This window comes from Crotalus tigris, unplaced genomic scaffold, assembly GCF_016545835.1.
Source record: "Crotalus tigris isolate CLP2741 ecotype Arizona unplaced genomic scaffold, ASM1654583v1 scf7180000018684.1183181, whole genome shotgun sequence".
NCBI classification, from domain to species: Eukaryota; Metazoa; Chordata; class Lepidosauria; order Squamata; family Viperidae; genus Crotalus; species Crotalus tigris.
This window is the reverse complement of record NW_024097145.1, coordinates 711382-783470: the sequence shown is the minus strand read 5'-3', so window position 1 is coordinate 783470 and position 72089 is coordinate 711382.

The following is a 72089-nucleotide window of genomic DNA, read 5'->3' as shown; positions in this document are numbered from 1 at the left end:
AGGGATAACTGTAAATTATTCCAGTTTTTTAAATCCTTCTGTACCTCCATCCACAGCTTTTCATAATTATTTTTATACAATTTTACATTAGAAGCAGATAATGTAACCCCCAATGCACAGTCTCTTCTTGAAAAACCTCCAGTAATCCCCACCATCCAGTCAGAGCAGAAGAAGCTTCTTGGATGAGAAGGGAAATGTCTTCAAAGAAAAACAAGAAAGTCCACTTGCCTCCTGAAAAAGCACCTTTGGGACAACCATGACCTGGATGACTGAGAATCTCCACAGACACCTCCAGTGATGGAGCACCCACAACTTCTGGAGGCAAGCCGTTCCACTGGTTAATTGTTTTTCACTGTTAGGCAATGTCTAGGTCAGTGCTTCTCAACGTTTGTGTGACGGCGATCCCCGTCACACAAATGTTCTGCGCATGCGTGGCACGCATGCGTGGCGCCGCCCCATGCGTGACGTGCATGCGTGGCGCCGCCCCCATGTGCGGTGCGCATGCGCGGTGGCGCCCCCATGCGCGACACGCGTGCACGGCGCCACGGGAAATGGCGGATCGCCACCTTTGGCGACCCCCCAAAAATGGTCGATCGACCCCAAATGGGGTCGTGACCCATAGGTTGAGAACCGCTGGTCTAGGTTAAATTTCTCTTTAATGATCCTCCACCATCACTTCTTGTCTTGCCCTCTGGTGCTTTAGAGAAGCGGTTGACCTCCTCTGTGATCGCCCCTCAAATATTGGAACACTGCTATCGTGTCACCCTCCCTCCCTTTCATTTCACCCCTTCCTTCATTCCCTCCTTTCCTTCCCTCCTTCTCCTTCTCCTTCTCCCCTCCCTCCTTTTTCTTTTTCTCCTTTCTTTCCTTTCCTTTCCTTCCTCCCTCCCTCCTTCCCTTCCCTTTTCCCTTTTCTTCCTTCCTGTTCCTTCTTTCCTTCCCTCCCTCTCTCTCGCTCTTCGATTCTTCCTTCCTCCCTCCCTCCCTCCCTCCCTTTCCTTTCCTTTTCCTTTTCCAATGAAGGATTATTTGTAACTCAGGGTTGAAATGAGGGATCCTTTCCCTTCCCTTCCCTTCCCTTCCCTTCCCTTCCCTTCTCTCTCTGTCTCTCTCTCTCCCTCCCTCCCTCCCTCCCTCCCTCCCTCCCTCCCTCCCTTCCTTCCTTCCTTCCTTCCCTTTCTCCCTCCCTCCTTCCTTTTCAGGTCTCATGGAAAAATAATACCTCTTCCAGAGAGCATTGTGAATGGTCTGGGGAAATGTAACTGACCTTCAAATCTTCAGCCAGGATCAGAGATCTGATTCCCTTCATTCAGGCCCTGTTCTGAGTATTTCTTCTTCCAGAGAAGAGAATATTTGTTACTCAGGGTTGAAATGAAGGCATTTTCTAGCACACGTTTCATTACCCAACTAGGTAATGTCATCAGTGAAAGTGGGCTTTCCTCCCTATTTCAAGACAGTAACTTGCGCTGCCAGCGTTGGTGGGAGTGTGGCGTTCTCTGTCATAGTTCTTTGATGAGGGAATTGCTTTCTCCTTTGTCTGGTGTTAATCCTTGCTTATCTGGTTATTGGTTGATCTCATCGTTGCTATATCCCAGTGATGGCTAACCTTTTAGAGACCGAGTGCCCCTAACCTGCCCCTGCTCTGACCCCCACTCCTCCTGACCCGCCCCCACCCTACCCGCCCACAGGGCCATCCACCGCCTCCACAGCCTGCCACAGATCACCCAGGCAGCCCAGCAGTGCCATGGCGACCACGCCCTTTGCCCGCACCCCGCAGCATCAACTGTGCACGATGGGGTGTGAGGGCGGAGTCTTGTCCCCGCTGCCCGGCTGCCATGTCCTTGGCTGAGCTGCTTTGCGCGGGCTGCGCTCGGGGGCAACTCCCTTCCAGGATGCTGCTGGTGAGGAGGGGGGCCACAGGGGGAGGCAAGACTGGGGCAAGGCGCACGTGCCCACAGGGAGGGCTCTGAGTACCACCTCTGGCATGCGTGCCATAGGTTCGCCACCACTGCTACATCCTCTCCTGCAACCAACACCCAGATAATGCCAAACAAATGTTTGTTCCTGCCCCCGCCCTCCCCCAAACTATCTGGGTAATTCCATAAATGAAGTCTGTGCAGGTCCCAACACCCAGTGAATATTGTCTGTGTGTGGAAGCTCAGCCAGGTCATCAAGAATTGGGCTGAATTTAAAGGTACCTCTGTCATCAGTGCTTTCACCAAACTGAACCTTGCCTCCTGAACTGCTTGAATCAAATTAAATCAGGCCACTTTGGGTCCTTACTCACAAGTTCAAATCAGACTGTGGCTGATTTGCAGCCCCTGAAGAGTTAGCCTTGAGCTAAGATAATTGGCTTCCTTAAGTATCAGAAAAAAGTATTTCACAGAAGGCAGCCAGGTCTCTTCTCTGTTGTTCTGGAGAGCAAGATTTTTCTCTGGTAAGAGCAATGGTGTAAGCAGAGAGGTAGAGAAGAAAATATTTATAGCTTAAGGTTGAACTGTGCTCTCTGAGACTGGGTGTTTTGGAGACATTTCCTGACCCAAATAGGGAACATCATCAGTACTGGAAGAGAGGGTGGTGTGAAGAAGGGGAAGAAGAAGAAGAGGAGGAGGAGGAGGAGGGGAGGAGGAGGAGGAGGAGGAGGAGGAGGAGGAAGAGGAGGAGAAGAAGAAGAAGAAGAAGAAGAAGAAGAAGAAGAGGAGGAGGAGGAGGAGGAGGAGGAGGAGGAGGAGGAGGAGGAGGAGGAGGAGGAGGGGGGAGGAGGAGGACTGGTTGAAGAAGGACGGTTACCTTATTACCTTACCTTGGTGCTCTCTGAACCTAATTGTTTTCTTGCAGACATTTAATTACCCAACTAAGTAACATCATCAGTGCTAGAAGAGAATGGGGTTTGTTCTTAGTTTATATATTGTCTAGTACCATACCCCAATCAATGAACTACCAAATCAAACAAACAAGCTAACAATAAACAACAGCCTAATCAAGGAATTGCCAAGAACACTCCAATCAATACTGACAGGGCAAGCCACTAGCATATAAACAGAGAGCAAACCTCACTTCCTCCTAGCACTGATGATATTACCTAGGTGGGTAATGAAACGTCTGCAAGAAAACAACCAAGCTCAGAGAGCACCAAGGACCCCACGGTCGTCCTCCTCCTTCCTTCCTCCCTCCTTCCTCCTCCTCCTCCTCCTCCTTCCTGCAAACCCACTTCTTTCTAGCACTGATATTATCTAGTTGGGTCATGAAATGTCTGCAAGAAAATAGCCAAGCTCAGAGAGCCCCAAGGACCCCACAGCCTTTTTCCTCCTCCTCCTCCTCCTCCTCCTCCTCCTCCTCCTCCTCCTCCTCCTCCTCCTCCTCCTCCCAAACCACACTCCCTTCTAGCACTGATGATGTTCCCTAATTGGGTCACGAAACGTCTGCATGAAAAAAGTTCAGAGAGCTCCAGGGACCGCCTGGGGGGTGATCTTTTAAATAAACACCAATTTCACCCCTCCTTCCTCTTTTAATCAACATGGCTAAGCTTTGCAGTCCCAATAACTGGAGGACACAGTCTTGGTTTCCAAAGCAGAAAGGATTTTTTTTTTAACCCAAAGAAGTTGTCGATTCTCACAGAGGCTGAAATTTTAACTTGCATGTGGGCATTTGATCAAAGCTGCAGAAGTGGCCTTTCCTGCCGTCGTTTCTAAGCCATTGTAATTTCAGCTGTATAAATAACATCGATTGTCAAAATATCCCAAAGTCACACTGTCACTCCTGGTCACTTCATCCCCTTGTTGGGTCTCTAAAGCCCCTTTCTGAAGCTGCCCTTTGTAAAGCTGTCACAGACTCCAGTGTCCCAGGAAGGTTTTGACAGCAGCTGCCTGGCTGACTTCTCGGGAAATGCAGTTCACAGTAGGGCAGATGTGATCTTTGAAGTGGCCCCTGGCGCTGTCCTGAGCCACGACCGGCAACCTGCCATTGTGCCAAAAGTTGCTTGCTGGATTTTGCTGCTGTTTATTTCAGATGTCTGGAGAGGCGTCTCTATTTGCCAGAGCAATTTCAGATCTGAGAGAGGTTAAGGCAGCTGCTCGCGAGCCCCAAAGCAGTTTGGTAAATTGCAATCCGTTTTTTGTTCTGAAAGAAATAAGGTTCAGTAGAAAAAGCAGCCATGGACACAGCTCAGGAGAATCTTCAGCCAACCCAACATACTTGTGCACATCAAACCCAAGAATACAATGTCAGAAGCTTGTCTACCCCAAAGACAAAACACCCAGACACAAACTGAGCAATGGGATATGTGCAGTACAGTGCAATCAGCCATGTGCAGACCTGTACATTGGGGAAACAAACAACCACCTCACAAATGCATGGCACAACATAGGACAGTGGTGGCAAACCTATGGCACGCGTGCCAGAAGCAGCACTCAGAGCCTTCTCTGTGGGCAAGCGCGCCATGCCCCGGAGATGGCAACCGTCCTTCTTCAACCAGCCGCCTCTAACTCACCGAGGTCCCACGTGGCCAGATGCATTCCAGCACAGCTGGTTTCCCTCCCCTCCGTCTCGTCCCTCCTGGCCTCACATGCTCTCCTTTTCCCAGGCACGACCCACTGCATCGCCTCTTCAGCTGTTGGCTATCCATCCAGCTCAGAGGCGGCTTCTCTGAACTGCTGGTGGCGGGTTGCGGAGCCCCAGAGTGCGCCGGTCAAGGGGCTGGCAGGCTATGGCTGCTGACAGATACTGTCAGCCCGTGTCACACTGTTGCTGGCCTCTGTGTGCAGGGGATGATGGTGTTGGGCAGCAGCCTCCCCAGCTCTCGCCTCGCCTTGCCCGCGACAATGGCACCCCCGCCCTGCCTTGCCTTGCCTCGCTTCACCCCACAGGACGAGCCTCCTGCTCACTGTCCCATCTGCCAGAGACTCCCTGGATTTCCCCCAACCCTCCCCAGCCCCCACAGGCATCCCTCCCCATGAGCAACATTGAGGTGACCATGCCCACCTTGGCCACATCCATCCAGTCTGCCATGACCACCACAGCCATGCCCACCTGGCACCCGGCGATAAATAAGTGGGTTTTGGGTTGCAGTTTGGGCATTCAGTCTCTAAAAGGTTCACCATCACTGACATAGGAGAACAAACCCATTCAGGACAAGATTCAGCAGTCCATCTGCATTTAAAAAACAAAGGCCGCTCTTTTGAAGATAGCAAAGTCCACATTTTGGACAGAGAGGACCGCTGATTTGAAAGAGGGGTCAAAGAAGCTATGTCAAAATTGAACAGCCCTCCCTCAACAGAGGGGGAGGGATATGACACCACCTCTCCAGTCTACAACACAGTCCTTTCAGCAGTTCCAAGAAGGCTCCACACCCATTTGCACTAATCAGGTGATCCCAAGGGCACAGATAAATCTCCAAGTGGCCTCAATGACTCTCTAAAAGAAGGCAGATGACCAGCTGTCTGCAAGGAGTATAAATCCTGACATTCCCCATCATCCAGTCAGACCTGAAGAAGCTTCTTGAATGAGAAGCGAAACACCTTCAAAGAAAAACAAGAAAGTCCAGTTGCCTCATGAAAAAAGCACCTTTGGGACAACCAGGACCTGGAAGACTGAGAATCTCCATAGACATTCAGCCATGGACAAGGCAATCCACGTTCTGGGACATCTGGATTTGTGCTGCATGCGGTGTCATGTTTTCTTTCTTTCCTTTCTTCTGGATAGCAAATGAATGAGGACCCCTGTTAAGATGACAGCTTTTGAAGAGATAATTTGGGTCTCTGGGAATAGAAAGTGAGCTTGTTCTGGATCGTGTAACTCTATGTAACCCTGACTAGAGCATGTATCTGTATGTTAGAATATCTGGCATTTATTGGGTTAAGTGCTGTCTCCTTAAGAGATGGTTTATGGGAAATGTAGTTTTAGCTAGTTAGCTATCTCATGTTAACAGGTCAGTAGTAGGAGGATCCTCTGAGCTCTTCTCGGGACATATTGGCTATGTGCCCAGTTTGAAATGCCTTTGTTCATCCAGCCTCATGTCTCCTAGCCACACGGCTTGGAGATCCTATGCCAATATGTGATGCTTATGCAGAAGAAGAGGGGAAAATCCATTATCAAATAACCTATAGAAATGAACAGATGAGTAATATACAGAAGAAACAACCAACACAATTGCAAGTATTTCCTCTGAATAAATACATTTATCTGTTTTGCAATCATTTCTATTGAGTTATCTGTCTGTCCTGGATAGGACTAAAGATAGGACTATCTGTCTGTCCTGGATAGGACTCTATCTGGGTCAGAACAGAGCTCATAGTCTCTGAAGGACTTCAGAGCTACCAGGAAGCACAGACAAGATCCTTGTTGGTAGAACAGGGCCAGGTAGAATGTAGTGGTCTCACTCCCAAAGGGAAGAGGGAATCTGAAACTTTCTAAGAGCAGTAAGGCGGCCAAAAGGTCCTGTCTTTGCCGTTTGGATCATCTTCAGTTCCCAACTGAATCAACGATTTGGACGAGGGGATAGATGGGGAACTCATCAAATTTGCAGACGACATCAAGCTGGCAGGAATAGCCAACACTCCAGAAGATAGGCTTAAGATACAGAAGGATCTGGACAGACTTGAACACTGGGCACTAACTAATAAAATGCAATTCAATGGTGAAAAAAGCAAGGTTCTACATTTAGGCAAGAAAAACCAAATGCACAAGTACAGCATAGGTGGCACCATGCTCAATAGTAATAACTGTGAGAGGGACCTCGGAGTCCTAGTAGACAATCACCTAAATATGAGCCAGCAGTGTGCTGCAGCTGCCAAAAAGGCCAACACAGTGCTAGGCTGCATTAACAGAGGGATAGAATCAAGATCACGTGAAGTATTAATACCACTCTTCAATGCCTTGGTAAGGCCACACTTGGAATACTGCATCCAGTTTTGGTCACACGATGTAAAAAAGATGTTGAGACTCTAGAAAGAGTACAGAGAAGAGCAACAAAGATGATTAGGGGACTGGAGGCTAAAACATATAAGGAACGGTTGCTAGAATTGGGTATGTCTAGTTTAAGGAAGAGAAGGACAAGGGGGACATGATAGCAGTATTCCAATATCTCAGGGGCTGCCATAAAGAAGCGGTGGTCAACCTATTCTCCAAAGGGTCTGAAGGCAGGACAAGAAGCAACGGGTGGAAACTAATCAAGGAGAGAAGCAACCTAGAACGAAGGAGAAACTTCCTGACAGTGAGAACAACCTGCCTGCAGAAGCAGTAAATGCTCCAACACTGGAAAGTTTTTAAGAAGAGACTGGACAGCCATTTTCCGAAATGGTATAGGGTTTCCTGCCTGAGCAGGGGGTTGGACTAGATTACCTCCAAGGTCCCTTCCAACTTTACTGTTATTATTATTAACTTCAAGATGTCCCAAAGGTCCTTTTTTTCAAAATGCAACTGAAGAAGCTTCTTGGATGAGAAGTGAAACGTCTTCAGAGAAAAACAAAAAATGTCCAGTTTGCCTCCTGAAAAAGCAACTTTGGGACAACCATGACCTGGATGACTGAGAATCTCCATAGACCACTGGTCTTTTTTAGGGTTTTTTTTCTTTGAAAACATTTCGCACCTCATCCAAGAAGCTTCTTCAGTTCTGACCAAATGGTGGAAGATGGAAGGATTTATAAGCCTTTCAGTCATCTGGCCTTTAGCGCTCTCTCTGAGAGTCGTTGAGGCCACCTGGAGGTTTATCCGCGCCCTCAGGGTCACGTGAATCAGAGCACAAATGGGTGTGGAGCCTTCTTGGAAGTGCTAAACAGGAGATGGGTGGTTGAGGGAGGGAGGTTCAGTTTTCAAATAGATCAGACATGTCAAACTCGTGACGTCGTGTGATGTCGCACAACGTATCGGGACAGTTTTGCCATTGTCGGCAATAGGGTGGTCGCGGCTTCCGGATGACGCATCCAGCCTGCAGGCTGGCAGTTTGACACCCCTGAAATAGATGGCCTCTTTGACCCCTCTTTCAAACCAGCAGTTCTCCCTGTCAGAATGTGGACTTTGCTGTCTTCAAAAGAGTGATCCTTGTCTCTCAAATGCAGATGGACTGCTGACTCCTTCCCTGATGGGTTTGTTCTCCTGTGTTAAGTTGAGAAGTTGGGATCAAGAAACGATAGAAGAATTTGCATTCACCTGATGGGCATGAGCTGATGACTGCCACTATTTAGGACTTCGAGTCCCACAATCCTTTTCGATTGCCCATGATGGCCAGGGTTAATAGGAGCTGATATCCCAAATCCCTGGAGAGCATGAAGTACGTTTTTGGGGATATGGAACCTGCTCCTATCTACAGTAGTAGCCAAAATTGTGGAAACCTTTTGGGAAAAGTGTACAGTAGAAATGCCACCTTTGGTTAAGTTTCCACCCATTTTTCTTCTCATTTCTTTATAACTGTAGCCTTGTTCGCTTATAATAATAGTAGTAGTAAAGTTGGAAGGGACCTTGGAGGTCATCTAGTCCAACCCCCTGCTCAGGCAGGAAACCCTACACCATTTCGGACAACTGGCTGTCCAGTCTCTTCTTAAAAACTTCCAGTGTTGGAGCATTTACTGCTTCTGGAGGCAAGCTGTTCCACTGATTAATTGTTCTAACTGTCAGGAAGTTTCTCCTTAGTTCTAGGTTGCTTCTCTCCTTGATTAGTTTCAACCCGTTGCTTCTTGTCCTGCCTTCAGGTGCTTTGGAAAATAGCTTGATTCCCTCTTCTTTATGGCAGCCCCTGAGATATTGGAATACTGCTATCATGTCCCCCCTTGTCCTCTCTTCGTTAAACTAGACATACCCAATTCTAGCAACCGTTCCTTATATGTTTTAGCCTCCAGTCCCCTAATCATCTTTGTTGCTCTTCTCTGTACTCTTTCTAGAGTATCAACATCTTTTTTACATCGTGGTGACCAAAACTGGATGCAGTATTCCAAGTGTGGCCTTACCAAGGTATTGTAGAGTGGTATTAATACTTCACGTGATCTTGATTCTATCCCTCTGTTAATGCAGCCTAGCACTGTGTTGGCCTTTTTGGCAGCTGCAGCACACTGCTGGCTCATTAATAATACTATTTTACATCGCTTTCTGGGCGACCGGTCAACTCTTTGCACCATTGCTTTAATTTTATTACGTTTTACAATCTCACTAAATGAAAGAACACAAAAAAACCCAACCAACTTGATAGCCATCACATAACACACTGACCAATGTCCTCCTCTCAGCTTCAATACATAACAATAACTGAATCCTACTGTGATCTGATTGGCTCATTACCAAAACAAGATGACACCTGATTGGCTCTCTAAACACTCATGCTCATTGGCTACAATCAGATGAAGGAAAGCTACCTGATATCAACCTAAGCAAGTTGTGCTTCCTTTTTCTGGTTATTTGGCCATAACTTTTCCTAGAATACAGTATAAATAATTGAACAAACTTTGTTGCATTACATTCTTGATTAAATTATCTTTCCATTGATATCTAATTTTATGGTACTACTCCCCCCCCCAAAAAAGTGGTGCTATTAGCCATCAAACCTCAAAAATACACTTTTCCCAAAAGGTTTCCACAATTTTGGCCACTACTGTATACCAAAAACATGTCCACAATCTCTTTTTTTTTTCTTATGGGATTCCATAATGTGGTCCTCCTCTCATGCCCAGACAAGGCTAAAATCATCCTTAACTGAACCAGCATTGAGTTATGTTTTCCCTTTATTCTGATCCTCTTGGAGGACAGCTGCAAGATACATAAAATCTGAGAGGTTTCCTGGGAAGAAAATCAGGGAAATCTGGCAGGAACTAGGAACAGAGTTCACAGAAGCAGGAGAGGGATGATAGAATGCTAGGGCTGGAAGGGACCTTGGAGGTTTTCTAGTCCAACGCCCTGCCTAAGGCAAGCGTCCTTATACCAGGGGTCTTCAAACTTGGCTGAGGAATTCTGGGAGTTGAAGTCCACAAGTCATAAAAGGGCCAAGCTTGAAGACCCTTGCCTTATACCATCCTGGATAAATGGTTGTCCAATGCTAATCTCAAATAGACACATGTAACATAGAAGTCATAGAATCTTAGGGCTGGGAGGGACCTTGGAGGTCTTCTACTCCAACCCCCTGCCCAAGCAGGAGACTCTATACTAGGGGTAGACAACCTTGGCTCTTTTATGACTCATGGACTTCAACTCCCAGAATTCCTGAGCCAGCCATGCTGAGGGGAAAAGGAAGAGGTTTCCAAGCTGAGCCATGCTGGCTCAGGAATTCTGGGAGTTGAAGTCCATGAGTCATAAAAGAGCCAAGATTGCCTACCCCTGCTCTATATCATTTCATACCAATAATTGTCCAATCTCTTCTTGAGAACCTCCAGTGATGGAGCATCCACATGTTCTGGGGGCAAGTTCTTCCACTGATTAATTGCCCTCACTGTCAGGAAATTTCTCTTTAGTTCTAGGTTGCTTCTCTCCTTGATTAGTTTCCATCTGTTGCTTCTTGTCTTGCCTTCAGGTGCTTTGGAGAATAGCTTGACCCCCTTCTTCTTTTTGGCAGCCCCTCAAATATTGAAAGACTGCTATGATATCACCCCTAGTCCTTCTCTTCTTTTTAGTTCATCAAGTTGGGTTTCTTTCCTCAAGGCTAAACATGCCCAATTTTTTCATTTCAGATGTTCTTAAAACATCTGGTTACCTTCTCTGTCTTTCTCCGGAGCTGTCCAACTCTCTCTAAATCCTTCTCCAATTATAAAACCAACTGGCTGTGATACTGAAGGTGGGACCTGTCCAGAGCAGAATAAAGTAGACTGATTACTCTCTGGGACCTGGCAGTATACTTTGATGGATGCAGCCTAAAATAATGATACATATATTATATCCAGGGCATTCTGTCAATCTGTTCAGAAAACTCCCTGCCCCAAAATGAAATAAGGCTACTTTGTCAAGATTTCTTCTTGACAAATCCAAGTTGACTTCTGATAAATTATCATTGCATGATCTGCTCCTGAATCTTCACTGGCTTGATGTCACTCGGACTGGTCCCGATCTTTTCCCTCTTTTTTTGAAGATGGGGATGTTTGCTATTGACCTCTATGGCCTGGGGCTACATTGTTTGAACGACTGTGTTTTCCAAAAGGCAACTCGACTTTCCTGGTTCTTCCAAAAGGCAAATGGACTTTCTTGGTTTTTCTAAAATAAAGGGACTAAAGGGTCGTAAAAGAAAAAACAAGATAGATAGATAGATAGATAGATAGATAGATAGATAGATAGATAGATAGATAGATGAAAGAACAGATAGACAGACAGACATAGATGATAGAGATATAGATAGACAGACAGACAGACGGACGGACGGACGGACGGACGGACGGACGGACGGACGGACGGACGGATGGATGGACGGACGGATGGACAGACAGACAGACAGTCAGCGGTAGAAACAGATAAAAATAGATAGATAGATAGATAGATAGATAGATAGATAGATAGATGAAAGAACAGATAGACAGACAGACATAGATGATAGAGATATAGACAGACAGACAGACGGACGGACGGACGGACGGATGGATGGACGGACGGATGGACAGACAGACAGACAGTCAGCGGTAGAAACAGATAAAATAGATAGATAGATAGATAGATAGATAGATAGATAGATAGATAGATAGATAGATAGATGAAAGAACAGATAGACAGACAGACATAGATGATAGAGATATAGATAGACAGACAGACAGACAGACAGACGGACGGACGGATGGACGGACGGATGGACAGACAGACAGTCAGCGGTAGAAACAGATAAAAATAGATAGATAGATAGATAGATAGATAGATAGATAGATAGATAGATAGATAGACAGACACCAGTAGAAACAAATAGAAACTGACAGATAGATAGATAGATAGATAGATAGATAGATAGATAGATAGATAGACAGACAGACAAACACAGACAGATAGACGGACAGACGGATGGATGAATGGATGGATGATAGATGTGTGTTTTTGTGTATATATAACACACACACACACAGAGAGAGAGCTTCAATCACACCCTTGCAGCTGCCATCTTCCATTTTCTAACCATGCCCCTCATGTTAGGCGCATAGAACCCCCAGAACAACGGCTGCTCCAGAGTCCTGGGGCTGGTCTCCTGCGCGCTTAAACTCTTGCTCCCTCTCATCGATCGGGCATTCCTGCTGGGCTGTTTTCATTTCATAATCTCTATCGGCTGGCTGTATTGTCAGAATCATTACAGTTCAATGTCCTGCATGGATTTTATGCCAGCTTGAATTAGTTTGACTGGCTTTTTTTAAATGCTCCCTTCGCTCAGGACCTGCCGGTTTGGGCTGCCTCGGCCCACTTCGCCAGGGAAGAAGATCCTTCACCGGGACAGGGATTGGGGAAGGAAATGCTGAGAGTGGCTCCACTGACTTCTTTGATCGGAGAAAAGAGGGGGAAAAAAATAATATCTACATTTGTTGCGGACTTTTTTTTCCCAGGAGACAGAAAAGGACGAACTCTTTGAAGGGAACGGGCCATCCAGAAGGGCAATTTATCAACAAGTAAAATAAACGATTTATTTTATTAATTAATCCATTTTATTTGGCTGCCCGTCTCGTGGAAATGTCTCTGGGCGGCGCACAACAATCCAGTAAATAATTAAGTAGGCAATTAAGCAAATAAATTAAGGTAATCATTAGTTAAAACCATTGTACAATAATTATTCACAAGAGCATTTTAAAAAAAATAAAATGAAGCCAAACTAAAAAAGAAAACAGAACTAAGAATGCAGGTAGTCATCAGTTTTAGTGACCATTCAAAATTGCAACAGTGATGAAAAAGTGACTCTCGGCCAGTAAGTCCTCGCACTTATGACCGTCTCAGTAGCCTTATGCTTACGTGATCAAAATTTGGGCACTTGGCAACTTGGATTTATTCATTCATTCATTCATTGTTTGTTTGTTTGTTTTGTTGGAAGAAAAATCTTCATCGTGGTTCAGTCCAAGCTGGGAATAAACATGGTGACTGCTTTAGAAAGAAGGTTGCAGTTTATTGAAGAGGAGAGCCAGACAGAAAGATGGCTCTGGAAGAAAAGAGAGAGAGCACATGTAGGGAGTGGGTTTTTATATCCTCTGGAGCCTTTTCTTTGGAGTTGTTTCCTATTCCTGTTTGAGGCTATTTCCTGTGTTATGTATTCTGACCTGATTCTGGGTGTGTGCCTTTCTGGTGTTCTGATGGTGATGGGTTAATCCTATTATGTTCCAAAGGTCATAGCCTGCTTCCCTGGGGCTGGGGCTGATGACTCTTACAGTTTGGGTGAGGTATGTAGATTTTAGGCATCTTTGTCTTCTTAATCTTCCTGGATTTACATCTGCATTTCTACAGAGCTGACCTCTGCCTGGGGGAACATTAAGAAAACTGGGCACGTTTTTCTGCCTCTTTAAGATCCTTTGAGGAAATATATTTTTCTGCCCTTTTAATATTTCCTCCTCTGGGGGGGGGGCTGACTTCCCACAGTTTGCTTGCTTGTTTCTTTGCTTTATTTGCCGCCCATCTCACCTCCACAGTTGCGGCTTCCCGGGGTCACATGATCTCCATTTGCAACCTTCCCAGCCAGCTTCTGACAAGCAAAGTCAAAGACTCGCTTAACAACGGCAGTGATTGGCTTAACAACCGTGAGCAAAAAAAGTTTGCAAAATTAGACTTAACTCATTTAGAAATGGCCTCGCTTAGGAAGGAGAATTCTGGTCCCAAGTCAAGAACTACCTGTTGGATGTCTGTGGAAATTCTCCATCATCCAAGTCATGGTTGCCCCAAAGGCACTTTTTCCAAAAGGCAACTGGACTTTCCTGGTTTTTCCAAAGGGCAACTGGGTTGTCCAGGGATGTTATCTGGGCCTGCTGCTTTCCGAATGTTAACTTTCTGCAGGGTTTTCCCGACAGAGGTCACATCAAAGCTTAGCACTTGCTCATCAGGATGGGGCACAGCTTTCCTAGCAGGAGTGCTATTTGATGCCTCAAATCTACCCCAAAATGCATTCAGTTTGTTTAGGAAGTCTGTGTCGTCCTTGCTTCTCGATGGAGTCTCCTTGTAATCTGTAATGGCCTGGATTCCTTTCCACATTCGCCTCGTGTTTATTGGGTCCTGAAAAAAGATCTGAATTTTCTGGCAATGGGCTTGCTTTGCACCTTTTATGGCACTTTTCAGATTTGCTCTGGCGGTTCTAAGTGTCAGCATGTCCCCAGATTTAAAAGCCACATTCCATGCTTTCAGCATCGTGCGGACCTCCTAAGTCAGCCACGGTTTTTCATTCGCCCTCACAACCATGCTTTTCAGGACACAGACATCTTCTATGCACTTTTGGATACATGCAGACACCGTGGTGGCATGCTCCTCAGCATTTGTATGTTGGTTATCAGTAGCTGCTTCCTTAAACATGCCCCAATCTGTGCACTCAAAGCAGTCTTGTAGTGCTTCTATAGCTCCCTCTGTCCAAACTCTCACCTGCTTTACTGTAGGTTTCACTCTGACTAATAAAGATTTATATGCTTCAGGTCAAACTGAAAGGAATATTTGGGATCAGGAGAGGGGCTCTGTTGTGTCCTGGGCTGATGAGGAAACTCAGCAGGCCCAGAATTGCTGCAAACGGTCCTGGGCATTCTAAAAGCTGCCCGGGACCAGACAGAGTGGCACCAGCTTTGTGCGCATGCGCAAGGCGCGAAGAAAGAAGAAATCGTATTGGTTCACTCTGTCCGGGGTTTAAGCCCTATAAAAAGGCCTGCGTGCCTTTTGCTTGTTTGCTTGGAGGTGGAATAGGAGAATAAAGCATTGATTATTGCCACTATGTCTCTTCATCATTCGCACGCGAATGGAGAATGCCACAGGCTCTTTTATATGAAAAGGGGAAACTGTTAGAGGAACATGTGTGTTATCCCTGGCTGACAGTCTTGGATAGTCAAGCAAACAGCTTGACTAAAATCTATTACTTTCAGCCAGGCTTCCTAATGGTTTAGCATTTTAATGTTAAGCACTTAGTCTTTCAGCTGTTACCTTTTGTACTTCTTGATTTATGATATTTTTGTAATAGAGTTTTCTGGGATTTTGGAAGCTGACCATTAAGATTAGCCAAGTGGCTGTCTTTATTCTCAGCCAGTAAGAAACAAACAGAAATAGAATATGTTTGAATAGATCAGATGCGTATTTTGAATATTGGACTTTGTGATGAATTTGATAATGGGAATTTTGGTTACTCAAAACCTGGAAATTATAACCAATAAATGTTAAATTCAAATATGAATGGGAAATTAAAAATTGGGAAAATTAATTAGGACGCTGATTGTCTACAAAGACTGAATGTTAAAATAACTTGGATATATATAAGCTAAAAATTATTGATAACTGTAAGACTGTTACTTTTATTCAATTGATATAATAAGAATTGTATTAGTTTAAATATGAGACAGTAAATGCTAAGAGGAAAAGAAAGGAAATATTTAATGTGGTACTTTGAGATTTCTGTTAAAGATATTTGTGTGTTATCAAATTATCGGTTAACCCAGCCACCATGTTGGTTTTTAAATACTTAAATGTAAAATTAGGAAATCAATAAAACTTTTTTTTTAAAAAAAAGAAACAAACAAACAACCAGTTGGAATTTAGAAAATTCAGCACATCAAGACAGAAGAAGCAGATTGATAATTATTAATAGTTTTAATTATATTATTACTTTTGTTTTAATTTATTAATATTTGTTTTGAGAAGCAGTTAAAGTGTGTTATGGTTTTGACTGATAGTATAGTTGGTTTATGTTAGTTAGATTATGTTTGTTTATTTGTTACCCTGTAATCAGCTCTGGGAAGTGGGGGAGGGGGGAAGGGAGGAGGAGTGGGGAGGTTTATATTATAATAAATTTGTAAAACTTTTAATAAAAATAAAAATAAAAAAAGACAGAAGAAGCAGATTGAAGTTCAAGAAACATCTGCAGATCTGGAACATTATTAAAGGATTGAGGGAAGCATGGCTCTTACTACGCTCTTGATGTATGGGGTGGGGGTTGGCCGAGAGAACAAGGTAAGGGCAAAATACAGTGGCTTACGTGTTTTTGCACAAACCTAGATTCACACATGGGCCACCTCTCTTGAAGAAGCTGCATTGGTTTCCAATTTCTTCTGCAACCAGTTCAAGTTGCTAGTTGTCACCTTCAAAGACCTCTACGGCCTGGGGCTACATTGTTTGAAGAACTGTCTTTTCCATCTTCCCAAACCTCCAGAGAAGGGAGGCCAGGGATGTTACACATCCCCTCTCTAGTGGGACCAAGAAGAAGGGCCTTCCTCCATGGTGGCTCCTTCCCTATTGTTTGAAGGACCATCTTTTCCCAGTCATCCCCACCTGATCCACCAGAGTGGAGAGACGGGGGATGTTATGGGTCCCCTCTCTTAAGAAGAAGGTCCATCTGGTGGGACCAAGAAGAAGGGCCTTCTCCATGGTGGCTCCCTCCTTGTCACTTGAAAGACCATCATTTTCTAGTCATCTCTACTTGACTCACCAGAGCATGGAGGCAGGAGAGGTTATGGGTCCCCTTTCTTAAGGAGGTCCATCTGGCGGGACCAAGAAGGGCCTTCTCGGTGGTAGCTCCCTCATTGTGGAACATCATCCCTGCAGAGATAAAATTCCCCACCCCCCACTTTGAAAGTCCTTTAAAAGGTTCTGAAGACATGCTTTAGACTAGGGGCAGGCAACCTTGGCTCTTTTATGACTCGTGGACTTCAACTCCCAGAATTCCTGAGCCAGCCATGCTAGTTCAGGAATTCTGGGAGTTGAAGTCCACAAGTCATAAAAGAGCCAAGGTTGCCTACTCCTGGTTTAGACCAACGGGCCTGGGGGAGCCCAGTGGGCTAAGGAGTACATAAAGTGATGGGTTTGACTGTTGTTCACTAAGGTGGGTAGGATAATAGGTTCTTGTGCTAGTTTTGTCTTGGGGGTTTATTTCTATAAGCTTTTCCCAGAGTATCTATGAGCAAGTTGGGCAGCCATATATTTTTTTTAACAAATATATAAATAAATACACTGCAGTGAGAGTGTCAGAACCCATTCCCTTCCTGGGGGGGGGGAATCTTTTTCAATTCTTTCCATTTCTTTCTGTGGGTTCTGTAATTCTCCCAAGGGGGAGGGGGGAAGACTCTGTGTTATGCTTTCTGCTTTGCTACAATGCATCCTTTCCGCTGTTTCTACACACTTACTCTTTGAACTGTCTCTCCCTTGTTGTCAAGCTGGGGTGAGAAAGGAATGTGCCTCAGGCCATCTGGCTTACCTCTCGCTGCGGAAGGGAAGGTGCAAAGACCCAACAACATCTTCACAGGCAGGGGAACAGACCCGTTATCAGCTCCGTTCCCATAGGGGACTTAACACCTGGGGATTGGCTCGTTTAAACTGACCAGTTCAACTATTGGGGTGGGGTTTGTTTCTTCTTCTTCTTCTTGTGCCATATCTGTTATCAGACATTGGCGATTATGTTGGCGATCCTGATTTTATCAGCAGCCGCACGAAAAAGTGCTGCTGAGTTTTGTTCAAACCAGTCCCTTAGATTTTGAAGCCACAATGTTCTTCTTCTGCCTAGACCTTGTTTGCCTTCAATCTTTCCCTGGAGGATTAAATGGAATATGCCGTATTTTTCTGGATGTCGCATCACATGTCCGAAATAGTCTAATTTTCATTTTTTAATTGTTTTGATGATTTCCCTTGGCTTTCCCAGGCGACTTATCACCTCCTCATTTCTGATCTTGTCAACCCAGCTTATATGTAACAGTCGCCTGTAAATCCACATTTCAAATGCTTCTAGTCTCTTCAGGTGGCCTTCTGTCAGAGACCAACTCTCTACTCCATAGAGCAGGATAGAAAAAATAAAACATCTGACAAGCCTGATTTTCAGGCTTATGTCGTGACTGTAGAAGACCTTTTTCATTTTGAAGAATGCTGTTCAAGCTTTCTCTATCCTTGTCTTTACTTCAATGATCATGTCCCAGATTTCATGTAAATTAGAACTGAGGTGCATGATCTTTCCAACTTTTTCTAATGGTATTCCTTCCAAATTTATTGGTGGTAAATTAATGGGTTGTTTGCTGACGACCATGATCTTGGTTTTTGAGGTGTTAAGCTTCAAGCCATATTTTTCAGATATTTTTTTGCTTGAGACTCTTTTAACCTATTGATCTGAGCGGGAAACCCTCAGATCCTGCCTCCTGTGCCTGTTATCAGCTTCTCCTAATAAAAGTTCCTTTGGAATGAAACGGTTCCAAGAGTCCTGCTTTCTTGGGATGAGGTTTTGAAGCGGGCCCTGGCAGAGAGACCCACTGTTCAGCAGAAATGGTTAACTTCTCTATCCGCCCAAATCTCAAAGCTTTTTTTCTCTTGTCTCTCACTCAAAATGTCTGTCTAGGCCTGGGGTGTCAAACTACTGGCCTGCAGGCTGGTTTCATCATACTGAAGCCACACCCACCCCATTGCCAGCAATGCAAAATGAGTCGCGATACATCACAACACGTCACGTGATGTGGCGAGTTTGACACCCGTGGTCTAGGCAGAGCTGATCCACCGATTAGATGGAGAAACACAACTCAGGGTGGGTGAAGAAGAAGTCAGAGCTTTTGACAGTCAGAGTAAAGCTGTACATTTATTCCATTGTCAGAGCCACCTTACTGAAGTTCACAGGTTTCACGATCAATGGGACGGAAAGAATTCGGAGATCATAAAGCAATGCAAGAAAACTAGAGCAGAACTGATAGATTCATCCATCCAGGAAGCATATTCGGCGTGCTTCATTCTTGATTTGGATCCCTGGCCACTCAGCCATGTCTGAAATCTGGAATTATCAGGGAGACCTGCAAAATTTGGCTTATCTTAAACTGAGCCAGCATTAGTCTTGCGGACATCACTCTTTGGCTGATCTTTGTGCACAATGAACAGGTTGGATAGACATTTGAATTCTGCTCTTGGTTTTCTTGGCTCCGGCAAAGGCAGGAATTCAATGGTAACTGAATCCGATTCCTTCCCGGTGCCACCAGCTCCCCAACACTGTTTGTGCAGTGCTGTCGTTTCACACAGCCCGAAGTTGTTACGAGGAGGGAATTGAGAGCGCTTGCTGATCCCTTACATTTTCAATTACGGCTTTGCACATCCTTCCTTTCTCTTCACCTGCCCTCCTGGGCCAGCCTTCCCCTTGGCTGATGAGTATAATTTGCTTTCAATGTCTGTCTGGCTGATACATTTAAGAAAAAAAGAAAAGAAATGAAACAAAAGATTATTTTCCATTCTTATTCACATTTATAATTAATTCCTAATCTGATTGCATTGGAACAGAGAGAGAACAGGCTGGAATGAGAGAGAGAAAACCTTGGGTTGAGGGAGAGGGTTAATGCTTCAGCAAATACCTCCGGCGAGACACTGCATAGCTTTTGGGGTCTACCAGTTGAGGGCTACTATATTTTGCCCACAAATCCTTATGAAAAGAAAAGTCAATAAACCATGACTTATTGCTTCATTTTCCCAGATGCACAAAGGCAAGTTTTCTTCTTCCAGGAGGTTTGTTGAGTAAAGGGACTCTAACTCCCACAATTGAGCCTTAGAACAGAAAAAAAAGCATACTGCATCCAGTTTTGGTCACCACGATGTAAAAAAGATGTTGAGATTCTAGAAAGAGTACAGAGAAGAGCAACAAAGATGATTAGGGGACTGGAGGCTAAAACATATAAGGAACGGTTGCTAGAATTGGGTATGTCTAGTTTAACGAAGAGAAGGATAAGGGGGGACCTGATAGCAGTGTTCCAATATCTCAGGGGCTGCCATAAAGAAGAGGGAATTAAGCTATTCTCCAAAGCACCTGAAGTCAGGACAAGAAGCAACGGGTGGAAACTAATCAAGGAGAGAAGCAACCTAGAACTAAGGAGAAACTTCCTGACAGTTAGAACAATTCATCAGTGGAACAGCTTGCCTCCAGAAGCAGTAAATGCTCCAACACTGGAAGTTTTTAAGAAGAGACTGGACAGCCATTTGTCCAAAATGGTGTAGGGTTTCCTGCCCAAGCAGGGGTTGGACTAGATGACCTCCAAGGTCCCTTCCAACTTTACTATTATTATTATTATTATTATTATTATTATTATTATTATTATTAAGATAGATAGATAGATAGATAGATAGATAGATAGATAGAGCTAGAGAGAGAGAGAAAGAAAGAAAGAAAGATAATAGGATAGATGATAGATAGATAGATAGATAGATAGATAGATAGATAGATAATAATGATGATGATGATGGATGGATGGATAGAGAGAGAGAGAGAGAGAAAGAAAGAAAGAAAGGGAGAGAGATAATAGGATGGATGATAGATAGATAGATAGATAGATAGATAGATAGATAGATAGATCGAGCTAGAGAGAGAGAGGAAGGAAGGAAGGAAAGAAGGAGAGGGAGAGGGAGAGAGGGAGAGGGAGAGGGAGAGGGAGAGAGATAATAGGATGGATGATAGATGATATATAGAGTGAGATAGATAGATAGATAGATAGATAGATAGATAGATAGATAGATAGATAGATAGACGGACAGATAGAGCTAGAGAGGAAGGAAGGAAGGAAGGAAGGAAGGAAGGAAGGAAGGAAGGAAGGAAGGAAGGAAGGAAGGAAGGAAGGAGAGGGAGAGAGGGAGAGGGAGAGAGAGAGAGAGAATAGGATGGATGATAGATGATATAGAGAGATAGATAGATAGATAGATAGATAGATAGATAGATAGATAGATAGATAGATAGAGCTAGAGAGAGAGAGGAAGGAAGGAAGGAAAGAAGGAGAGGGAGAGGGAGAGAGGGAGAGGGAGAGGGAGAGAGATAATAGGATGGATGATAGATGATATATAGAGATAGATAGATAGATAGATAGATAGATAGATAGATAGATAGATAGATAGACAGACAGATAGAGCTAGAGAGGAAGGAAGGAAGGAAGGAAGGAAGGAAGGAAGGAAGGAAGGAAGGAAGGAAGGAAGGAAGGAAGGAAGGAAGGAAGGAGAGGGAGAGAGGGAGAGGGAGAGAGAGAGAGAGAATAGGATGGATGATAGATGATATAGAGAGATAGATAGATAGATAGATAGATAGATAGATAGAGCTAGAGAGAGAGAGGAAGGAAGGAAGGAAAGAAGGAGAGGGAGAGGGAGAGAGATAATAGGATGGATGATAGATGATATATAGAGATAGATAGATAGATAGATAGATAGATAGATAGATAGATAGACAGACAGATAGAGCTAGAGAGGAAGGAAGGAAGGAAGGAAGGAAGGAAGGAAGGAAGGAAGGAAGGAAGGAAGGAAGGAAGGAGAGGGAGAGAGGGAGAGGGAGAGAGAGAGAGAGAATAGGATGGATGATAGATGATATAGAGAGATAGATAGATAGATAGATAGATAGATAGATAGATAGATAGATAGATAGATAGATGAGAGAGGGAGATGACAGATAAGCTGCATGATAGAGACAGACAGATGCATAATGAGAAAAAGAGAGAGAAAGAGAGAAGGGGGGCATTAAAATCTTCCATTCAGCTGCTTGTCTAGTTTTTTTCTCACCGTCTTCGGGTAATTGAAATCTGCTCGGCCCACCTCCTGCCATGCTCCACATCAAGCTCTTAATTGTTTAATCCAAGCTCCGTATTAAAACTGGCCCTTTTATGAAGTCAGGGAAAGGGTCAGGAACAATTTGTCAGCTTCTGCAGTTTCAAAGGAACCTCTTCCTCCCCTGCTATCATTAAAAAGAAATCCGGAACAAAATGACAGGAAGAAAACCATCTGAGCGACGTCCCAGCGAGGGAGGTCAAGCAGGTTGCCATCTTCGCAGGGATGAAAGGGTCCCCAGAGACCCTTAGGGTGAATCTTCTCAATTTAAAAAGTCCCACCAGGTCTTCTTCTCCAAGCTGGTGCCACAGAATAAACAAAGCTTTTCTACCACATTTTGAAGCTGGAAATGTTCCCGTTCAACGGTCTCTATTCTTGGTGAGATTCACAGAAGAGGGATCGACGTTTAATCAGCTATCATTGTTTTATCTCCAAATTTAGTTTCGCAGCTTTTTATTCTGAAAGGCAGTTCATGCCCTACAAGACCTGGAAAGAGGCCACACTATACAGCACAATTCCAGCTTTTGTGATTTTTCTTTTTTAAGGTGAGCTTGGATTTCCAACGGCCTTACAAATCTACAAATCTGGGGTTCACGTTCCATTCATGTAGTGATGGCAATCGCCTTGGGCTTGGTGTATCAAACATTCAGAAAATTACAATCCTGAGTCTCCCTACCTCCTGAATATAAAGAAACAATTCTTTACATATTCATTTATTTTTTAAAAAAAAAATACAGTCCAATCAGGTATAGAGAAGGCTGCAAGAGAATATGATAGCATCCTCCAATACTTGCAGGAAAGTACTTGTCTAGGATAATATAAAGACTCCTGCTTTGGGCAGGGGGTGGGACTAGAAGACCTCCAAGGTCCCTTCCAGTCCTATGATTCTATAACTCTATGATTCTATGACTCCATGACTTTATGATTCTATGACTCTATGACTCTATTTTTCTTACACAACAACTATGATTCTATGATTCTATGACTCCATGATTCTGTGACTCTATGACTCTATGATTCTATTATTCTTACTCGATGATTATGATTCTATGATTCTATGACTATGATTCTGTGACTCTATGATTATATTATATGAGTCAGCCGTGTGCTGCAGCTGCCAAAAAAGCCAACACAGTGCTGGGCTGCATTAACAGAGGGATAGAATAAAGATCACATGAAGGGTTAATACCACTTTACAATGCCTTGGTAAGGCCACACTTGGAATACTGCATCCAGTTTTGGTCACCACGACGTAAAAAAGATGTTGAGACTCTAGAAAGAGTAGAGAGAAGAGCAACAAAGATGATCAGGGGACTGGAGGATAAAACATACAGTATAAGGAACGGTTGCTGGAATTGGGTATATCTAATTTAACGAAGAGAAGGACGAGGGGGGATATGATAGCAGTGTTCCAATATCTCAGGGGCTACACAAAGAAGAGGGAGTCATGCTATTTTCCAAAGCGCCTGAAAGCAGGACAAGAAGCAAAGGATGGAAACTAATTGAGAGAAGCAACCTAGAACTAAGGAGAAACTTCCTGACAGTGAGAACAATTAATCAATGGAACAAGCTGCCTCCAGAAGCGGTGAATGCTCCAACACTGGAAGTTTTTAAGAAGAGACTGGACAGCCATTTGTCCGAAATGGTATAGGGTTTCCTGCCTGATCAGGGGGTTGGACTCGATGACCTCCAAGGTCCCTTCCAACTTTTCTACTACTACTACTACTACTACTACTACTACTACTACTACTACTACTACTACCTCTACTACTATTATTATTATTATTATATGACTTTATGATTATATGATTGACTCTGATTCTATGATTCTATGACTATGATAGATTCTATGACTCTATGATTATGTTACTTGATGACTCTATGATTGTATAGCTATGATTCAATGATTCTATGACTTTATGATTCTATGACTCTATGACCCTTTGAAATGGTTGAGAATATCTTGGACAGCCAGAAGAACAACTCATTAGTAGATGAAGTCAAACCAATATAGAATATAAAAGTGGAATGGATTGAAGCTGGTCAGGGAAGATCCAACCTGGATAATAAGGAGGAATTTCCTGATGGTGAGAACGATCAGTCAGTGGGACATCTGGACTCCTGGAGTTGTGGATGCTCCATCACTGGAGATTTCAAGAAACGATTGGACGACCTTTTGGCTGGGATAAGTTTCCTGCATTGGACATGGGGTTGGACTAGAAGACCTCCAAGATCCCTTTCAGCCTTAGGATTCTATGATCCCTCTCTTGCTTTTATGAACTCTGTTCCTAGTTCCTGCCAAACTCTTGATTCCTCTTCCATGAAGTCTCTCAGATTTTATATGTCTTGGAGCTGCCCTCAAACAGTGTCAGAAAAAAATGGGGGACAATAACCATGGCTGGCTGGGGAATTCTAACAATTGAAGTCCACAAATCTTAAAGTTCCTGCATTTGAACAAAACTGTCCAAAGTGAATGTCTAGGGAGATTCTCCATCATCCAGGTCGTGGTTGTCCCAAAGGTGCTTTTTTTCAAAAAGCAACTGGTCTTTCTTATTTTTTCTTTGCTTCTCATCGAGAAGTTAAACTTAAGAACTGAAGTAGCTTCAAGAACCAAAGAAGAAGCTTCTCGGATGAGAAGTGAAATGTTTTCAAAGGAAAAAAACCCATCAAAAAAACCCCCACCTTTGGGTGTTCCAAAGTAAAATCTTCTTCAAAATCCATTGCTCCACTCCACACACAGACACAGAGAGAGGGAGGGAGGGAGGGAGGGAGAGAGGGGGGGAAAGAGAGAGGGAGGAAGAGGGGGAGAGGGGAGAGAGAAAAAGAGGGAGAGAGAGAAAGAGAGGGGGAAGGAGAGAGAGAGAGGGAGGGAGAGAGAGAGAGGGGGGAAGAGGGAGGGAGAGAGGGAAAGAGAGAGGGAGGGAGAAAAAGAGAGGGAGAGGGGAGAGAGAAAGAGAGAGGGAGAGAGAGAGAGAAAGGGAGAGAGAGAGAAAGAGAGGAGAGAGAGAGAGGGAGAGAGAGGGGGAAAAGAGGGAGGGAGAGAGGGGGAAAGAGAGAGGGAGGAAGAGGGGGAGAGTGGAGAGACAAAGAGAGAGAAAGAGGGAGAGAGAGAAAGAGAGAGGGAAGGAGAGAGAGAGGGAGGGAGAGAGTGGGGGAAGAGGGAGGGAGAGAGAGGGAAAGAGAGAGGGAGGGAGAGGGGGAGAGTGGAGAGAGAGCGAGAGAGAGAGAGAGAGAGAGAGAGAGAGAGAGAGAGAGAGAGAGAGAGAGAGAGAGAGAGATCTTTTTAAGAGGTGCTTATTATTCCACAGCATCTCCCTGGCCTGGTTCACAGCTCTGCCAGGAAGAATCACACCTTGCTTCTCAAGAGATGCTTAAAGGAGCGCAACAAAGGATGATAATGACTTTGAAACATGGTGTGATAAACCATGTGTGGCCTTCACAGGGCAATTTCTTCATCCTGTTCTCAGACACTCTCTGGGAAAGTCTGTGGCATAAATCAGGGTCCCTCATTAGCAGCTTGTAAATTAGTACCCATTGCCTTTTTCTATGGATTAAAAGCATACAGGCTGGCCATGCACAGAAGTGGTCTTATTCACAGAAACACACACACACACACACACACACACACACACACACACACACACAGAGTTCACATTTTCACATCCAGCAGCATAAGCTGGACTTTCTTCTTCCTTCTTTTTTTTTTTATTAAAAGTTTTAAAAATTTCACACAATATATATCCCCAATCCCTCCCCCCTCCCCCCTCCCCCACTTCCCAGAGCTGATTACAGGTTTACAAATAAACAAACATAATCTAAATAACATTACCCAACTATACTATTAATCAAATCCATAACCTACTTTAACTCCTCTTCAAAATGAATATTAACAAATTGAAAACAAAAATAATTATATGATTCTATAATTATATAATTAAACTATAATACTAAAAATAATATAATATAAAATATTATATAAAATAAAATAATATAAATTCAATCATATTACATTATTAACAATAATCTAAAGATTACTCATAAGCAAAATATTTTTCAGTCTGATATTTCTTTTGAATATAATCAATCCATCTTCTCCAAACCAAAATATATTTTTCTTGTGAATGGTCCTTTAAATAAGTGGAGATTTCTTCTTCCTTCTTTGTCTTCTTGGCTTTTAAATAAGGTGAGACCAGGAATGGCAAGAAGTCACTCGTAAAAAATGGGGCAAATGAGGATGAAAAAGCAGGCTGAAGCTGCTGGACTGGTTCTTGGGTTGCTATTATTAAGAGAATAAGAGTTGGAAGCAAATGTGGAGGCCTTCTAGTCCAGGGATACCCAACCTCCAGTACGTAGACCGGTACCAGGGCGTGGCATGCCAGCAACCGGTCTGCACAAACAAGCAAAGCCCCATCCGCGGGATGCAGGCAGCACACAAAACCACGCCCCCTCCGGTCCGTGGAAAAACCTCGCTCCACGGAACCGGTCCCTAGTGCCCAAAAGGTTGAGGACCTCTGTTCTAGTCCAACTCTTTGCTCAGGCAGGAAACCCTAGACCATTTCAGACAAATGATTGTCCAGTCTCTTCTTAAAAACCTCCCGTGTTGGAGTGTTGTGGAAAAAAAAACACAATACTTACATCAGAAGACAAGACCACGAAGGGCTGGGGAAAACAGGCTTTATTTGTGCACAATGGTTCAGAGCATTAGCATGACAAATTCTGAACCCTGGGCTACTCCCAGGGAGTAATTCTTATAGTATTGACCACCCACGCCTTGGCCTTAGGGTGGCTCTTATCTACCTTTGACACACTAAAACAGAGAAGTTTATATCTTGAAGCTACACAAGGAAAAAGGAGAAGTTCACGCAAACGGTTGTCTTACCACACCTCTCTACACGGGTAATATCTTACACCATCTGTGACTTTCAGTTGACACTTCTTGTAAAATGGTTTCTACATAGCATGAACACATCTTTATAGTAATGACATTTATAGTAATGGCACACAGATTATATTATTTAGGTTACATTATTCAGCCAAGCTTAATATTACCTAAAGTTTAATGTGATTAGTAAACACAGCATCCAGCATTCCTATTAATTAAGATATATTTCTTATGACTTTTTTTCCTGTCCACCTCAGGAGCATTCACAACTTCTAGAGGCAAGTAGTTCCACTGGTTGTTCTCACTGTCAGCAAATTTCTTCTTAAATCTAGTTTGGATCTCTCCTTGACTATAGAATACAGAATAACACAATGGGAAGAGATCTTGGAGGTCTTCTAGTCCAGCCACCTGCTCAGGCAGGAAACCTTAGCCATTTCAGACATTTCAGAAATTTCTCGACAGTGAGAACAATTAACCTGTGGAACAGCTTTGCTTTCAAAAGTTGTGAGTGCTCCATCACTGGAGGTTTTTAAGAGGAGACTGGATTGCCACTTGTCTCAAATTGTATAGGGTCTCCCTGCTCAAGCTGGACTAGTAGACCTCCAAGGTGCCTTCCAGCTCTATTCTGGTTCAAATCAACTTCAATAGTTTGGTGGCCTTCAATTCAACCACTGAAAAGCAGGCCAAATGCTAGAATAATTAATCAGTGGAACAATGTGCCTCCAGAAGTTGTGGGTCCTCCAATGCTGGAAATGGTTTAAAGAAGAGACTGGACAGTCATTTGTCAGAAATGGTATAGGGTTTCCTGCTTGAGCAGGGTGCTGGACTAGAAGACCTCCAGGGTCCCTTCCAACTCTGCTATTTTGTCTCGTTGCAGGATGGAAGCTGTTTTGAGTAAAGCCACCATTTGCAATTGACTGATGGTGAATTTGTCAATGCCAATGGTGTTCAGGTGGTGCTCCAGATGTTTTGGGATTGCACCCAAGGCACTTATCACTACTGTGTTTCCCCGAAAGTAAGGCCTACACCAACAATAAGCTCTAGCTTGATTTTGGGGGGGGGGAGACTCATATAAGCCCTATCTCAAAAATAAACCCTAGTTTTGGGGCGAGGCACACACCTAAAAATCAAGCTAAGGCAGGGTTGGGGGTGTGGAGCTGCCCCACCCACCCCGCACCCGCTTACCTTGCAGATGGCCTCTCCTTGCCGGCCCACTTCTTCTTCTGAGGCCTCTTCTGCAGCCAGGCCTGCATTTCTCAGTCACAGTGCTTTCTGGAAGGCCTGTGCAGCCAAGAACCAAGTTATGGATTCAATCCATAGCTTGGTTCTGCAAGACTTCAGCAGCCGAGCACCAAGCTATAGATTCAAGTACTCGGCTGCTTAGGCCTTCTGGAAAGCTTGACTGCAAAATGCAGACCCGAATGCAGCTGCAGAACTTCGGCCCCAGAAAAAGTGGACTGGCTGGATGGGGCTGTTGGTACCAGAGGTGAGATAAGGCCTACCCCCAAAATAAGACCTGGTGCCTCTTTTGGAGGGAAAAAAAATAAGACCAAGTCTTATTTTCAGGTAAACATGGTATTGGTGCTGCCTTTGCTTTCTTTTGCTACAATTGTTCTACATCTATTTGCAGGTCTTTGTATTTTGTGATCTTCTCCAGTTCTTTCTCTTCTCTTCTGCTGTATCCAGATACAGCCACGTCCACTATCCAAACTTTTTTGTCTTTCTCATCAACAATTGTTATCTAGGGTGTTATATGGCAGGTGCCTGTCGGTTTCTAAAGTCCCAGGGCAATTTAGCTTCTTCATTTTCTATGATATTCTCTATTTTATGGTAGCACCAGTTCTTGCTTGCAGGCAAATGGTATTTCTTGCAGATCTTCCAATGTACCATTGTTGCTACTTTGTCATGCCGCTGCTTGCAGTCAGTCTGGGTGATCCTCTTGCAGCAACTTAGTAGGTAATCCATTGTTTCTTCAGCTTCTTTGCAGAGGCAGCACTTGCTGTCTGTTGCTGTCTTCTCAGTTCTGGCTTTGCATGCATTTGTCCTCAAGACTTGGTCGTGTGCAGCCAGAATTAGACCCTCGGTCTCTTTCTTCACCTTTCCTGCTCTGGTTATTATTACAGATAATGCTTAACCTATGACCAGAAAGGAGCAAAAGGGGATCACATGACCCGGGACACTGTGACCGTCATAAATATGAGTCAGTTGCCAAACATCTGAATTCTGATCGCGTGACTAGGGGAAGGGTCGTAAGTGTGAAAAACAGTCGTAAATCTCTTTTTTCAGTGTCGTTGTAACTTTGAAGGACCGCTAAATGAATTTTATTTTATCCCAAATTTTGATATATAATAATAATAATAATAAATACATAAATTATTATTATTATTATTAAATTATTAAATAAAATCTGCAAGAAATATCATTTGCCTGTAAGCTAGAACTGGTGGGACCATAAAATAGAGAAAGTCGTAGAAAATGATAAAGTTAAACTGCTTTGGGACTTCAGAATTCAAACAGACAAGCACCTGCAACATAACACCCCGGACTTAACAATTGTCGATAAGAAAGACAAAAAAGTCTGGATAGTGGACGTGGCAGTGCCTGGAGACAGCAGAATAGATGAGAAACTGGAGAAGATAATAAAATACAAAGACCTACAAATAGAAATAGAAAGACTGTGGCAAAGGCAAGCAAGGGTAGTACCAATAGTAATAGGCTCCTTGGGTGCAATCCCAAAACAACTGGAGCACCACTTGAACACCATTGGCATTGACAAATTTACCATTAGTCAATTGCAAAAGGCAGCCTTACTAGGAACTGCTTCCATCCTGCGACGATATCTGTAATACCATCAAACATCCACATCTGCCTATCCCAGGTCCTTGGTAAGGACTCGATAGGTAGACAAAATGCCAAATCCAGTCTGAACATCTGTCTGACTATGCGATGATCAATGATAATAATAATAAAATTGGCAGGTACCTTGGAGGTCATCTAGTCCAACCCTCTGCTCAGGCAGGAAAACTTATACTCTCTCTATATAAAACTCAAGGTATGTTCTTACCCGGAATTTAATTTGTACCAGATCAGATGTAAGAGATAACCCCGCACTGACCTAGAGAGAGCCCCTCTCTCCTTCCAGAAAGACATAAGAAGCTGGGTGAGAAAAGTACTGGGAATGATGGGCTTTGCAGTCCAACGTGTCTGAGCAGCACATGTTGGAAAAGGGAACCCGAGGGCCATACAAATCATCCTTCTGTTCTAACTTCTGGAGAAATCAAAATTCACAACCCATGTGCAACCCACCCCATCAGCAACACAGCCCCTTGTTTTGAAATGAGGGGGGGTGAGTGGGGAGCCCCCCAGAGGCTGTTTTCAGGAGCAAAGAGGCCCTTTCAATATCCCCCGACATCCCATCTTGGCTAATTGCCACGGATGTCTCCATTCCCCATAAATTTGTCTAATTTGTTTTTTGAACCCAGCTACGCTATTATCCCCTGTCAGCAGAAGCCTTGGAAATGCCATGTTTAATTAAAACAATCTTTTATGTTACGATCTGTCTCTCATTTCCTCTACCTGGTGAGAAACGGGGCTCGCCTCAATCAACAATTGAACTTTTAAAGAGTGCTGCGCTGGGCAAAAACAGGCAACCCACTCCAGTAATTAAAACTCGGGTCTCTGACTCACACAGGAAAGAGCTAGGGGTCTGGATTCGAGGCAGAGGCCAGCCGAGCAAGGCCTCTGAACGTGGTTTGGGGCTGAAGCAGATAGCAGATTGGGCAAACTCAGAACAGCCCCCACTGAAGACCCCCAAGGATTTAACAGGATACCTATAGAAGAGAATCTTTGCAGGTCAGGGTTGAACTTTGGGGTCCTTGGTGCTACCTGAGGTTTGATGTTTTCTTGCACACGTTTCATGACCCAACTAGGTAACATCATCAGTGCTAGAAGGGGGACGGGAGGGAGGAGGAGGAGGAGGATGAGGAGGAGGAGGAAGAGGAGGAGGAGGAAGAGGAGGAGGAGGAGGAAGAGGAGGACTGTGATGTCCTTGGTGTTGTCTGAGCTTGGTTGTTTTCTTGTAGATGTTTCATGACCCAACTAGGTAACATCATCAGTGCTAGAAGGGGGTGGGAGGGAGGACTTTTATGGTGTCATTAGTGCTCTCCTAGCACAGTAGTTTTCTTTTTTTTTAATTTTTATTTTTAACCAACAAGACAAAACAGAACAAAGCAAAACATAACACACATACACACACAATATATACTCCTCCTTTTTTTACAGCAATTACGTAACGGTAATCTAATATTTACATTTCCCCCTTATTCTTCTTTAGAATATTTGTCCTTATAGCCCCGTTATTTCTTATTTACATTTTTCTTCCTTTATATTCTACTTCTTACTAAGAATAATTCATATTATTATTATACATTATTATACACATATTTTCACTTTTGACCTTCCCATATTTATTCTCCTCTATTATTTCTAGTCTCCAACCAGACATACAACTTGTTCCATACTATATAATACTCTGTGTCTTCCTTTTCTTTTATCTCTTTTGTTAATTTGTCCATCTCAGCACAGTCCAGGATTTTTCTTATTACTTCTTCCTCTGATGGTATATTCTCATTTTTCCAGCACAGCACAGTAGTTTTCTTGCAGACGTTTCATTACCCAACTAGGTAACTTCATCAGTGCTAGAAGGGGGTGGGGCTTGCATTCAGTTTATATAGTGGCTTGCCCTGTCAGTGTTGGTGGAAGTCCCTAATATATAAAATGAGAGCAAACTCCTTACTAGCACTAGAATCATAGAATCATAGGGCTGGGAGGAACCTTGTAGGTCCTCTAGTCCAGCCCCCTGTCCAAGGCAGGAGACCCTGTACCATTCCAAACAAATGGTTGTCCAGTCTCTTCTTAAAAATCTCCACTGATGGAGCGCCCAAAACCGTCTGAAAGGAAGCTGTTCCGCTGATTAATTAGCCTAATAACAGAGTTGGAAGGGACCTTGAAGGTCATCTAGTCCAACCCCCTGTTCAAGCAGGAGACCTTATGCCATTTCTAATAAGCGGCTGTCCAGTCTCGTCTTAATGGAGCACTCACAACCATTTCAGACAAGTGTGGCTGTCCAGTTTCTTCTCAAACCCTCCAGTGTTGGAGCACCAACAAGATAGAAAGTACTATTGTAATTGATGTCCCAGTCAGCCAGATTTTCAAACTGGATTTGGCATTTTTCGTCCAACGATGGAGTCCTTCCCAAAGAGCTGGGATAGGCAAATGTGGATGTTTGATGAGGTTAGAGGTCTAACCTCTGGTGTCTGGGTATGCCCTGTTTAATGAAAAGAAGGACTCTCTGCTACCCAATTCCTCACTTTGACATCACATTAGATTTCCCAACCAGCTTTGCCTAGAGGGATTGTCACTCTCTCTTGAAAAGTGGTGGCGCCAAGTGAGAAGACGCTTGAAGTCAAGTCCCAAATGTGGTGGAAGGGTCTCAATAGAATCTTAATTGCTTAGGTCAGGGATTATACAAAAATAAAAAAGGAAATGTATTGTCTATATGTAGTTTTTATTTACTGTATTGGGTTTTGTTTTTGTTTTTTATTTCTGGGTTGGTATTCTTTTTTTTTCTCTTTCGGCAGCCCTAGGCATACTTAAATTTTTTAAAAAGCCGTCTTCCTTCTCTTGGGTTGAGTGGGAGAAAAATGCTCTCTCTCTCTCTCTCTCTCTCTCTCTCTCTCTCTCTCTCTCTCTCTCTCTCTCTGTGTGTGTGTGTGTGTGTGTGTGTGTGTGTGTGTGTGTGACATGATAGCATCTTCCAATATTTGAGAGGCTGCCACAGAGAAGAGGGGGTCAACCTATTCTCCAAAGTGCCTGAAGGCAAGACAAGAAAACCTAATCAAGGAGAGGAGACAAGAAAACCTAACCAAGGAATTACGGAGGAATTTCCTGACAGTGAAAACAATTAACCTGTGGAACGGTCTGCCTCCAGAAGTTGTGGGTGCTTCATCACTGAAAGTTTTTAAGAAGAGACTGGACAGCCACTTGTCTGAAATGGGATCTCCTGCTTGAGCAGAGGGTTGGACTAGAAGACCTCCAAGGTCCCTTCCAGCTCCATTCTGAATTGAACTGAATTGAATTGAATTGAAGAAAAAAAAAACTCCAAGAAAGTCCAGTCGCCTTTTTGAAAGCACTTTTGGGACCTACCTGGGGAGTGTTTATGGATTAAGAAACAAGCCTGGATTCCCTGCTCCTGCTTTACCATTCAGCCCCTGAGACAGTCCTTAAGGAGGAGCATCTTTCTAGTCCTCTTGGAGAAAGATGCCTCTGTCTGTTCTGTGTGCATTCTGGACCGGAAGCCATCATTTGAAATGCACCTTCCGTCTCTCCTGCTTCTTTTCCAGGCTTCGGGACTCTTCGCACCAACAGGTTTAGCTGTTTAGCTCTCTCTGCCTTCAACTGGCAGGAGGTGCCCATTTCCACGGAGAGTCAGAAAATGCACATAAATCAGCTGAAAGGAGCAAAAAAAGAAACCTCGGAGAAAGGATTTAGACTGGAGGCATGGTTCTGACCTGGCAATTTATTGTTGGCAAAAATGTCTTCCCTGCAGGCAGCTGACAGAGTTTGAAAATGTGATGTGCAAGATGAAAGGAAGGGAAGGGAAGAGCAGGGGAGGGCAGGGCAGGGCAGGGCAGGGGAGAGAAGGGGAGAGAATAGGGTTTCAGTTGGGGTTAAGGTTAGAGGAAGGAAGGAAGGAAGGAAGGAAGGAAGGAAGGAAGGAAGGAAGGAAGGAAGGAAGGGAAGGAGGGAGGGAGGAGGAGAAAGAGGAGAAAGAGAAGGAGAAGGAGGGAGGGAGGAAGAGAGGGATGAGGGAGGGAAAGGGAAGGAAGAAAGAGAAAAAGAAAGAAAAAAGAAAGGAAGGAAGAAAGGAAGGGAGGGAGGAGGAGGAGGAGGAGGAAGAGGAGAAGGAGAAGGAGAAGGAGGGAAGGAAGGGAAGGAGGGATGGAGGAGGAGGAAGAGGAGAAGGAGAAGGAGAAGGAGGGAGGGAGGAAGAGAGGGATGAGGGAGGGAAAGGGAAGGAAGAAAGAGAAAAAAAGAAAGAAAGAAAAAGAGAAAGAGAAAGAAAGAAAGAAAGAAAGAAAGAGAGGGAGGGAGGGAGGGAGGAAGGAAGAGAAAGAAAGAAAGAAAGAAAGAAAGAAAGAAAGAAAGAAAGAAAGAAAGAAAGAAAGAAAGAAAGGTGATTTATTGATTAATTGATGACACGTGTGGCCACAGAATTTCTGGGGCCTTTGGCAGACCTGGTGTGTTTGTGGAGGGCAGCTGTGACTCTGCTCTAGAGATGGAAGATGCCCTTCAGGAGATCAAATCTAATGTAAACACACACACACCTGTCCACTGGGGGAATGCCAGCTATGGCATCCCAGACAGAAGACAGCCTGTCTTCCGCCTGAGGGCACCCAACAAAGAGCAGCTCATCTCCCTCTCTGGGGAACTGGGGCCACTGTGGAGCTGTTCCCGCTGAGAGGAAGCCCTTTCTGCACTCGGTCAGGAGCAGCCTTGCTTTTAACCACCATTCTTGATTCTGTGCTTGCACCCTGACATGCCAAGGAAGGCTTGAACTGAACTGTGATGCCTAGTTTGGAAAACACCCCTCCCTTCGCCTTCCCTTCCCTTCTCCTTCTTTCCTTCCTTCCTTCCATCCTCCTTTCCTTTCTTTTTCTTCCTTTCCATCCATTCCCTTCTCCTTCCTTCCTTCCTTCCTTCCTTCCTTCCCTTCTCCTTTCCTTTCCTTTTCCTCCCTTCTCCTTCCTTCCTTCCTTCCCTTCCCTTCTCCTTCCTTCCATCTTCCTTTCCCTCCCTTCCCTTCTCTTCCCTTCCCTTCTCCTTCCTTCCATCCTCCTTTTCTTTCCTTTCCTTCCCTTCTCCTTCTTCCCTTCCCTTCTCCTTCCTTCCTTCCATCTTCCTTTCCTTCCTTTCCCTTCCCTTCTCCTTTCTTCCTTCCTTCCTTCGTTCCATCCTTCCATCCTCCTTTCCTTTCCTTTCCTTCCCTTCTTCTTCCTTCCTTCCCTTCTCCTTCCTTCCTTCCTTCCTTCCATCTTCCTTTTCTTCCCTTCCATTCTCCTTCCTTCCTTCCATCTTCCTTTCCTTCTCTTCCCTTCCCTTCTCCTTTCTTCCTTCTTTCCTCCCTTCCATCCTTCTATCCTCCTTTCCTTTCCTTTCCTTCCCTTCTCCTTCCTTCCTTCCCTTCCCTTCTCCTTCCTTCCTTCCTTCCTTCCTTCCTTCCATCTTCCTTTTCTTCCCTTCCATTCTCCTTCCTTCCTTCCATCTTCCTTTCCTTCTCTTCCCTTCCCTTCTCCTTTCTTCCTTCTTTCCTCCCTTCCATCCTTCCATCCTCCTTTCCTTTCCTTTCCTTTCCTTTCCTTTCCTTCCCTTCTCCTTCCTTCCTTCCTTCCCTTCTCCTTCCTTCCTTCCTTCCTTCCTTCCTTCCATCTTCCTTTTCTTCCCTTCCATTCTCCTTCCTTCCTTCCTTCCTTCCATCTTCCTTCCCTTCCCTTCCCTTCTCCCTTCCTTCCTTCCTTCCTTCCTTCCTCAAATGTATATTGCTACCCATCTTGTGAAAAAGCGATTTGGGCAGCGTACAATAAAACTCTAAAACATTGAAAAGGACTCACTGAAGTAGAACAAAATGCAATTCTTTATTATTGGGCAGAATCTCTGTGACTGATAAATGTTTTACCCAGGATGCTATTTTTATTTCACACAATAACAACATTAACGTCTATTGTACCACTCAAACAAGGGCAGAAAAATGTTCCTAAATTTATATGGCAAGGGAAAAAAAGCAAGAAATAAATATAGATTATTGCAGGATGCAAAAGAAAGAGGTTGAGTTACAATTACCTGATCTAAAATTGTATTTTGCAGCTTTCTCCAGGGGCGAAAAGGAGCAAGACCTCTTTAAGGGAAAGGTGGAAGAGACAAGATAAGAAAAAGGAAAGGAGGTGAGGTTGTCCTGCAGGAATACAAGCTAATTTGAGGGCTAATCCACATGGAGCTCCGTTTCCATCTGTCCTGTTTGCCATCGTTCCCTCCCTAGAGACTAAAAAGGAAGATCTTTAACTTGAGCTGGCCACGAACAAGGAGTGTATATCGGAGGTGGTGACCCTTTGAGAGCTGTATGCAACGAAATTTCATTTTGAAATATGCCAATTGGTGTACATTCAAAGTGACAAAAAAAGTTGTTGTTGTTGTTGTTGTTGTTATTGAGGATTGAGGATCATCGCGTAGTCAGCCAGATATTCAGACTGGATTTGGCATTTTTGTCTACCTATCGAGTCCTTACCCAGGACCTGGGATAGGCAGATGTGGATGTTTGATGGTATCACAGATATCATCGCAGGATGGAAGCAGTTCCTAGTAAGGCCGCCTTTTGCAATTGACTAATGGCGAATTTGTCAATGCCGATGATGGTGTCCAAGTGGTGCTCCAGTTGTTTTGGGATTGCACCCAAGGCACCTATTACTATTGGTACCGCTCTTGCTTGCCTTTGCCACATTCTTTCTATTTCTGTTTGTAGGTCTTTGTATTTTGTTATCTTGTCTAATTCTTTCTCGCCTATTCTGCTGTCTCCAGGCACTGCTACGTCCACTATCCAGACTTCTTCTTCTTCTTCTTCTTCTTCTTCTTCTTCTTCTTCTTCTTCTTCTTCTTCTTCTTCTTCTTCTTCTTCTTCTTCTTCTTCTTCTTCTTCTTCTTCTTCTTCTTCTTCTTCTTCTTCTTCTTCTTCTTCTTCTTCTTCTTCTTCTTCTTCTTCTTCTTCTTCTTCTTCCTCTTCTTCTTCTTCTTCTTCTTCTTCTTTGAATTAGAAGGACATGATTTGAGATTTGGGTGGCACACTTACCTATGGCATAACCAAGTTAAGATTAATACAGGAACTCCTTCACTTATGACCACAACTGAGCCAAAAATATATGTTGCTAAGTGAGACATTTGTTGAGTTTTACAACCTTCCTTGCCACAGTTGTTAAGTGAAACACTGCAGTTGTTAATAACACAGTTGTGAAGTGAATCCAGCTTCCTGATTGACTTTGCTTATCAGAAGGTCACAAAAGGGGATCACGTGACACTGCGACTATCATAAATACGAACCAGTTGCCAAGCGCCTGAATTTTGTGACCTGGGGGATGCTGCAATGGTCGTAAGTGTGAAAAACATGCCATTTTTTTTCAGTGCTGTTGTAATTCTGAACAGTTACTAAACAAACTATTATAAGTTGAGGACTGCCTGTATAGTTTTTCAAAATTATTTTATTAGGTGTAGCATATAATAACAACAACAACAACAACAATAATAAAGTTGGAAGGGACTTTGGAGGTCATCTAGTCCAACCCCCTGCTCAGGCAGGAAACCCTGTACCATTTCAGAACAATGGCTGTCCAGTCTCTTATTAAAAACTTCCAGTATTGGAGCATTCACAGCTTCTGGAGGCAGGTTGTTCCACTGGTTAAAAAGGTCTGGTATAGAACAGATTCAAATTGAATAAGATTTTTGATTTTACAAAAGATTTTGAACTGGATCTGTATAGCAATGATAAGATGCATAGACTTTTATTGAAAACAAATATAGAAATGAATATGATTAAAAACTGGGATTAAATGGGCAAATTTTTTTTGCGGTATAACATAATGCTTGATCAAGGGGTGAATATGTGGCATAGGAGACTCAAATTCACCTTGATTTTTCAATTTGAAAGACAATTTTGATATGATGATGTATCATTCACATTTAACCCATGCTAGGGGTTGGACTAGAAGACCTCCAAGGTCCCTTTCAGTTCTAGGATTCTACGAAATATTCTATAAATTTTCAAAGATGTATAATGGTGTGTCAAATATATATTGGTAATGTTATCCAATTGAAGGTCCTTTTTATCATGTTTGGTGGACAAGTATGAAAAGTAAGAATGATTGGGATCAGATACATAATTTAATTCAGAGAATTCTAAAAAAAAAAAAAAAAAACACCTTACAATTGAAACCAGGGGTTGTTTTTTTTTTCTTCTAGGCTTGATAGATAAGAAGCAGGAGAAGAAGAGAAAAACATGGGCTTTGTCTCTTTATTTTATAAGAGCAGTGAGACTTTTGTATGCACAGAGATGGAATCTACACAATGGAAGGATGAATTGTGAAGTTAATGGGGTTGGCAGAGATGGTGAAAATAACTACTTTGATTAAAGAAAGGATTTTAATTAGTTTTGTTTCTACGTGGAAACCACTTTGGGACTTTTGGCTTCAAACTGAATGAAACTTAAACTTGGGGATTTAACAATTAGAACTGTTTATGGTTAAGAAATTCCATAATGTGTACAATTCATTTTAGAGCAAAAGGACTGTAGCCTTACAACAAAGTAGACTGAACTTATCTAACTGTGTTTCCTGTCTGGGTGATCTGGAAGGGCTGACAAGGACCCTGGTTCAGCATCTTTCAGGGAACTTTCAATCGAGTCAGACTGCATCTCCCATCATCCCCAACCAGCACAGTCAACTACTCCCCTGTAGCAATAACTCAAAAAGCAATGAAGCTGTTCAGTGTGTTGCTGCTTCCAAATAATGCAGTAAGATGATCCCAGATTTTATTTATTTATTTGTTTGTTTATGTGTTTATTTATACATACATACATATACACAACAAACACACAAACAAATTTATTGGCTGCCCATCTTACCAAAGATAACTCTGGGTGGCTTACAATCATAAAAGGTAAAACACATATATATTGTGGGAAGTCAGCCCCCTACAGAAGGAAATATTAAAAGGGCAGAAAAATATATTTCCTCAAAAGGATTTTAAAAGCAGAAACCAGCCCTGCCCCCAAGTCTCTCTGTCCCAAGCAGAAGCCAGCTCTGTACAAATGCAGATGTAAACCATCAGAAAGGCCCCAGCTAGGAGATCAAGAAGACAAAGACCGAAAAACTGCATACCTCACCCAAACTCTAAAAGTCATTAGCTCCAGCACCAGGGAAGCAGGATATGACCTTTAGGACATAATAGGATTAACCTACCACCATCAAGAATACCAGAAAGGCATACCCAGACTCAAGTCAGAATTCGTGACACAGGAAATACAAAGCCTAAAACAGGAACAGGAAACTACTTCAAACAAAAGGCTTCAGAGGGTATAAAAACCTACTCCCCACATGCGCTCGCCCCTTTTTTCCTCTCCTCTCTCCTGCCAGAACCATCTTTCTGTCTGGTTCTTCAATAAACTGCAACCTTCTTTCTAAAGCAGTCGCCATGTTGTTTATCCCCGGCTTGGATGAATCATGATGAAGACTTTTCTTTCAACAGTATAAATATTAAAAACATAAATAAATTAATAACCACCAATATTGTCTAAGGACATTCTCGATCATCCAGGTCACGATTGTCCAAAAGTGCTTTTTTTTTTCCTTTTTCAAAAGGCAGCTGGACTTTGTATTTCCTTGAAGACGTTTTGCTTTTCATCCAAGAAGCTTCTTCAGTTCTGACTGAACTCCACCACCATCCTTCACCATTCAGTCGGAACTGAAGAAGCTTCTTGGATGAGAAGCGAAATTTCTTCAAGGAAACACAAAGTCCAGCTGCCTTTTGAAAAAAAAAAAAACACTTTTGGGGCATCCACAAACACTGTTGTGTGTTTGGAAAGCTTGATTCTCCTTAGGGGAATCACATTCTACCCACTTTGAATCAAACTTACACTGCCATAAGGCACGCACACATCTGTATCTTTTAGACCATTGTGCAAAAGGAGATGGCTTAAGACAAGGCTTTTCAATCAGTGGTACGGGTACCACCTTTGGTACATTGGCACTTGGCAGGTGGTACCCGACCATCCTAGAAAAGTTGTAGCGGGGGAGGGGAATGAGCCTGTACGAGAGACGGCTGGAGCTACAGGGCTATCAGGGCTCAGCGGAAGCATCAGGATCAGCGCCAGGCCCCAGCTGGAGTTCGGCACTGATCCTGGCGCTTCTGCTGAGCCCAGAAGAAGTGCCAATCAGCTGGAATGTTGCAGCATCTCCAGCATCTTGTGATTTACATTCAGATGCTTGGCAACTGATTCATATTTATGACAGTCACAGTGTCTGAGGGTCATGTGAAGTGACCAAAACCTGTTGCAACCACCCAGCAGATGGGAGAATAAAAACTAAACACCCCCCACCCCACCCCCGCTGCCAATCCTCAACAGAAATGTTCACAACAATGAAAACCTTGGACAGGAGGAAGAGTGCCGCTGGGCGGGCAGGCAAGTGTCTTGCTCGGCTGTGGCTTGGGGGGCACTTTTTTCAGTACCATTGTAACTTGGAACAGTCACTAAGCAAACTGTTGTAAGTCAAGGACTACCTGTACTTCATCACTTTTTTCCTTTTGGGCAGGGGTCATCAAGTTTTTGACACCTTGCTAGGTGACTGGTGGTACTCGGATATTGTCATATCCTAAAAGTGGTACAATGGGTGAAAAGGTTGAAAAGCCCTGGCTTAAGAAAGGCATAATTAAATTGCCCTGAATTAACTGGCAGATTATAAGAGGAGGAACAGGATTCTAGAGGCCAAGGAAGAATTGTGGCTTATTTAGTTATGTGTTTCTTTATTTATTAAATTTATATGCCGCCCATTTCATTATGAAGCGATTCTGGGTGGCTTACAGTATGTTGGAAACCGGTTGCGCAAACATGAGCAAATCTTATTTTTCTAATTATATATACAGAATATATATATATATATTCAAAAGGGAAATATCCAAGAGAGCTAGACATTTGGGGAAAATAAACAAGTAAATAAAACACCCTGCTAAATGTCTATATTTAAATAGGCCTGCAGCCATTTCTAAATGCTGGCTGCTTGCTGTCTTTTGTGAACGGTGCCATTTTTTTTCTACAAATTTACTTCATTATCATTACCGGGATTAAGTGCTTTGAGGAGGTTTCTGGGGGAAGCTTGCAACTGAATTCACAAAGAAAAGAGAAGGAAAAGAGGGGACCGATCGCAGAGGGGAGAATAAAGGGAGCCTGCAAGATGACAGTGCTACAGATAAGTAGTCCCCGACTAACGACAGTCCATTTTGTGACTGTCCCAAGTTACAATGGGCTCTGAAAAACATGAGTTACGACCTTTTTTTCCTTGAGGAAGAAGACATTTCACTTCTCATCCAAGGAGCTTCATCAGTTCATCAGAAACTAATCAAGGAGAGAAGCAACCTAGAACTAAGGAGAAACTTCCTGACAGAACAATTAACCGGTGGAACAACCTGCCTCCAGAAGCGGTGAATGCTCCAACACTGGAAGTTTTTAAGAAGAGACTGGACAGCCAGTTGTCCGAAATGGTATAGGGTTTCCTGTCTGAGCAGGGGGTTGGACTAGATGACCTCCAAGATCCCTTCCAACTTTTATTGTTGTTGTTGTTGTTGTTGTTGTTGTATAGTTCTGAATGGATGATGGGGACAATGGAGGGATTAGTCAGAACTAACCCCTCCATCGCCCACCCATCGTCCAGTCAGAACTGATGAAGCTTCACTCAGAATAAAGCTGGAAGGGACCATTCCGGACAGGTGGCTGTCCAGTCTGTTCTTGAAAATCTCCAGTGATGGAGTGCCCACAACTTCTCAAGGTAAACGTTCCACTGGTTAAGAACCAAAACCTCTTCTTCCTCAAGGAAAAACATAGCCCTGTTACCTTTTGAAGAAGGAAAAAATGTCTCTAAAGAAGCGTTTATCTTCAGCTCCAGAAGCAGAAGATGACGACAGTTGCATAGTTAATTTCTTATCCTTTTTCCCTTTTTTGTTTGAATCATACTGATCATCGTCGGAGATAAAGGATAGATTAACTGCCCAAACGCTGGCAGGCTCCGCACATTCCTACGTGCCTTTCCTCCGTTACGATCCCCCAGAAGCCTTACTCACCTCCCTGAGTGTGTCAGCATCGAGGCTTCAATTCGCCGCTGAGGTGATTCCCACCAGCCAGCTGATTGTTGGAGACATCCGATTGCGAAGGTGAGCTCCGCTGATCGTCGGGGGGATCCGAAAGCATGCGGCGAGCGTCGCACAGGCCTGGAGGGCTCCTTTTAAGGGCCCTTGGCTACGCCGATTGGCAAACGAAGGGGGGATCCGCAAGCGAACAACAGGATTAAAACAAAAGCCTCTTTAAGATAACCCCAAAGGTGCTTTTTTTCAAGAGGCAACTGGACTTTCTTGTTTTTTCCTTGAAGACTGTTGAAAGAAAAGTCTTCATTGTGGTTCAGCCCAAGCTGGGAATAAACATGGTGACTGCTATAGAAAGAAGGCTGCAGTTTATTGAAACCAGACAGAAAGATGGCTCTGGCAGAAAAAAAGAGTGAGCACATGTAGGGAGTGGGTTTTTATACCCTCTAGAGCCTTTTGTTTGGAGTTGTTTCCTGTTCCTGTTTGAGGCTATTTCCTGTGTCATGTATTCTGACCTGTGTCCCTTTGGCATCTGTGAATTAATCCTATTATGTCCTGTCTTAGACTTTGGGTGGGGTATGTAGAGTTTAGCTTAATCTTAATCGTCTTAATCTTCTAGCTCCAACCTTTCTAGATTTACATCTGCATTTCTATAGAACTGGTTTCTGCTTGGAGGAGGGAGACAGAAAAACTGGGCATGCTTTTCTGTCTCTTTAAGATCTTTTGAGGAAATATATTTTCCTGCCCTTTTACTATTTCCTTCTCTGGGGGCTGACTTTCCACAAGACATTTTGCTTCTCATCCAAGAAGCTTCTTTGGTTCTGACAGAAGGGTGGAGAACGGAAGGATTTATATTTCTTCATCTAGTCATTAGTACTCTCCCTAAGTACTCTCCCTACTCACTTGCCATCTTTGGGACAACCATGACCTGGATGACTGAGAATCTCCATAGATGTGACTTAAGACCATTTTTCACACTTACAACCGTTGCGCCATTCCCACGGTCACATGTTCAAGATTCAGATGCTTGGCAACGGACTCATATGTATGACCATTGCCATGTCCCGGGGTCACGTGATCCTCTTTTGCAACCCTCTAACAATGGGGAAGGCGGATTCACTTAACAACCGTGTTCCTAATTTAAGACGGGCAGTGATTCACTTAGCAACTGTGGCAAGAAAGATTGTAAAATGGGGCAAAACTCAGCGAGCTGTAAAATGTTGGGCTCAATTGTGGTCATAAGTCAAGGACTGCCTTTATGAACTTGTGTGTGCCTTTTCAAGATATACGATGTTGCTTTTTAACCTGGGCAATTGGTGAGAAAAATTCCCACCCAAATCCTGGAGACCTTTTGTGATTCCAGACAGACAGCAGCTTCCAGAGCCAAACCGGTTTTTACAACACGTAAATAGGCCTATTATTCCCCCCCCCCCGCCAAGTACACAAACATAAATGATATTATTCCATTTTTTTGCAACCCGAAAACAACTAGACAGAATAAAGAGTGGTTGTGTTTTAATTTTAAGGGCTCTGATGCTGCCTCTCAGAAACGAGGCTGCGAGTATTTTTCCCTTATTCAAAAGCTGCTTTCCACCAGCTCTTCACAATTATAAAGACAGCAATTGTAGAGCCACAATTGTATGTTCTAATCTAGCCTATCCTGAAGAAGCAGGCAAGACAAGGATAAAAATAAGAAATAAATATAGAATACCCAATCCTTGTCCTGATTGAACTCAAGCTAAAAGCATGCCACTGTAGCTAAAGAAATGTGATTTACCTGGAAATAATAGTGCTTCAACCTCACGCTTTAGAAATATTTTAGATGTTAGGTTGCAACATAAAAGTCTTTAGTATTCCTAACAAATTGTCGGAGTTTATTTGCCAGCATATCTCTTTCGTCTCCCTATTGTTCCTAAATAAGCATGTGGTTCCTTACAGTATATTGATTTCCAGTTACTTTGTGCTTTTAGACCAGGGCTTTTCAACCTTTTCACCCATTGCGCCACTTTTAGGATATGGCAATATTCGAGTACCACCAGTTGCCTAGCAAGGTGTCAAAAATTTGATGACTAAAAAAAAAAAAAAGGAAAAAAGTGATAAAGTACAGGTAGTCCTCGACTTACAACAGTTTACTTAATGACCGTTCGAAGTTACAATAGCACTGAAAAAAGTGCCCCCCCAAGCCACAGCCAAGTAAGACACCTGCCTGCCCAGCTGGTGGCGCTCTTCCTCCTGTCCAAGGTTTTCATTGTTGTGAGCATTTCTGTTGAGGATTGGCAGCAGGGGTGGGGTAGGGGGTTTTGGGTTTTATTCCCCCCCATCTGCTGGCTGGTTGCAGCAGGTTTTGGTCACTTCACATGATCCTGGGACACTGTGACCGTCATAAATATGAATCAGTTGCCAAGCATCTGAATATAAATCACAAGACCCTGGACATGCTGCAACATTCCAGCTGATCGGCACTTCTTCTGGGCTCAGCAGAAGCACCAGAAGCTCCTGGCGCTTCCACTGAGCCCTGACAATCCTGAAGAAGCGCCGATCCTGGCACTTCCGCTGAGACCTGACAGCCCTGCAGCTCCAGCCATCTTTCACTCAGGCTTGTGCAGTGCTGCCACCAGTTTAGCTTATTCCCTCCCCCACTATCACTTTTCTAGGATGCTCGCGTACCGTCTGCCAGGTGCCAATGTACCACAGGTGGTACCCATATCTCTGGTTGAAAAGCCCTGTTCTGGACCAACCCCTGTTCCACCAGGAGACCTTATACCAGTGATGGTGAACCCTTTAGAGACCGAATGCCCCAAAACTGGTCCCGTCCCCACTCCACCCCTTGCCCTGCCCCTGCTCCGCCCCCACCCCGTCCCCCACCCCACCTGCCCACAGGGCCACTCACTGCCTCCAGGGCCCACCGCAGATCACCAGGCAGCCCAGCAGCGCCATGGCGGCCACGCCCTCTGCCCGCGCCATGCAGCATCAACTGTGCAGGATGGGGTGTGAGGGCAGAGCCTTGTCTATGCTGCCTGGCTGCCATGTCCTTGGCTGCGCTGCTCCGTGTGAGCCATGCTCGGGGGCGACTCTCCTCCAGGGGGGCTGTTGATGAGGAGGGGGTCGTGGGGAGAGGCGAGGCTGGGGCAATAGCTCGTGTACCCACAGAGAGGGCTCCGAGTGCCGCCTCTGGCACGCGTGCCATAGGTTCACCACCACTGCCCTATACAATCCCAAACAAATGGTTGTCCAGTCACTTCTTCAAAATCTCGAGTGACGGAGCACCCACGACTTCTGGAGGCAAGCCATTTCATTGATTAAATAACAGAGTGGGAAGGGACATTTCATTACCAAAGTAGGCAATATCATCAGAATAACAGAATTCGAAGGGACCTTGGAGGTCTTCCAGTCCAACCTCCTGTAAAAGCAGGAAACCCTGTATCACTTCAGACAAGTGGCTGTCCAGTCTCTTCTTCAAGACCTCCAGTAATGGAGCACCCACAGATTCTGGAGGCAAGTCGTTCCACTGATTGATTGTTCTCACTCAGGAAATTTCTCCTTAGTTCTAGGTTGCGTCTGTCCCTGATTAGTTTCCATCCATTGTTTCTTGTCCTGCTTTCCAATGCTTTGGAGAATAGGTTGACCTCCCTCCTCTTCGTGCTAGCCCCTCAGATACTGGAATTCTGCAACCATGTAAACTCTTCATTAAACTAGACATACCCAATTCCTGCCACTGTTCTTCAGCTAATAATTATCAGTGCTAGAAAGCAGTTTGCGGAGGGGGAGGAGGAGGAGGAGGAGGACTGTAGAGTCTTTGGTCCTCTCTGAGCTTGGTGGGGGTTTTGCAGATGTTTCATGACCCATCTAGGGAATATCATCAATGCTAGAAAAGGTTTGGGAAGAGGAGGAGGAGGAGGAGGACTGTAGTGTCCTGGTGCTCTTTGAGCTTGGTCTGGTTTTTGCAGATGTTTCATGACCCATCTAGTCCAGGGCTTTTCAACCAGTGGTATGGGTACCACTTGTGGTACATTGGCATCTGGTAGGTGGTACACGACCATCCTAGAAAAGTGGTAGCGGGGGGGGGGGGGGAATGAGCTGAACCGGTGGCAGCACCGCACAAGTCTGAGTGAGAGATGGCTGGAGCTGCAGGGCTGTCAGGGCTCAGCAGAAGCGCCAGGATCAGTGCCAGGCTCCAGCTGGAGCTCAGCAATGATCCTGGTGCTTCTGCTGAGCCCTGAAGAAGCGCCGATCAGCTGGAATGTTGCAGCATCTCCAGGGTCTTGTGATTTACATTCAGATGCTTGGCAACTGATTCATATTTATGACGGTCACAGTGTCCCAGGGTCATTTGAAGTGACCAAAACCTGCTGCAACCACCCAACAGACGGGGAATAAAAACCAAACACCCCCCACCCCACCCCTTCTGCCAATCCTCAACAGAAATGCTCACAACAATGAAAACCTCGGACAGGAGGAAAAGCGCGGCCAGGCGGGCAGGCAGGTGTCTTGCTCGGCTATAGCTTGAGGGGCACTTTTTTCAGTGCCACTATAACTTCAAACAGTCACTAAGCAAACTGTTGTAAGTCGAGGACTACCTGTACTTTATCACTTTTTCCTTTTTTTTTTTTTTTTTTTTGGTCATCAAGTTTTTGATACCTTGCTAGGCGACTGGTGGTACTCGGATGTTGCCATATCCTAAAAGTGGCACAATGGATGAAAAGGTTGAAAAGCCCTGGACTAGGGAATATCATCAGTGCTAGGAAGGGTTTGGGGGGAGGAGGAGGAGGAGGAGGAGGAGGAGGAGGAGGAGGAGGAGGACTACAGCAGCGGTTCTCAACGTTTGTGTGACGGCGACCCCGTCACACAAACGTTATGCGCATGCGCGGCATGGTGGCGCCCCCGGAGGTGCGGCGTCGCCCCCATGCACGGCGCGCATGCGCGGCACCGCCCTCGGAGGGGAGAAAATGGCGGATCGCCACCTTTGGCGACCCCCGAAAAATGGTCGATCGACCCCAAATGGGGTCGTGACCCATAGGTTGAGAACCGCTGGACTACAGGGTCCTTGATGCTCTTTGACCTCAGTTATTTTCTTGAAGGAGGAGGAAGACTGGGGGGTCTTTGGTGCCGTCTGAGTCAGGTGGCTTTCTTGCAGACCTTTCATTATCCATACCAGGTAACATCCGTCCAGTGCAATTACAGCAATGCAGAATGACAGAAAGAAATTTCAGCTGTTTGAAGAAGAAATCCAAAATATTACCCAAGGCTGAACAAACAATGAAAAGGGACTCCAAAGAGCCAGGCCTCAATACTTTAAATAAGCAAATATGTAGAGGTGATCAAATATGCACACCCCGGCTGTCAAATGCCAAGTCGGGTAACAAATACCAGGCATCAAACCCCAGGCCCGTTTAGCGTTCATTTATCAAATATTCACGGGCTTCAGACAGCAGCCGTCAAATGTGAAATGTCATTACACGACAGCTATCAAGCTCACTGAAATATCAATGGTCAACTCTCGAGATCAGATCCCCGGGAAAATTTTGCGAGGCTTCCCCCAGACAGAGGATAAACCCTCCCATTCAAACCTGATGTTGGCATTTGCAGGAGAAGCACTTTGGGGGGAAACGAAGGGCGGGAGGAGAAATTAATTTTTCCAGCCTTGGGTGGAAATTCTGCTAGATTTCTCCGGCTGCCAATTTTAAAAAGGGAGGAACAGCCAAGCCATTAAGGCTCATCAAAGGCTTTTTCCTTCGTCCTCTCGAGCAGAACGGAAAAGGGCACAAATGTTTCCATCCCTAGGAATTGTGTCTCAGCCCATTTGAAAAGGTGAAAGGTAAAAAACAGCAGCCCCATCTCTTGGCAGCCCCCATAAAATTTGATCATGCTACCAGGGAGGGAAGGTCGAGCGAGGCAGAAAAGTGGAAACTTTTTTTTAAATGCATTAAACCTTTAATTAAATTAGATTTAATTAGATTTGGGAGGTCATCGGAAGGGGGCGGGGTTTAGCTCAGACAAATTGGGGCCAAATGCAGGTGGTCCCCAATTTACGGCCGCAATTCAGAACAAAGTTTTCATTGTTAAGCAAGGGGATTGTTAAGGATCTATTGTATACGGCTAGTCCTCTATTTACGACCACAATTTCTATTTCTATCGCTAAGTGAGACATTTGTTAAGTGAGTTTTGCCTCATTTTATGACCTTTCTTGCCACAGTGGTTAAACGAATTGCTGCAGCTGTTAAGCCAGTCATATGGTTGTTAAGTGAATCTGGCTTCCCCATTAAATATGAGCCAGCAGTGTGCTGCAGCTGCCAAAAAAGCCAACACAGTTCTAGGCTGCATTAACAGAGGGATAGAATCAAGATCACGTGAAGGGTTAATACCACTTTACAATGCCTTGGTAAGGCCACACTTGGAATACTGTATCCAGTTTTGGTCACCACAATGTAAAAAAGATGCTGAGACTCTAGAAAGAGTACAGAGAAGAGCAACAAAGATGATTAGAGGACTGGAGGCTAAAACATATAAGAAATGGTTGCTGGAATTGGGTATGTCTAGTTTAATGAAGAGAAGGACAAGGGGTGCCATGATAGCAGTCTTCCAATACCTCAGGGGTTGTCCCAAAAAAGAGGGAGTCAAGCTATTTTCCAAGGCACCTGAAGGCAGGACAAGAAGCAAAGGATGGAAACTAATCAAGGAGAGAAGCAGCCTAGAACTAAGGAGAAATTTCCTGACAGTTAGAACAATTAGCCAGTAAAACAACCTGCCTCCAGAAGCTATGAATGCTCCAAGACTGGAAGTTTTTAAGAAGAGACTGGACAGCCATTTGTCTGAAATGGTATAAGGTTATTTGCCTGAGTAGGGGGTTGGACTAGATGATCTCCTTCAAACTTTATTATTTTTATTACTATTATTATAATTGACTTTGCTTGTCTGAAGGTGGCAAAAGGTGATTTATGACCCCGCAGCCATTCTACATAGGAGCTATTTGCAAAGCATCTGAAATTTGACCACATGACCACGGAGATGCTGCAACGGTCATAAGTGTGGAAAAACACTCATAAGTCACTTTTTTCAGTACCATTGTCTTTATATTATCAAGGATTGGACTAGATGACCTCCAAGGTCCCTTCCAAACTCTGTTATTCTGTTAATTAATCGGTGCAATGGCTCGCCTCCAGAAGTTATGGGTGCTCCATTGCTGGAGGTTTTCAAAAATAGATTGAACAACCATTTGCCCGGAATAATAATAATAATAATAATAATAATAATAATAATAATAATAATAATGATGATGATGATGATGATGATGATGATGATAGAAGGGATGTTGAAGGTCATCTAGTCCAACCCCTTGCTCAGGCAGGAAAGCCTATACCATTTTGGACAAATGGCTGTCCAGTCTCTTCTTAAAAACTTCCAGTGTTGGAGCATTCACAGCTTCTGGAGACAGGTTGTTCCACTGATTAATTGTTCTAACTGTCAGGAAATTTCGCCTTAATTCTAGGTTGCTTCTCTCCTTGATTAGTTTTTACATTGTGGTGACCAAAACTGGATGCAGTATTCCAAGCGTGGCCTTACCAAGGCATTGTAAAGTGGTATTAACCCTTCACGTGATCTTGATTCCATCCCTCTGTTAATGCAGCCTAGCACTGTGTTGGCTTTTTTGACAGCTGCAGCACACGGCTGGCTCATATCTAAGTGATTGTCCACTAGGACTCTCAGATCCCTCTTATAGTTGCTACTATTGAGCAAGGAGTCACCTGTACTATACCTGTGCAATTGTTTTTTCTTGCCTAAATGTAAAACCTTACTTTTTTTCACCATTGAATTCCACTATGAATGGTATAGGGTCTCCTGCTTGAGCAGGGGGTTGGACAAGAGGACCTCTATGGTCCCTTCCAGCTCGAAGATTTTATATTCCAAATGGATTTTAGTGATGCAAAAAGCAAGGACTAGAGCAGTGGTTCTCAACCTTTTTAATGCCGCGACCCCCAACCGGTCGTAAGTCGAGGACTACTCAACCGGTCATAAGTCGAGGACTACCCAACCGGTCGTAAGTCGAGGACTTTCCCTGCCCGGGAGTGCCGCGCATGCGTGGTGCCGCCCCCTGCGCCGGCCGAGGCGTAGCTGGCAAGTGGCAGAGATGGCGCAGGCCGACCACCGGCTGGGCCACCAAGGGAGGTAAGGCACCCGCCGGGCCCCACGCGCGCCAGCAACCCTCCCTGCGCCCGCTGACCTCCCACCTCCCACCCCTGGCCCTCTTTTACTTACATTTTTAGTAGTTGCTCAGCAGGGAGGGATGGAAACTTCCAGACAGCTCGCCTTCGCTGCAGACAACTTGCAGCACCGTTTGCAGAATGGGACTTTTGGCGGGCTCAGCAGGGCAGAGACAGCCTGGACAATTCCTATTGGCTTTTGAAAGCCAATAGAATTAGACTCTATTCAAGAGAGTCTATTCTATTGGCTTTCAAAAGCCAATAGAATAAAAGGGAGTAGCACAGCTAAGGAAAAGGGGGGAAAAATGGCGGACTGCGTTGTTTGGCGACCCCTGTGAAATGGTCGTTCGACCCCAAATGGGGTCCCGACCCACAGGTTGAGAACCACTGGACTAGAGGTATTACAGAAAGCCCGCCTTTAAGGCAACTTCAAGGTTTTCTGGAAAGTCAAACATTCAGGGGTGGGCACCTGAATGATATTTCTTTCACCTGGTGAAGCAACACCTGGCTCTGAAGATGGTGATGGTTTTCCCCAGCCAAGAAACCCCCCCCCCCGCCTTAGCTCCATCCTCCTTTGCTGTCTTCTGCACACATTCAGACACGAACTGCACCTCCTTCCCCTCTTGGCATGAAACTCAATTTAAATGCAACCTCTGCCCCGTTGCTGATGAAATTCTCCCAGCCGATTTTTTTTTTTGAAAGGTCTCACAACATCAGCAGGCTCCAAGCCCCCCCCTCCCCTTCGGAACAAAAGGAAAGACTCAGCATTTAGAATTTGATTTGCACATTTTACAGAACTGGAGCCTTATCACCAGGAATGAGGCCATTGTCATTCAAATGACAGGATTCACAAGCCCAAGTTTCTCATCTGCCAGTATGGGAGGGCAGAGAAGATTCATTTCATTTTCTCAATGAGGGAAAAATAAATAAACCAAAAGTACCAGCACAGATTAGGTGAAACTTGGCTCAAAAACAGTAACTGTGAGAGGGACCTAGGAGTCCTAGTGACGATCGCTTAAACATGAGCCAGTCATGTGTGGCGGCAGCCAAAAACAACTAATATGATCCTTGGTTGTGTTGAAGGAAAAGTCTTCATCATGGTTCAGTCCAAATCGGGAATAAACAACATGGTGACTGCTTTAGAAAGAAGTTGCAGTTTATTGAAGAGGAGAGCCAGACAGAAAGATGGCTCTGGAAGAAAAGAGAGAGCGAGCACATGTAGGGAGTGGGTTTTTATAACCTCTGGAGCCTTTTGTTTGGAGTTGTTCCTGTGGCATGAACTTTGACCTGAGTCTAAGTGTGCCCTTTGGGATCTGTGGGTTAATCCTATTATGTTCTGCCTTAGAGTTTGGTGGGGTATGTAGATTTTAGGTGTCTTCTTGATCTTCTAGCTGGGGCTCCATCTGCATTTCTACAGAGCTGGTTTCTGCTTGGGGGAGGGAGACTTGCGGCTATTAAGAAAACTGGGCATGCTTTTCTGCCTCTTTAAGATCCTTTGAGGAAATATATTAAATATATTTTAATATTTCCTTCTCTGGGGGGCTGACTTCCCACAGTTGGATAAACAGAGTCATAGAATCAAAATCACGTGAAGTATTAGTACCGTTTTATACAGCCTTAGTAAGGCCACACCTGGAATACTGCATCCAGTTTTGGTCATCACATTCCAAAAAAGATGTTGAGACCTTAGAAAAAGTGCAGAGAAAAGCAACTAAGATAATTAAGCACCTGGAGACAAAAAGATATGAAGAACTGCTGCAGGATTTGGATATGGTCAGTCTAGAGAAAAGAAGGACTAGGGGAGACACAATAGCATATTCCAGTATTTGAGGGGCTGCCACAAAGAAGAAGGGGTCAACTTATTTTCCAAAGCACCAGACGACAAGACAAGAAAAAATGGATGGAAAATAATCAAGGAGAGAATCAGCCTGGAATTAATAAGTGGAACGACTTCCCTCCACAAATTCTAGGTGCTTCATCATTGGAGGCTTTTAAGAAAAGACTGGACAGCCACTTGTCTGAAATGGTATAGGGTCTCCTACTTAAACAGGGGGATGGACTAGAAGATCTCCAAGGTCCCTTCCAGCTCTATTCTGATTGATCTTGCATGATATGAGCTGGAAGTGGCTGTCTACCTTGCTCAGGCTGGAGGACCTCTGTTGATGGCCAGCCAGTCTCCTGGATTCAGGATCTTGATTGCTCCCCCAAATATGATGGGTGGCTTGCCAATCTGTACACCTTGGAGGAACCATAGGTCCAGCCCCCGAGCCTTCAAAAAGGTATTCATCTTCAGCAGCAGCTTCTTGATGAACATCAACAGGCTAGAGGGGGACTTTCAGCCCCCAGCCTCTGATGGAGCACATCCACAAAGAAGGGGGGGGGAGGTCCACCTATTCTCCAAAGCACCTGAAGGCAGGAGAAGAAGCAAAGGATGGAAACTTATCAAGGAGAGAAGCAGCCTGGAATTAAGGAGAAATTTCCTGACAGGGAGGACAATTAGCCAGTGGAACAACTTGCCTCCAGGAGGTTATTAAGAAGAGACCAGGCAGCCATTTGTCCTGAATGGTACAGGGTCTCCTGTTTGAGTAGGGGATTGGTCTAGAAGATTTCCAAGATCCTTTCCAGCTCTATTCTGATTGAAGCGTCATCAGTTTATTAGTTATATAGTGTATATTGGAGGCGGTGACCCTTTCAGTGCTATATGCCAGGGCTTTTCAACCTTTTCACCCATTGTGCCACTTTTAGGATATGGCAACATCCGAGTACCACCCCTCGCCTAGCAAGGTGCCAAAAACTTGATGACCCAAAAAAAGTGATAAAATACAGGTAGTCCTCGACTTACAACAGTTCACTTAGTGACTGTTCCAAGTTACAATGGCACTGAAGAAAGTGACCCCCAAGCCACAGCCAAGGAAGACACCTGCCTGCCCACCCAGCGGCGCTCTTCCTCCTGTCCAAGGTTTTCATTGTTGTGAGCATTTTTGTTGAGGATCGGCAGTGGGGGTGGGGTAGGGGGGGTGTTTGGTTTTTATTCCCCCTGTCTGCTGAGTGGTTGCAGCAGTTTTGATCACTTCACATGACCCTGGGACACTGTGACTGCCGTAAATATGAATCAGTTGCCAAGCATCTGAATGTAAATCACAAGACCCTGGAGATGCTGCAACATTCCAGCTGATCGGCGCTTCTTCAGGGCTCAGCAGAAGCTCCAGGATCAGTGCCGAACTCCAGCTGGGGCCTGGTGCTGATCCTGGTGCTTCCGCTGAGCCCTGACAGCCCTGCAGCTCCAGCCATCTCTCGCTCAGGCTTGTGCGGTGCTGCCACCGGTTCTGCTCATTCCCCTCCCCCGCTACCACTTTTCTAGGATGGTTGCGTACCACCTGCCAGGTGCCAATGTACCACAGGTAGTACCCGTACCACTGGTTGAAAAGCCCTGCTATAGGCAATGAACTTTCATTTTAATATATGCCGAGAAGTGTACGTTTAAAATGACAATAAAGTCATTCTATGTCTATGTCTATATTCTATAGCAGTGGTGGCGAACCTATGGCATGTGTGCTGAGGTGGCACTCAGAGCCCTCTCTGTGGGCATGCGCGCAGCCGCTGCCAGCAGCTTGCGCAGGTCCATTAAGCTGCCGCTGCTGTCCGGAATGGCAGCCCCACCCAACACAAAGGAGGTGAAGCAGCCAGCTAGCAAGCTCGAGTAGAGGTCGTAGAGCACGCCCACACCCAGCAAGCCAAAGGCCACCCCGAACAAGGAAAGCCAGATCCCCATCGGTGCCATGGACCCCCAGTCCCAGCTAGGATTGCGTGCCTTGCCCCATCTATGCTGGGCCTCCTGCCCACCACTCCACCCACCAGAGACCCCCTGGATTTTCCCCAACCTACCCGGCCCCCACAGGCATTCCCCCCATGAGCAACATCGAGGTGGCCATGCCCACCCCAGCCCCCGCCCCAGTCTGCCGTGACAACCGCAGCCATGCCCACCCAGTGGGCCACACCCCCATGCTCCCCCCTGAGGGCACCACAATGCTGATGCAGCCCTGGTCCTTTGCGATAAATAAACAGGTTTTGGGTTGTGGTTTGGGGACTCGGTCTCTAAAAGGTTCACCATCATTGTTCTATAGGGTTTCCTGCTTGAGTATGGCGTTGGACTAGAAGACCTCCAAGATCCCTTCCCATTCTGTTGATTCTGTTTATCAGTGGAAGAGTTTGCCTCCAGAGGTTGTGGGTGCTCCATCACTGGAGGCTTTCAAAGAGAGACCTGAAATGGTGCAGAGTAGGGTTCGACTAGAAGACCTCTGAGCTCCCTTCCAGCTCTTCTGTAATTCTATTGTTCTGTTACATCCTTCCAAGGCTCAAATTGCCTCCCCCCCAAAAAAGAAGGTCCCCCAAACTCCAATTGCCCCCCCTGTATGATCTCCACATTTATTCTAGGGCACTGCTGCTCTTCACTGAGAGTTTTGAGGCAACTTTGAAGCTCTTCCTGGCCCATTTTATGACTTCTCTGGCCACCGTTGTTAGTAACACGGTCATTAAGTGAATCCAACTTCCCCGTTGACTTGGCTCATCAGAACAGCACAAAAGGGGATCACATGACCCCCGGGACACCGCAAACCGTCCTAGAGACGAGTCAGTTGCCAAGCATCTGGATTTTGATCACGTGACCCCAGGGATGCTGCAGTGGTTGTAAGTGTGAAAAAGGGTCAGGTTAGGTTTTTTTGAGTGTTGTTGTAACTTTGAATGGTCACTAAATGAAGGATTGTAAATCAAGGACTACCTGCCTTGTAGCAGTGGCAACGGTATTGATGGCGAGCGTGTCGTTTCTCTTTCCTACTCGCCATCCGTGTCAGAGTGATGGAGGCAATGGGAACCGCTGGCCTGTCTCACACCCACATCTGGTGCTACTCAGCATATTTCGGCTCCTTTTTCTCGACAGGGATGGAGATGGCAATGCAACCGCAATGGGGAGGGTGGGTGGGTGTTAAAAAAAAAACATATGTGTGCATGCCCCAAATTAAGACAACCTGTTTCCATTTCCACGAGTCCCGGGGGCGGGAAGGAACACCAAAACCGGCTGGATCCCCTGCGATGCGGGCTTGTTTGAAGTCGTGCTCTTCAATCAGGCAAGGCTTCGGGTCTCCTTCCCCTTTATTTTGGGGTGGGGGGAGGTTGGGGAGTCAATGTGCCAGAAGCAATTATGCCCCTCCTAACTCATTCCATTCGTAGACAGCCTTTCCTGCCTTGAGGTTTCTTTGGTGTGAAGACACCCTGTGAGAGTGGTGGGGAAGAACTTGGGGGAATGGTGGAGGGAGGGTGGGAGGGAGGGAGGGAGGGAGGGAGGAAAGAAGGGAAAGAAGGAAAGAGATGGGAGGGGGAGGAAGAGAAGGAAAGAAGGGAAGAAGGAAAGAGATGGGAGCGAGGGAGGGAAGGGACAGAGGAAGGAAGGAAGGAAGGAAGGAAGGAAGGAAGGAAGGAAGGAAGGAAGGAAGGAAGGAAGGAAGGAAAGAGATGGGAGGAAGGGAAGGAAGAGAGGAAGAAAGAAAAAGAGGAAAAAAGGGAAGAAAGATGGGAGGGAGGGGAAGAAAGAGATGGGAGGGAAGGAGAGAAGGAAAGAAAGATGGGAGGGAGGGATAGAGGGAGGGAGGGAGGGAAAGAAGGAAAGAGATGGGAGGGAGGGAGGGAGGGAGGGAGGGAGGGAGGGAGGGAGGGAGGGAGGGAAGAGAGGAAGAAAGGAAGGAAAGGAAAGAGATGGGAGGGAGGGAGAGAGAGGGAAGGAAGAGAGGAAGGAAGGAAAGGAAAGAAGAAAAGAGATGGGAGGAAGGGAAGGAAGAGAGGAAGAAAGGAAAGGAGGAAAGAAGGGAAAAAAGAGATGGGAGGGAGGGGAAAGAAAGAGATGGGAGGGAGGGAGGGATAGAGGGAGGGAGGGAAAGAAGGAAGGAAAGAAGGAAAGAGATGGGAGGGAGGGAGAGAGGGAAGGAAGAGAGGAAGGAGGGAAAGAAGGAAAGAAAGAAGAAAAGAAGGTAAGAAGGAAAGAGATGGGAGGGAGGGAAGGAGGGGAGAGAGAAGGAGGGAAAGAAGGAAGGAACGAGATGGGACGGAGGAAAGGAAGGAAGGAAGGAAGGAAGGAAGGAAGGAAGGAAAGGAAGGAAGGAAGGAAGGAAGGAAGGAAGGAAGGAAGGAAGGAAGGAAGGAAGGAAGGAAGGAAGGAAGGAAGGAAGGAAGGAAGGTCCATGAAAGATCTTGGTTGAGAGGAACTTGAAGCGCATTATTATTAAAGATGCAAGGAAATGGAAGGAGACTACTTTTCCAAAAGCAAGACCAGTTACTTAATATAAGAAGATGAATCTGCTCTGTATTTCCCCCACTCTTAAAGGCTGAACCACAAGCCCACCATTGTGTGTGTTTAATTTACAGTTGTTGAAGCTTTTAAAAAAGTCAACAGGGAAGAATTAGATTTTCTGTGTTTCTTTGGTGCCACTTAGTGGGTGCCTGGATTTCTGCGTCATCCAAATTTGCAGTTTTGCATTTTGCTAAATCAAACTGGCTTCTGTTCAGTAGACTTTATTTTGCTTTTTATTTAAAAGTTAGGGTCTAGCCCAGGAGTCTCCAAACTTGCCAACTTTAAGACTTGTGGACTTTAACTCCCAGAATACCCAGCCAGCCATGCTGAGTTCTGAATTCTGGGAGTTGGAAGTCCACAAGTCTTAAAGTAGACTATGATTCCCTGCTCACCTATGTTCGTAAATTGAGGATTATCTCTATGGTTATGGAGATAATCCTCAATTTACTAGAGATACTGTGTGGAAAGGTGGGGGGGTGTTAATAAATTTTACAAATCGATAAATTGTTACCCTTCTTTTCTAATTAAGAAAGGTCAGAATCACTACCAAATGATCACTATTTTCTAACCTGGACTTCAGTTCCCAGAATTCCCCAGCCAGTGAGACTCAAACTTACACTCTCCTGGTTTCTAGACCAGCACCTTAACCACTACACCAGGGGTAGACAACTTTGGCTCTTTTATGACTCGTGGACTTCAACTCCCAGAATTCCTGAGCCAGCATGGCTCAGCTTGGAAACCTCTCCTTTTCCCCTCAGCGTGGCTGGCTCAGGAATTCTGGGAGTTGAAGTCCATGAGTCAGAAAAGAGCCAAGGCTGCCTACCCGTGGACTAGGCCTACCAGTTTCTGATAATCTACTCCTGTCAGGCTTAATAGACTAGGCCTGGGGTAGGCCACCTTGGCTCTTTTATGACTCGTGGACTTCAACTCCCAGAATTCCTCAGCCAGCATGGCTCAGCTTGGAAATCTCTCCCTTTCCCAAGAGCCAAGGCTGCCTACCCGTGGACTAGGCCTACCACTTTCTGATAATCTACTCCTATCAGGCTTAATAGACTAGGCCAGGGGTAGGCAACCTTGGCTCTTTTATGCCTCGTGGACTTCAACTCCCAGAATTCCTGAGCCAGCATGGCTCAGCTTGGAAACCTCTCCCTTTCCCCTCAGCGTGGCTGGCTCAGGAATTCTGGGAGTTGAAGTTCTGTTCTAAGCAGTGAGCCTCCTAGGCCAGGGATAGGCAACCTTGGCTCTTTTATGACTCGTGGACTTCAACTCCCAGAATTCCTGAGCCAGCATGGCTCAGCTTGGAAACCTCTCCCTTTCCCCTCAGAGTAGCTGGCTCAGGAATTCTGAGAGCTGAAGTCCACGAGTCATAAAAGAGCCAAGGTTGCCTATCCCTGCACTAGACCAAATTTCCTTCTTGGGAAGCTGACCATACACAACCAATGTGGTCCATAGCTTGTCAGAGTCCACCAGAGCTTCTCTTTTTTTCTCTCTTAGTGTTCCAATATTTGGGAGGCTGTCACAGGGAGAAGAGGGTCAACCTATTTTCCAAAGCACTCAAAGGCCAGACAAGGAACAATGGATGGAAACTGTTCAAGGAGAGATTTAAACTCAAAATAAGGAGAAATTTTCTGACAGTGAGAGCAATCAACCAATTGAACAGCTTGCCTTCAAATTTGGGTTTTAAGTTAGTGTTAAGATAGAGATATATAAAACTGTATGTTAGTATATAGAGAAACAAATTAGAGACTGTATTGTATAGAAAAATATGTATATATAGAGATTAAGAATTATATGTATGACGAGGAACAAATTGTTAGGAATATATACACTGGAATGTTACGTTATGTCCATCTTTGTTTTAATTGTTTTATAAATAAAAAACTTTTTTAAAAAAAAAAGTTGTGGATGTTCCATCGCTGGAGGTTTTCAAGAAGAGACTGCACAGCCACTTGTCTAAAATTGTACTATAGAATCTCCTGCTTGAGCAGGGGGTTGGACTAGATGACCTACAAAGTCCCTTCCAACTCTGTTATTTTGAGTCTTTCTGCCGTACTGTTTCCCCTATTCATCCATCCCTCTGGATTAAGGGACAAGAGCCCTTCATATCCTAATCCTGCCATATATTCATCTATAACTCTCAGATAGTGGTGAGCCTATTTAAATATCTTTTCAGCCATATAGGGGTTGCCGCTGTTTGCTTTTCATTATGCAAAGTTAACAGAGATGTGTAGTTGGAGGCTCGCTCTGTTTGCACGGGACTCAAGGGAGATGAGCTTCCCTCTTGAAGCACCTTGAAAAGTTGAAAAGATTGGAAAGGAAAAGGAAGCTACGTTCAGTGGGAGCACAGCAGCATGGGGGCTTGATGGGGGGAACCCAGGCATGCCCTCAATATTCAAGGGATAATCAGGGATAACAGAATGACAGAGTTGGAAGGGACCTTTAAGGTAGAATAGAATAGAATAGAATAGAATAGAATAGAATAGAATAGAATAGAATAGAATAGAATAGAATAGAAAATAGAAAATAGAAAATAGAATAGAACAGAATAGAACAGAACAGAATAGAATACAGAATAGAATAGAATAGAATAGAATAGAATAGAATAGAATAGAATAGAATAGAATAGAATAGAATAGAATAGAATAGAACCTTTATTGTCATTTTTTTACTGTGGGCACAACGACAAATATCAAAAATGAAATTTAGTTGCCTGCTCTCAAAGTGAACACATACATGACACACACCTAAACATACTAATACAACATATATATACTATGTACAACATATGTATAGACCTATATCCCTACATATACATAACATATTAAACACAGAATATATAGATATAGATAGCTGAGAGAGATAAATGGATAGAGATAAATAGAAAACATAAGAGACAAAAGAGAGAATGATTGGAGAATGGATGAAGGGATGGAGGGATTGAGGGATAGAGGGATGGAAGGATGAGGGAGAGAGAGAGAAATAATGGAGGGAGGGAGAGAGATAAATAGAGATAGACGATAGATGTGTGTGTGTGAGAGAGAGAGAGAGAGAGAGAGAGACAGATAGAGAGACAGAGACACACAGAGAAAAGATAGATAAATATAGAAATAGATGATATAGATATAAATATGAATTTCTCCTGGGGATGGATAAATTTTCTAAAGATTTCTCAAAGACCCCCCCCCCATCTCTCTCAGGCCTACTCCCAGAAAAGCCCACCCCCCCGTCCCCCAACCCAAAAAGTACTGCACTTCAGAATTTCCTCTGGGATTTAATGAAACCTGAGAAGCTAGAAGGATGCAGAACCTCAGGGTGGACCATGATCCCACCGACATTTATCTAACCGACACAAGTTAATAAAACGCAATTAGATTCTCACAGGATCCGAGGCATTGAAACTCAATACTGTAATCTGCTGTCACATTTTCACAGCAGTGACCCAGAAGTTGGAGAGGAGTAATATAATGGTTCGCTTCGAAAAAAGAGCAGAGAGATAGAAAATTCATCCAATCTACTCAAGTATTCTGGCAGTTGAGGGCTACTATATTTTGCCCACAAATCCTTATGAAAGAAACAGTCAATAAAGCATGACTTATCGCTTCATTTTCCCAGATGCACAAAGGCGAGTTTTCTTCTTCCAGGAGGTTTGGTGAGTAAAGGGACTCTTTAACTTACACCCACAATTGAGCCTTAGAACAGAAAGAGATAGATAGATAGATAGATAGATAGATAGATAGATAGATAGATAGATAGATAGATGGATGGATGGATGGATGGATGGATGGATGGATGGATGGATGGATGGATGATAGGATGGATGACAGACAGACAGATGATAGGATGGATGAATGGATGGATGGATGGATGGATGGATGGATAGATAGATAATAGGATGGATGACAGATAGATAGATAGATAGATAGATAATAATAATAATAATAGTAGTAGTAGTAGTAGTAGTAGTAGTAGTAGTAGTAGTAGTAGTAGTAAAGTTGGAAGGGACCTTGGAGGTCATCTAGTCCAACCCCCTGCTCGGGCAGGAAACCCTACACCATTTCGGACCAGTGGCTGTCCAGTCTCTTCTTAGATAGATAGATAGATAGATAGATAGATAGATAGATAGATAATAGGATGGATGACAGACAGACAGATGATAGGATGGATGAATGGATGGATGGATGGATAGATAGATAGATAGATAGATAGATAATAGGATGGATGACAGATAGATAGATAGATAGAGAGAGAGATAGGTACATAGATACATAGATAGATAGATACATACATAATAGGATGGATGATAGACAAACAGATAGATAGATATATAGATGATAGGATGGATGATAGATAGATAGATAGATAGATAGATAGATAGATAGATAGATAGAGACAGACTGACAGACAGACAGACAGACAGATGTTATCTCCACAAACCCATCTCCCTTCTAGCATTGATGATGTTATCTAGTTGGGTCACGAAACGTCTGCAAGAAAACAACCAAACTCAGAAACCACCCCCTCATGTTAACTTTCATTAGCCATTCATCGTACGATGGAGCCTCCAGACATCTGATCGTCATTGCTGCTTTTTTATATAAATCTGTTTATTAAAATAAACCCATTCTTCTATCCATCCCAGAACCCCCTCTTTTCTTTCTTGAGCCCAGAAGCTCATGACTTTCAGGCTTTTTTCTCAGTTCTCTTCTCATTCCCCTTAAGAAGGAAGCGCTGTTGCAACCAGGGCCTTCCCCTTTTTAACACATCTGCTTCATTCCGCCCAAGGCGAGCTTTGATGGAACATGGTGGTGGTTTTGTTGCTGGTTAGATGAAAAGTGAAGGGTGAAGACAAATCCATGAATCACGCCTCTTTGGTTTGGGGTGGGCGGTGGAGCGAGGGAATGTGTTTCGAAGCCTTTGATCCCTCTCTTCCTTTCAAAGTCGGCTTTTGCCCCGCTTGCTTCCTTCAGCTTTCCTTCTTCCCCCTCTTAAATTATCCAGAATTATTCCAAGATGGTCCAAGCAGCCGAGTCATCGTTTTCCTCAGCTGGCTCCTTGAAGCAGCTGTCAAAGGCAGAAGACTTCTTCTTCACAATGGTAGCCAGAGAGATGGGTCTGGATTCCCAGGGGGAGGAAGAGGGGGCGTCAAGGACCCACAAAGAAAAGACTGGCTTCCTTTAGAGTGAGCCTCTTTGCTCTCTTTTCCCACGGGGAGACATCTGCTCTACATTTTCCTGGATTGTCTTCTTTTTGGCTTCTTGCGGTAGAAGAAAGAAGAAGAAGAAGTTCTTTGGTTGATTTTTTGAAGCAAAGAGGCAAATTGGGAGGGTTTCCGGTGCTCTCTGAGCTTGGTGGTTTTCAACTGGGAAACCATGAGCACCTAGACCGAGTTAAGTCCACTGAATTCCTGGAAGCCTGGCGCTCGACAAATCAGCCATCAACAGGTGCCTAGAGATAAACAACGACTACAGACCATTCCAAAGAGACAATCGAAAGGCCAAAAAGGAAACAAAAAGAGCCCAACGCCTCATCAGCAGCAATCAACACCCAGAGGAGCAGAGATTAACACCAAGATTAACATGAAATCAACAATCAAAAAATAAATAATACCCTAATCAAGGAATTACCATATCAGACAAACAAGCTAAGAGCAAACAACAGCGTATTCAAGGAATCACCAAGAACATTCCCATCAATAATTGATTGGGCAAGACGCTAATATATAAATATGGAACCATTTCCTTCTACAAATGGTGACGTTACCTAGTTGGATAATGAAACAGTTACAAGAAAACAACCATGCTAGGGACCACCAACAACTCTACAGCCCTCCTCCTCCTCCTCCTCCTCCTCCTCCTCCTCCCTGCAAATCCCACTCGCTTCTAGCACTGATGTTATTGCCTAGTTTGGTAATGAAACATCTACAAAAAACCCTCACCCAGCTCAGAGTATACCAGACACCCCACAGTCCTCCTCCTCTTCCTCCTCCTCCTCCTCCTCCTCCTCCTCCTCCTCCTCCTCCCTGCAAATCCCACTCGCTTCTAGCACTGATGTTATTGCCTAGTTTGGTAATGAAACATCTACAAAAAACCCTCACCCAGCTCAGAGTATACCAGACACCCCACAGTCCTCCTCCTCTTCCTCCTCCTCCTCCTCCTCCTCCTTGCAAATCCCACTCACTTCTAGCACTGAGTTATTGCCTAGTTTGGTAATGAAACATCTGCAAAAAAACCCCACCCAGCTCAGAGTGTACCAAAGGCCCCACAATCCTCCTCCTCTAGCATTGATGATATTGTCTAGTTTGGTAATGAAACATCTGCAAGAAAACCACCCAGCTCAGAGTGTACCAAGGACCCCACAGTTCAACCCTGAGCTACGAATGTTATCTTCTCAGAGGCAAATCATGTGCTTTCCATTTGTTTGGGGAAGTGTCATTGCCTCTGAGCTGAGCTTCACTGCTGGTCATTTCAGCTCCATGTGGTTTTTCTGAACAAGAGTGCCGAAGGGGTGTCCATGATCACTTGGTTTTTCAGCTTTCCAATCTAGCCTAAAAACTGGGGGTTTATAGAGAAAATGGCAAGAAGGTGACGAGCAACAGAGAGAAAGCAGAATTGCTTAACTCGTGTTTTGCAACGGTCTAATAATGCAAAAGGAAAAAAAAACCAATCCAACCTATCAAAAAAACAGTACCGTAAAAAACAGTTTAGGAATACAAGTTCAAATAGATAATGTCATGCCTCCGTCCAAGCCTGACTCTGAGGACGACATGGAGTTCCCTGTTGAGGCCCACGAGGGAGTGTCTTTGGCTTCGGAGGACTGTGGGGAGGAACAGGCTGAAGCAGGCCAGGGCCCTTCAAGTTTGGAACAGGGAAGGGAGAGCTCAGGCGAGGAGCAAGGCCCCTCCCCACCAGATCCCAGAGCAAGGAAAGCAGAGAGAAGGAGGGAACAACAGAGGCAGGCTCACTTGCTTGGCAGGAGAGCGTCCCGCCCCACTCCACAAGGCACACCCGGGGAGTAGGTATTTAAGGAGACGCTGTGGGGTGGGGCATTTGCCGGGAACAAACGTGAACTCTGGTCATGTGAGCTTTTGTACCTAGACTCTTTGTATTTTGGATCCAGTTTGTTTCCTGCTGAGTTCTCCTTGGCTGTCCTCAGTTTTGCAGTTTGCATGTTACAGGCACAGCTGACTCAGGAATTCTGGGAGTTGAAGTCCATGAGTCATAAAATACTCTTTCTAGAGTCTCAACATCTTTTTTACATTGTGGTGACCAAAACTGGATGTAGTATTCCAAGTGTGGCCTTACCAAGGCATTGTAACGTGGTATTAATACTTCATGTGATCTTGATTCTATCCCTCTGTTAATGCAGCCTAGCATTGTGTTGGCTTTTTTGGCAGCTGCAGCACACTGCTGGCTCATATTTAAATGATTGTCCACTAGAACTCTGAGATCCCTCTCACAGTTACTACTATTGAGCAAGGTACCCCCTATGCTATACTATTTGTCTGACTTACTATAATAAGAATAGATTTTCTTAAATTAGATGGAAACTTCTATCAATTGTTTATTCCAGTTGGTGACTCTTACTGCATTGGTTAACTTTGCTATGATTGGCTATTGATTTAACTTCAGTAACATTTAACACTTAAGTAAGATTACAGTATCTTTATATATTCAATTGCGTCCATTTCTCAGAGATTGCCTGGACAAGTGTAGAGCCCTAGAAAGAAGAACTGGATCACCTTTTCTCTCGCTCTGAACTTAAAGGATCCTCATCTGCTGAGGCCGTAGAAAGAGGGCAGAGAAGAGCAACAAAGATGATCAGGGAACCAAGGCTAAAACATATGAAGAACAGTTGCAGGAATTGGATATGTTTCCTGCAACCGTTTAATGAAAAGAAGGACTATGGGTGACATGATAGCAGTCTTCCAATATCTAAGGGGCTGCCACAAAGAAGAGGGGGTCAACTTATTCCCCAAAGAATCTGAAGGCAGAACAAAGGAGAGGGAGGTCCACCTATTTTCCAAAGCGCCTGAAGGCAGGACAAGAAGCAACGGATGGAAACTAATCAAGGAGAGAAGCAACCTAGAACTAAGGAGAAATTTCCTGATGGTGAGAACTATTAAGCAGTGGATTGGGTTGCCTCCAGAAGCTATGGGTGCTCCATCATTGGCAGTTTTTAAGAAGAGATTGGACAGCTATTTGTCCTGAATGGCATAGGGCAGTGATGGTGAACCTTTTAGAGACCGAGTGCCCAAACCGCAACCCAAACCCACTTATTTAGCGGAAAGTGCCAGAGGCGCATCAGCATTGTGGTGCCCTGGGGGGGGGGGGCAGAGAGGTGCCTCTGAGTGTCACCTCTGGTATGCAAAAACCAGGGGTGCAAAAATGGCCCACCATGCTGCAAGGCACAAACATGGCCGACGTCATGCCGCGCGGTGCAGATACAAGACACTGCACCACGCAAGAACAGGGCAGGGCTAGTGAGTATCACACAGGCACTAGCCCCACCCCATTTGCAGCACGTGCATGCTCATGGCCCCATGCGTGCACACACACATGTAAAATGCTTCCCCCTCCCTTTTCTTCCAGTCCGCCAATCGACAAGGGTTGGTGGCCTCTGCTCTACCACTTCTACTCAAGTTTGCTAGTCAGCAGCTTCACCTCCTTTGTGCTGGGTGGGGCTCCTGCTCTGGGTGGCGGTGACGGCCTGATGGACCTGCTGCTGGTGGTGGCGGTGCACATGCCAACAGAGAGGGCTCTGAGTGCCGCCTCTGGCACACATGCCATAGGTTTGCCACCACTGGTATAGGGTCTCCTGCTTGAGTAAGAGATTAGACTAGAAGACCTGCACGGTCCTTTCCAATTCTGTTATTCTGTTAATCGGTGGAATGGCTTGCCTCCAGAGGTTGTGGGTGCTCCATCACTGGAGGCTTTCAAAAAAAGACTGGACAGCCATTTGTCTGAAATGGTACAAGGTCTCCTAACTAGAGCAGGGGGCTAGACTAGAAGACCTCCAGGGTCCCTCCGGTTATTCTGTATTCTGTAAGAGTAAAGATGTTTTTCTTGTTGGATTCTTACTCTGTAAGATTCACAAGAGTGAAATTTACTCCCTGCTTACAGCTTTTCACTAGTTCGAACTGATTTCCAAATACAGGCATCCAGTTCTGACCTTTGAAACCAGCTTTTCCCAACACTGCGTTGACCCCGTTCTCCGAGGTTATCCTATAGATGCAAACCACGTCATCCAGAATCACCCTGCCCCACACTCCGAACCATAGGGCTGGAAAATGTGTTCAAGCCCTGAAGGCCAGTTGGGTGACTTTCGGCAGGAGATGGTGAGTTGTAGACCTGCCTTGGACATAAAACTGGCTGGGTGACTTTGGACCAATCACTAGGAGACAGTGAGTTCTAGTCCTGCCTTAGGCTGGAAAGCCCGATGGGTGACTTTGACCAAGTCACTCTCACCCCAACCCATCTTACAGGGTTATTGTTGCGAGGAAAATTAGAGGAGGAAGGAGTGCTGGATATGTTAGCTGCCTTGAGTTATTTGTGCAAATAATAAAGATGGAATTAAAATAAGATAGATAGATAAATAGATAGATAGATAGATAGATAGATAGATAGATAGATAGATAGATAGATAGATGATAGGATGGATGATAGACAGACACAGTGATAGATAGATTAGATTAGAAATAGATTAGATTATAGATAGATAGATAGATAGATAGATAGATAGATAGATAGATAGACAGATAGATAAATAGATAGATGATAGGATGGATGATAGACAGACAGACAGACAGATAGACAGACAGATGAGAGAGAGAGAGAGAGAAAGAGAGAGAGAGAGAGAGAGAGAGAGAGAGAGAGAGAGAGAGAGAGAGAGAGAGAGAGAGAGAGAGAGAGAGAGAGAGATTGACTTTGCAAGTCCTTGGGTCTCTTGAAGGAAGAGTGAGATTCACATGAAGGGATCCCATGAAAGAGTCTTTCCCAAGATATTAAACAAGATAAGCAGCAGCAGCAGAATAGCCACCCACCACAATAAGACCCATGATTGCAAAGTTAGAAGCACCCCGTTGAAGTCCCATTCACCTGTGCCAGCTTGCAATAGAGTTCTCCCACCATTTATAACCACTTAACGAGGCAGCTACTGCCAAATTAACTAAACATCAATTACTGCAGAAAGTGGGCATCATATCCATTCCGTTCTACACTGGGCTAATTATCTTCACATACCTCCTGTGTATTAATTGCAATCTAATTGTTTCTCATATCTGGCTGGCATAAGCATTTAGGCACATGGAACCAGGGAATAGCCAAATAACAGATATTATTTGACAGGTCCTGGTTTGTCACATTCATGGATTCTTGTTCTCAGAGGCAGGTCTTGAACTGGTTGGTTTCCAAAGGAAATCTGGTTTTGGATCCCCCCTTAGAAGTCTGGCCAATCTCAACATCCCACATTAGATTATCCAAGCGAATATGCCAAACCCCAAAAGCTGCACCTGCAATTCTCTTGGATGCCCCCAAAGGCCCAGAGAATCTCTCTAATTGCATGTAATTTTACTGAGAGCAAATGAAATCTCTCACTGGGTAGACAAAATCATCCAAGCAGGCTCAGTAAGTGGGTGGAAAAATAAGTCATGGAAAAAAATCAGTTGCCCATTCAGAGTGGATCAAATTTTCAATATCACCTTGGAATGCTCAGATGAGAAAACCAACAAATCTTAGAATCAAAGAATAATAGGATTATGGGATCATGGAATCTTAGAATCATGGAAATTTAGAATCTAAGAATCTTAGAATCAAAGAATAATAGAATCATAGAATCATGGACTCTTAGAATCATAGAATCATGGACTCTTAGAATCAAAGAATCTTAGAATCAAAGAATAATAGAATGAAAGAATAATAGAATCTTAGAATCTTAGGATCATGGGATCATGGAATGTTAGAATCATAGAATCATGGACTCTTAGAATCTTAGAATCTAAGTATCTTAGAATCTTAGAATCTTAAAATCGTAGAATCATAGAATCATAGGGCTGGAAAAGGAACTTGGAAATCTTCTAGCCCAGTGGTTCTCAACCTGTGGGTCAGGACCACATTTGGGGTCAAACGACCATTTCACGGGGGTCGCCAAACAACGCAGTCTGCCATTTTTTCCCCTTTTCCTTAGCTGTGCTACTCCCTTTTGAATAAAGTCCAATAGGAATTGTCCAGGCTGTCTCTGCTCTGCTGAGCCCGCCAAAAGTCCCATTCTGCAAATGGTGCTGCACCAGTTGAGTAGTCCTCGACTTATGACCGGTTGGGGGTCACGGCATTAAAAAGGTTGAGAACCACTGTTCTAGCCCACCTCCTTGCTCAAGCAGGAGTCCTTATTCCACCTCATACAATGGCTACCCAATCTCTTTTTAGAAGCCTCCAATGATAGAGCACCTACAACTTCTGGAGGCAAATCATTCCACTGATTAATCATTCTCACTGTCAGGAAATTTCTCCTTGCTTTTAGGCTTGTTCTCTCCTTCATTAGTTTCCATCCATTGCTTCTTGTCCTGCCTTCAGGTGCTTTGGAGAATAAGGTGGCTCCCTCTTCCCTGTGACAGTTCCACAAGTGCTGGAAAACTGCTATCATGTCTGCTTTAAGCTTTCTAGATAATAATAATAATAATAATAATAATAATAATAATAATAATAATAATAGTAGTAGTAATAGTAGTAGTAGTAGTAGTAGTAGTAGTAGTAGTAGTAGTAAAGTTGGAAGGGACCTTGGAGGTCATCTAGTCCAACCCCCTGCTCGGGCAGGAAACCCTACACCATTTCTGACAAATGGCTGTCCAGTATCTTCTTAAAAACTTCCAGTGTTGGAGCATTTACTGCTTCTGGAGGCAAGCTGTTCCACTGATTAATTGTTCTCACTGTCAGGAAGTTTCTCCTTAGTTCTTGGTTGCTTCTCTCCTTGATTAGTTTCCACCCGTTGCTTCTTGTCCTGCCTTCAGGTGCTTTGGAAAATAGCTTAATTCCCTCTTCTTTATGGCAGACCCTGAGATATTGGAATACTGCTATCATGTCCCCCCTTGTCCTTCTCTTCGTTAAACTAGACATACCCAATTCTAGCAACTGTTCCTTACATTGTATGATTTAGCCTCCAGTCCTCTGATCATCTTTATTGCTCTTCTCTGCCCTCTTTCTAGGGCCTCGTCAGATGAACCATCCTTTAAGCTCAAAGCAAGAGGAGAGATAGCCCAGGTAACTTCGCAACCTTGATGGGAAGTTCTTAAACTTCCCAACATTCTCCAAGAAACTCAGTTCGGCTTGCTATCTGTTTGATTTTTTTTTCCTCACTGTTCTGGGTCTTCTTCTCTTTCCCTTCCTCCTCGTACCAAGAGCCTGAGAAACAAAAAAAATCTTCTTTGACAGGCAGGATGGAAATTAAGTTTCTGCACAGAGGCTGTGGGAACGAACTGTGAACACCCAGCCTAATTAAGTCGGCCATTTGCCAAACCCTCCAGATGTTCAATTAATCCTGAGTCACCTCTGTTCATCTGTCAGGCTTCGGCACAAAGAGAGACCTGATTGCTTTGTGGCCGCTGATCCCAGCAACAAGGCTCAGCTGTTGCTATGGGGTTTCACTAGGTCTGCTGCATATTGTGGATGACATCTGCTCATATTTCTCCTCCAAGGATCCAGTGCTACATCGTAGAAAGAGACAAGGAAGCTAACAAGCTTCTCTCTGGTTTGGCCAACTCTTTGCCAGGACGAGAAGCAGACATGATTCCTTTAACTCTACTTTGCTCCAAGTGGAAAAAAAGGCTGTTGCATGAACTTCTGACAGTTCTGTATGGTTGTTGACAATTGAAGTGAGCAACTACTTAATTGTAAAGCCTGAAGCACAACCAACTTGTTGTCTGGAGATGGGTTCCATATTCCTAAGACCCTGGTAGTAAGAGGAATAGAGCAGAAGGACGCAACAACAGAATAACAGAGTTGGAAGGGACCTTGGAGGCTATCTAGTCCAACCCCCTGCACGAGCAGGATACCCCACACCATTCCAGACAAATCATTGTCCAAACTCTTTTTGAAAAACCACCAGTGTTGGAGCACCCATAACTTCTGGAGATAACTTCCTTTCCATTGATTGATTGTCCTCACTGTTAGGAAGTTTCTCCTTAGTTTCAGGTTGCTTCTCTCCTTGATTAGTTTCCATCCATTCCTTCTTGTTCTGCCCTCAGATATTTTGGGGAATACGTTTACCCCCTCGTCTTTGGGGCAGCCCCAACAAGCATGGTCCTTTCAATGCTTCAACTAAAAGAGGAACTCTGACTAGAAGATCTTCAGAAGGTTGACTGTTGCCACACTGCTTCTTCTCGTTGATAGTCCCAGTAGACTGCCTTACAGATTTCCCATCGGTGGCTGTTTTGATGAAGAAAATCACATTTAAACAGTGATTACTGCAAAAGGCAACCCCCCCCCCATTTCAGGACAGTCTGTCCAGCATATTTGTAGCTCAGGGCTGAACTGTAGGATCCTGGGTGGTTTTCTTGCAGACAATTCATGACCCAGCTAGGCCACTTCATCAGTACTAGTGAGTGTGGAGTTTGCTTGCTTTTTATATACTAAATTAGAGATAAATAAATAAAGTATGTAAATGTAATATATAAACATAGAGTAAACCCCACGCCCTTCTAGCACTTCTAGCACCCAGTTGGGTAATGAAATGTCTGCAAGAAAACAGCCAAGCACAGAGAGCACCAAGGACCTCACAGTCCTCCTTCCTCATCCTTCTCACGTATAGGACTGCCTTGTAGCACTGACGTTGTTACCTAGTTGGGTAATGAAAAGTCTGCAAGAAAACAACTAAGCTTAGAGAGCACCAAGGACCCCACAGTCCTCTTCCTCCTCCTCCTCCTCCTTCTTTTTCTTCTTCTTCTTTGCCTCCTTCCCCCTTTCACCTTCTTCTCCTTCTCCTCCCCCTTTCCATCTTGCCTCCTTCCTTTTTCTTTCCCCTTTTTTCCTTTTCCCTTCCTCCTCCTCCTCCTCCTCCTCCTCCTCCTCCTCCTCCTCCTCCTCCTCCTCTACCCCATCTCCTCCTCCTCCACTCCACAAACCAGGTCCTTCTTTTCACTGGACTAGACATGCCTAATTCCAGCAACCATTCTTCATATGTTTTAGCCTCCAGCCCCCTAACCATCTTTGTTACTCTTCTCTGCACACTTTCCAGAGTCTCAACATCTTTTTTATATCATGGCGACCAAAACTGGATGCAATATTCCAAAGTGTTTAGCAGGCAGTTGGTTCTAGAATCAATTCTGATTCAAGAAACAAGATTATAGCAGGATTAAAGGGCTTCCCACCGGTCTCTTCCAAACTTTTAATCAATCAGAATAGAGATGGAAGGGACCTTGCAGGTCTTCTAATCCAAGCTCAGGCTCAAACAGGAGACCCTTTCTGATTTCAGAGAGGTGGCCATCCAGTTCTTTCTTTAAAAACCTCCAGTGATGAAGCACCTACAACTTCTGAAGGCAAGCTGTTCCACTGTTTAATTGTCCTCGCTTTTAGGAAGTTTCTCCTTAATTGCAGGTTGCTTCTCTCCTTGATTAGTTTCCATCCATGGTTTGTTGTCTTGCCTTCTGGTGCTTTGGAAAATAAGGTGACCCCCTCTTCTCTGTGGCAGCCTCTCAGATACAGGAAGACTGCTATCATGTCATTTCCCTCCTTCTTCTCCTGGAGAACAAGTTTTTGCTGCCAGGGAACCCTGCAAGGGACTCATAAGAAGAGCGAGTTGGCTTTTCTGCTGGCCCAAGAGTAAATCCTGTCAATTTTATTCATTTGATCTCAACATCTGCTTTTGGGGATCATTTGCGTCCTGATGCTGCCCTCTAAATAAGAGCCTCCTGTTGTGTTACAGGCTACAGATTATATGCAGGAAGGAAAGAAAGATAAAAGAAATATTGCAAAGTATAATGGGGCTGGACCACCAATCAAGGAACTACCAACCCCATCAACTTGACAGGGCAAGCCACTAGTACAGTGGTTCTCAACCTGTGGGTCGGGACCCCATTTGGGGTCGAACAACCATTTCACGGGGGTCGCCAAACAAGGCTGTCCGCCATTTTCCCCCCTTTTTCTTTGGCCACGCCCTTGGCACCCGGTGATGTATAAGTGGTTGGGGGTCACCACAACATGGGGGAACTGTATTATGGGGTCGCGGCATTAGAAAGGTTGAGAACCACTGCACTAGTACATCAACAGAAAGCAAACCGATTTCCCTTCTAGCAGTGATGATGTTACTTAGTTGGTTAATGAAACATCTGAAAGAAATTATCAAGGATTCCACAATTAGTTCTCCTCCTCCTCTTCCTCCTCCTCCTCCTCCTCTTCCTCCTCCTCCTCCTCTTCCTCCTCCTCTTCCTCTTCCTCCTCTTCCTCCTCCTCCTCTCATAAACCCCACTTCTTTCTAGCAGTGAGTCATGAAATGTCTGCAAAAGCCCCACCAAGCTCAGAAAGCCCCAAGGACCCCACAGTCATTGTCAACCTCCTCCTCCTCCTCCTCCTCCTCCTCCTCCTCCTCCTCCTCCTCTTCTCGCTTCTAGCACTGATAATGTTACCTTGCGTGGAGGCCTAATTCATCTGTTTATTGTTATGCTTTAAAAATAGATAATATATGCTGTTACTTTAAATATTCAAAAGCTTGTTGTTCCGTGCTGTGACCCTGGATTGGAGACAGATGCGGGAACAGCTGTCTTTCCTTCAGGGGGTGAATGGAACAGTGTGAGCAGGGACAGGTATAATCAAACAATGTTGTTGATTGTACACACTGGTATTATGTAAACAGAGAGAACCTCACTAATGTAACAGTAACACAGAAGTCACTCCAATGGTTCGTTGAAAGCGTTCCAGAGTTTGATCCGACTTCTCCGCTGACTGTCCGAAGGTTACAAAAGGGGATCACGTGACCTTCGGACACCGCAACCATCACAAATATGAACCAATTGTGAAGCATCCGAATTTTGATCCCGTGACCAGGGGGATACTGCAAAGGTGATAATAATGAAAAACAGTCATGTCACTTTTTTTCAGTGCTGTTA